At 47.0% G+C, this 72,089-nt stretch overlaps 1 protein-coding gene across 1 annotated transcript; it reads left to right on the top strand.

Annotated features, from left to right (window-relative positions):
• Positions 1-25,467: 25,467 nt before the first annotated feature.
• Positions 25,468-40,239, top strand: LOC139240355 (probable G-protein coupled receptor 139). The gene is made up of 5 exons (XM_070868826.1): positions 25,468-25,537; positions 25,992-26,880; positions 28,271-28,353; positions 36,215-36,301; positions 40,169-40,239. Exons 1-5 carry the CDS (start codon positions 25,468-25,470, stop codon positions 40,237-40,239), a joined length of 1,200 nt encoding a protein of 399 aa, XP_070724927.1.
• The last annotated feature ends 31,850 nt before the right edge of the window (positions 40,240-72,089 follow it).

The following is a 72,089-nucleotide window of genomic DNA, read 5'->3' as shown; positions in this document are numbered from 1 at the left end:
AATTCATCATCTCCCTAAATATTCACTTTAGTTAGTCTTGCGACAAATGCACATTTTCCATGCAAACTGGCATTTCAACATTCAAGCTTCTTTCAGTCAATTATATCCGATGTTATTTTATTTTTCTCTGGACACAAACACTGACAACGTTAAGTGTCAGTTTCAACTTCCCCTTTAATCCCCGTTCCTTTAAAACCTTTTGAATTTGCAAATACTTTTGCGTCACTAATAATTTGGTCAACCCATGTTTTCAGCCATCTTGGAGCAATGTTCATGCAGTTATTAGCAGAAAATGAGCCCCCATAAATGCTGTAGTCTTACATACGCTGCAGTTTAGCAGCACTGAAGCTTTGGTTGATATATCCTAGTACTTTTTAAAAACTATGAGGGTTACTGCCTCTGCCACCCTTTCTGGCAGTGAGTTTCAAACCTCAAACACCCTCTGCGTGACAAGTGTCCCCTCAAATCCCAATTAAACCTCCTGCAACTGAGTTTGTATTGTTTCCCCCTGATTGTCAACCCGTTGAAACGACTTCTTGAGCAAGTCCCTGAAGTCCTGACACATAAAGATGTAGAGGAAGGCGTTGATGCAGCTGTTGATGCAGGCCAGGCTGCGGCTTAATGGGACGCCCACCATCAGCGCCATGAGCCAGTCTTCGTCGTGTGGGTGGAGCAGAAGGGCGAGGATAGAGCAGATATTGTAGGGCGCCCAGCACAGGAGGAAGGCCATGATGACGGCGGCCTTGAACCTGAAGGGCTTGCTGCTGCTGGCCGCCCAAGCGGTCCTGCCTCAGCCGCAGCCCGATGATGGTGCAGCTGGCGGTGATCACCAGGAATGGAAGGAGGAACCCGATGAGGAAGTTGGTGAGAGTCAGTGCTCGGTAACGGGCATCATGCAGCCTCTTCGCCTGCTCCGGCACCGCCCGGTCATCACCCTCTCCATGGTCCGTCGTGTTCAGTTCCACCCCATCGCACTCTAGTTGGTGCTCGGTCACCCCGGGACACCAATTGTCGGAAGACGAATGATAGCGCACTCCCGAAGCAGCTGCCACCCACATCCCCAGGCTGAGCAGGGTGGCCAGACACAGGCCGCAGTGGTTCTGGGACCAGATGGGCAGGACCACCGAAAAGCAGCGGTCCACGCTGATGGCGGCCAGCGTAAAGACGTTGGCGTGCAGACAGAGCACCACCGCCCCATAGCTGAGCTTGCAGATCAGTCAAACGAAGAGCCAGTGGTTGTCCAAGGCGATGTCGGTGATGTAAAGAGGGAGCAGCAGAGAGACGGTGAAGTCTGCGACGGCAAGGCTCTGTAACCAGACGGTGTGGGCCGTTCTCTTCAGCTTGAAGCCGGTGGCCCAGATGACCAGCTCATTGCCCGACATGCCCAGGACGCAGGTGATGACGTAGTTCACAACAGCGCAGGCTTGCCTCGCTCGCTCCATGCTGGAGTTGGCTTCTGTCGCCGGGACATTGTGCGGAACCTCGCTGCAGTTGGTCGGCTGAAAGTCATCGGGCTCCATTTCAGATGTCGCACCTGAAGACACGGAGCGAGAGAGAGAGAGACAGATAGCGGAAGAGAGAGAGGGAGCAAGAAAGAGAAAGCGAGACAGACTGAGAGTGAAAGAAAGACAGAGAGGGTGAAGAGAAAGAGAGAGAGAGTAAGAGAGGGAGCGAGAGACAGTGAATGACAGAGAAAGAGAAGGAGAGAGAGACAAGGGGAGAGTTTTAGAAGAAGCAAGAGAAAGAAAGTGAGCGTGAGAGAGGGAGAGAGTTGCAACGAGAGAGATAGAGGTAGGGAGAGAGAGACTGAAAGTGAGGAAGCGAGAGAGAGAGACAGAGAGAGAGAGAGAGAGGCAAAGAAAGAGAGAGAGAGAAAGCGAGAGAGGGAGCGAAAGAGAGGCACAGAGAGAGAAAAAAAACATCGAGAGAGAGAGGGAGCAAGAGAGAGGGAGTGAGATAGAGACACCAAGAGATAGATAGAGAGCGAGAGAGATAGCGAGAGAGAGAGATAGAGAGACAGAGAGAGAGAGAGAGGGAAGAGTTCATTAGTGTTGACCCCAGTACAGAAATCACAGAGATTGACACTCAATTTCCACCTCCGTAACTTTTCCCGTCACCGCCTCTACCTCAGCCCGTCCGTTTCTGAAACCCTAGTCTGTACGCTTGTTCCATCCAGACAAGTCTATTCTATGCCGCTCATGGCTGGCCTCCCGAATTGTCAGCTCATTCAAAACTCCCATCTTTTAACTCACACCGAATCCCATTCAGCCATCAAGCCCCGCCCCACACCCCGCCTATTACTCGCTGACCTACCTTGGCTCTTGTTCAGATAATGCCTCGAATTTAAAAGTCTCATCTTTATTTTCAAATTTCTCCATGGTCTCCTCGCTCCCTCCCTCGCTATATCTGTAAACTCCTCCAGACCACAAGTACGGCGCTCCCTCAGCAATGTCCCTCCGACAGTGCGGATCTCCCTCATCACTGACCCTCCAACAGTACGGAGGTCCCTCAGTACTGCCCCTCCGACAGTGCGGCGCTCCCTCAGTACTGCCCCTCCGATAGTGCGGCGCTCCCGCAGTACTGCCACCTGACAATGCTGATCTCGCTCAGTACTGACACTCCGACAGTCCACCTCTCCATCAGTACTGCCCCTCCGACAGTGTAAGCACTCCCTCAGTACTGCCTCTCCGACAGTGCACTGCACCCTCAGTAATGCTCCTCCGACAGTCCAGCTCTCCCTCAGTACTGCCCACCCGATAGAGCAGCAATCCTTCAGTACTGCCCCTCCGACAGTGTAGGACTTTTCCTATGGTTTTCAAACACCAAGACACTGGAATATTCCAATACAATGGACTTTTTTTAAACGATTAAAACAACTACAAAATCCTATTTCATCACTACTGAGTACACGTTCAGAAGTATCAAATTCTCTAGCTTACCGAATCGAAATTCAACTTTGCAATATATATGCACCAAGTTATATGCTTACTTACCATTAAAACAATTCACTCCTTCACATTATCTATGCCTCTAAGTTAACTGCTAACGTACATTCGTTATGGCAATAACTGTGCCCAAACTGGCTTATGTATAATCCGGTGGGTGATCCGTCCGACTGGTTTAAAACTTCCGAGTTTCTGGCTGGCTGGCCTCTATCTACTACCGACGGTTTACATTTCGATGCTGCAGAAAGTGAGCAAACCTTTGTCCTGCTTCATTTACACTCCACATCCTACTGGCACCTCACGGTATCCTGCTGTCCAGTTATGTTTGGCTAGAGATAACATATCCCTTTTGTTGATTGGCCAGTTCTGATGCACGTCAACGTCCCTTCTTGCTGGTTGAATGCAAACTAATGGACCCATCCCCAGAGGTTTGATTCATCCTGTTTACAGACGGCATTTTTTTTCATCACCCATTGGACTTCAGTCCAATTCTTTAGTGTCTCTCATGTACCTACATTTTACACATTACTCCGAGAAGATGTACAAATTCCAGCTAACAAGTTAGACACCACGTACATAAATATGGCACTTCGAGAAATCGTACAAAATTCACACAACTCTTTCTGCACCATAGTCAGAAAGTATATAAAACACATATTAAAATACATACAAATACATATTATGACTCCTTACCATTACGTAACCTACTCCCATCACCTGATCAAAGTCCTTCTGCTGTGGCTGACATTTGCATGCCTGACCTGGCAATATCCATTCCGTCATTAGCAAACTGATATATGCTACCTGCACGGGTTAGAGGCAGAGTAAAGCTACCGCTGCACTGTCCCCATCAAACACTCCCAGGGCAGGTAGAGCACGGGGTTAGATACAGAGTGAAGCTCTCTCTACACTGTCCCTATCAAACACTCCCAGGGCAGGAACAGCGCGGGGCTAGACACAGGGTAAAGCCACTTCTACACTGTGCCACCAGAAATAAATCCAGGGCAGGTGTTGTGTATCTGCAAAGCATGCACTCCAATGTTCCACCACCAGGGAGCTCATCCCCTGAAGCCCCAAGGGAACCCAGCATTCCTTGGGAGCGTTGTACATAAGCCGGCCCCTGAGGCCTGTTCCTCAATCTGGAGTGTCTTATTAAAGAATGAGGTCACTGTTACTTTAATCTCCCTGTGTGCAGCCTCATCTGTGTTCGGAACACAAAAACTGGCGACGAAAATATGAATCCAACGCAAAGATGCAGCAAACTGTGGGCATCCTGGAGAAGTTCTCGGAGGGTGAGGACTGAGAAGTCTATGTCGATCCCTAGACCAATACTTTGTAGCCAACGTGCTGGACGGAGAAGGGAGCACTGCAAAAATGAGAGCGGTCCTCCTCACAGTCTGCAGGGCACCGACCGACAGCCTCATGTTGAATCTTCTGGCTCCGGCAAAACCCACAGATAAGTCATATGAGGAGCTGTGTACACTGGTTCGTGAGCATTTAACCGAAGGGAGAGTGTGCTGATGGCGTGGTATCGGATCTGCAATTGCCAGCGATCTGAAGGTCAGGATGTGGTGAGCTACATCTCTGAGGTAAGGCGACTTGCAAGATAATGTGAGTTTCATGGCTACCTAGAGCAATTGGTCAGAAACATTTTTGTACTGGGTATTGGCCATGAGACCATACCACGAAAACTTTTGACTGTAGAGACATCGAACCTAAGTAAGGCCATTGTGATAGCACAGGCGTTTATGTCCACCAGTGAAAACACCAAACAAATCTCTCAGCACCCAAGTGCGAGCAATGTTCATAAATTAACTGGAACAGTGTGTGCGAGCAGAAATGTACAGGGCAGAAACTACGAGTCTGCAACTGCCAGCAGGCCTCAAGTGACCCAGATGACTCAGAGTCCCCAAAAAGGATGAATGCAAGGCAAGTCACACCATGTTGGCGTTGTGGAGGCTTCCATTCAACCTATTCATGCCGCTTGAAAGGGTATGTTTGAAAGAGCTGTGGAACAATGGGGCACCTCCAACGAGCTTGCAAACGAGCTGCAAGCTCTGCAAAACCTGCTAGCCACCACGTGGCAGAGGAAGATCTGTCCATTGTGGATCAAAGCAATTTCGAGCCTCAGAGAGAGGAGGCGGATATTGAAGTACATGGGGTGCACACATTTTCGATGAAATGTCCACCTTTCGTGCTAAATGTAAATGGAATGGCTTACCCATCGCCATGGAACTGGACACTGGTGCTAGCCAATCCATCATGAGTAAAAAGATGTTTGAGAGACTGTGGTGCAACAAGGCATTTAGACCAGCCCTGAGCCCCATCCACACAAAACTGATAACGTATACCAAAGAGCTTAACGCTGTGCTGGGCAGCGCCATGGTCAAGGCATAAACTGTCACTCTGGATTGTCCCGGACAATGGCCCCATACTTCTTGGAAGGAGCTGGCTGGCAAAATCCGCTTTAACTGGGATGACATCCGAGTGCTAGCACATGTCGATGAGGCCTCATTTACCCAGGTTCTCAACAAATCTCATTCCCTTTTTGAGCCAGGCATTGGAAACTTTTGCGGGGCGAAGGTGCGGATCCACTTGGTCCTAGAGGCATGACCCATTCACCACAAGGCGCGAGCGGTACCTCACATGATGAGGGAGACTGTGGAAATCGAGCTGGATAGGCTGCAACTCGAGGGCATCATCTCCCCAGTGGAATTCAGTGAGTGGGCCAGCCCGATTGATCCAGTACTCAAAAGTGACGGCATGGTCAGGATTTGCAGCGATTATGAAGTAACTATTATTAATTTCTCGCTACAGGACCAATGCCCACTACCTAAAGCAGACGACCTATTTGCGAAGCTGGCAGGAGGCAAGACGTTCACCAAGCTCAACCTGACTTCGGCCTACATGACGTAGGAGCTGGGGGAGTCGTCGAAGTTCCTCACCTGCATCAACACGCACAAGGGACTGTTCATCTACAACAGATGCCAGTTTGGAATTCGGTCGGCTGCAGCGATCTTCCAGAGAAACATGGAGAGCCGACTCAAGGCGGTACCACACACGGTGGTTTTTCAGGATGACATATTGGTCACGGGTCGGGACACTGCCGAGCACCTACAAGACCTGGAGTAGGTCCCCCAGCGACTGGATCGCGTAGGGCTGTGGCTGAACAGGTTGAAATGCATCATTATAGCAACAGAAGTGGAGCTTTTGGGGAGAAAGTTCACGGCGGATGGCATTCGGCCCACAGACGCCAAGACAGAGGCTATCAGAAACGTACCCAGGCCACAGAACGTCACGGAGCTGCAGTCGTTCTTGGGACTTCACAACTATTTTGGTAACTTTCTACCGGGGTTAAGCAACTTGTTCGAGCCCCAACATGTGTTATCGCGCAAAGCTAAGAACTGGTTAATCGGGAAAAAAACAAGTAATTGCTTTTGAGAAAACCAGAAACATCTTGTGCTCCAGCAAGCTGCTTGTAATGGATAACCCGTGTAAAAGACTTGTGCTAGCATGTGACGCATCGTTGTACGGAGTCGGGTGTGTATTACAACAAGCTAACGTTGCGGGAAAGTTGCAACCTGTCGCCTATGCTTCCAGGAGCTTGTCAAAGGCCGAGAGGGCCTGCAGCCTGATTGAGAAAGAGGCATTAGCATGTGTGTTCGGGGTAAGGAAAATGCATCAGTACCTGTTTGGCCTCAAATTCGAGCTGGAAACCGATCACAAGCTCCTCACATCCCTGTTCGTCAAAAACAAGGGGGTAACTACTGTTGCCTCAGCCCGCATACAAAGGCGGGCACTCGTGCTATCAGCACATAACAATGCCATCGTCCACAAGCCAGGCATCAACAACAGTGCGGATGCTCTCAGTTGCCTACCATTGCCAACCACATGAGTCGAAATGGCGCAGCCAGCAAACTTGTTGATGGTGGCACAGCCCGCAGACTTGTTGATGGTCATGGAAGCGTTTGAAAATGATAAATCACCTGTCACGGTCCGCCAGCTTAGGACTTGGACCAGCCAAGATCCTCTGCTGTCCCTAGTAAAAAAAAACTGTGCACTGCATGGGAGCTGGGTCAGCAACCCCGTTGAAATGCAAGAGCCAATCAAGCCGTTCCAGCGGCGAAAGGATGAGATGTTCATTCAGGCAGACTGCCTGCTGTGGGCTAGTGCTCCCAAAAAAGGGCAGTGAGACGTTCATCTCGGATCTCCACAGCACACACCCGGGTACAGCAATGATGAAAGCGAAAGCCAAATCCCACGTGTGGTGGCCTGGTATCGACTCTGACTTAGAGAGTACTGTGTACGGCAACGCAGTGTGTGTGCTCATTTGAGCAACGCACCCAGAGAGGCACCACTAAGTTTGTGGTCCTGGCCCTCCAGACCATGGTCGAGGATCCATGTCAATTATGCGGGCCCATTCCTCGGTAAAATGTTCCTGGTGGTGGTGGATACTTTTTCAAAATGGATTGAATGCGAAATAATGTCGGGAAGCACTGCCACCGCCACCATTAAAAGCATGAGGGCCATGTTTGCCACTCACGGTCTGCCTGACCTACTGTTCAGTGACAACGGGCCATGTATCACCAGTGCCGCATTTAAAGAATTCCTGACCTGCAATGGGTTCAAACATGTCACCTTGGCCGCGTTTAAACCAGCCTCCAATGGGCAGACAGAGCAGGCAGTACAAACCATCAAACAGAGTCTTAAACGCGTCACAGTAGGCTCACTCCATACCCGCCTGTACCGAGAACTGTCCCAAGACCCCACTCGCTCACACGCGTGCCCCCGGCTGAGCAACTCATGAAAACGAGACTTAAAACCTGACTCTCGCTGTCGCTGAATGATCAGGTAGAGAGCAGGCGGCAGCAACAAAATGTAAAGGATGATCGCGCCACTGTGTCACGGGAACTTGATGTGAATGAACCTGTGTATGTGCTAAACTATGGACATGGTCCCAATTGGATCGCAGGCATGGTGATAGCCAAAGGAGGGAATAGGGTGTTTTTATTCAAACTAGACAATGGACAAATTTGCAGAAAGCACAGGACCGAATAAGGCTGCTGTTCACAGACTGCCCTGAACAACACACAGCAGACACCACCTTTTTAGACACCACCTTTTTAGAGCCCACGACACACACCAAAAGGATCAACGACAACACGCCGGACCAGGAAATCGAACCCATCACGCCCAACAGCCCAGCAAGGCCAGACTCACCAAGAAGCTCACCTAAACGGTGGCACAATTGAGGAAGAATGGAGGACTTTTAAGGAGCTCTTTCACAGTGCTCAACAAAAATATAGTCCAATGAAAAAGAAGGGCGGTAAGAGAAGGGACAACCAGCCGTGGATAACCAAGGAAATAAAGGAGAGTAACAACTTAAAAACCTAGGTGGCCAAGGTTAGTGGGAAACTAGAAGATTGGGAAAATTTTAAACGACATCAAAGAATGACTAAGAAAGCAATCAAGAAAGGAATGATGGATTACGGAAGTAAACTTGTGCAAAACATAAAAATGGATAGTAAAAGCTTTTACCGCTATATAAAACGGAAAACAGTGAATAAGTAAATGTTGGTCCCTTAGAAGATGAGAAGGGGGATTTAATAATGGGAAATGTCGAAATGGCTGAGACCTTAAACAATTATTTTGCTTCGGTCTTCACAGTGGAAGACACAAAAACCATGCCAAAAATTGCTGGTCACGGGAATGTGGGAAGGGAGGACCTTGAGATAATCACTATCACTAGTGGTAGTGCTGGACAGGCTAATGGGACTCAAGGTAGACAAGTCCCCTGGTCCTGATGAAATGCATCCCAGGGTATTAAAAGAGATGGTGGAAGTTATAGCAGATGCATTCGTTATAATCTACCAAAATTATCTGGACTCTGGGGAGGAACCATCGGATTGGAAAGCAGCTAATGTAACACCTCTGTTTAAAAAAGGGGACAGACAAAAGGCAGGTAACTATAGGCTGGTTAGTTTAACATCTGTCGTGGGGAAAATGCTTGAAGCTATCATTAAGGAAGAAACAGCGAGACACCGAGATAGGAATAGTGCAATCAAGCAGACGCAACATGGATTCATGAAGGGGAAATCATGTTTAACTAATTTACTGGAATTCTTTGAGGATATAACGAGCATGGTAGATAGAGGTGTACCGATGGATGTGGTGTATTTAGATTTCCAAAAGGCATTCGATAAGGTGCCACACAAAAGGTTACTGCAGAAGATAACGGTATGCGGAGTCAGAGGAAATGCATTAGCATGGATCGAGAATTGGCTGGCTAACAGAAAGCAGAGAGTCGGGATAAATGGGTCCTTTTCGGGTTGGAAATCGGTGGTTAGTGGTGTGCCACAGGGATCGGTGCTGGGACCACAACTGTTTACAATATACATAAATGACCTGGAAGAGGGGACAAAATGTAGTGTAACAAAATTTGCAGATGACACAAAGGTTAGTGGGAAAGCGGGTTGTGTAGAGGACACAGAGAGGCTGCAAAGAGATTTAGATAGGTTAAGCGAATGGGCTAAGGTTTGGCAGATGGAATAAAATGGCGGAAAATGTGAGGTCATCCACCTTGGAAAAAAGGGAATATTATTTGAATGGGGAGAATTTACAACATGCTGCGGTGCAGAGGGTCCTGGAGGTGCTAATCCCAAAAAGATAGTTTGCAGGTGCAGCAAGTAATCAGAATGGCGAATGGAATGTTGGCCTTCATTGCGAGAGGGATGGAGTACAAAACAGGGAGGTTCTGCTGCAACTGTACAGGGTATTGGTGAGGCCGCACCTGGAGTACTGCGTGCAGTTTTGGTCACCTTACTTAAGGAAGGATATACTAGCTTTGAAGGGGGTACAGAGACGATTCACGAAGCTAATTCCGGAGATGAGGGGGTTACCTTATAATGATGATAGATTGAGTAGACTGGTTCTTTACTCGTTGGAGTTCAGAAGGATGAGGGGTGATCTTTTCGAAACATTTAAAATAATGAAAGGGATAGACAAGATAGAGGCAGAGAGGTTGTTTCCACTGGTCGGGGAGACGAGAACTCGGGGGCACAGACTCAAAATACGGGGGAGCCAATTTAAAACCGAGTTGAGAAGGAATTTCTTCTCCCAGAGGGTTGTGAATCTGTGGAATTCTCTGCCCAAAGAAGCAGTTGAGGCTAGCTCATTGAATGTATTCAAATCACAGATAGATAGATTTTTAACCAATAAGGGAATTAAGGGTTATGGGGAGCGGGCAGGTAAGTGGAGCTGAGTCCACGGTCAGATCAGCCATGATCTTGTTGAATGGCGGAGCAGGCTCGAGGGGCTAGATGACCTAATTCTGTTCTTAATTCTTATGTTCTTATGTTTATTCAGGAATTGTGCAAACTTTGCAGCAATAGATTATGCTTACTCAGTGAAACAAGCGTGAAAAACTAAAGCAATGCATAAATCAAACAAGTGGTACAAAATGGATGAAATGTTCACACTAATTCTCACCAATTTTTCAAATCTCGAGAAAAAAGATCGTTCTCCGCTGGAAAGGGAAGCGAAATTGAGTTTTAGTGACGAGGAAGCTTTCTTTTTAGTTGAATCGTTTGTTTTCTTTTTTAAACTAATTTCAGAATGATTGTCCAGGAAGATTTCACCGCAGTCTTCAGCTCTTCTCTGAATTTCCTGCATAAATACACGGGTTTTGAAAGCAACTCAAAAATGTTAACGTTGTGCCTGTCTCAGTGGCGATATATCCACGGTCTGTGCGGTCACCTCTGTAATAATTGATGCTTGCTAGTCTGGTAGTTACGAAACACACGGCATTTGTCAGCCACAAAAATATAAAACTGCCCGATATAGCAAAGAGTAAAATGATGGATTTATTTCGGCTTTCCATCTCTCGTTCTCACTCTTGTTGCCTCGGAGTCCTCTGCTCGATCTACTGGCGTCTAAAATACGTCTGATTGTCAAATAATTTAACAAGGAAATTGAAGAAAAGGGAAGCCATTCGCCCAGGCATTCTGAAACCAGATGTACACTAAATCTGCAGGTGATGAAATAAAAGCCACACTTGTCCGGCAGCTCCACTGCACCTCGTTAATTATGTACTGAGGATCAAATGTAAAGAAAACAGGGATGTTCTTAAAAAAGATTACAATTGTGAAAGTTGTTATAACCGCGGCCGCATTTCTCACGGTGCAATACTTTATTTTAAACTTCTGGCAGCAGATAAACACAAATCGGTCAAATGTGAAGGAGACGGTGAACCAAACAGACAATTCGAGGGTTACAGCAGTCACATATAGAATGAACTTACACGAGGGAGTGTGGGGCAGGAGGGAAACTGGGAAGCGATAATTGAAATAATCATACACTATTACGATAATGATCATGATCAGTAGATCTGCAGTTGCCATGGTCGCCATGTCGACAGAGATACTCTTGGAAAGGCCGCAGTTTCCTCGGGAGGGAATCAGAATTGTCATCAAGTTCGCTGTCAGAAAAAGGGAGCAGGGAAATAATGTTAGGCTGTCTGATTGAAATATATACACAGTTACCTGTTAAGAACATTTTACTCCAGTCACGGCGATTATCAACACGGAGCAGTGTGAGAACAGGATTTGGACTGGAGCCATTATCTGGGCAAACGACCCACACATTTTAATGAGCTGCTGCAGTGCTCACTCTGCCTGGGGTGGCAAGACGGTCTGGAAATCCTGCTGTTCGAGCTTCAGGGAACACAGTCACTGAAATAAAGTTATTGGTTTAAAGGACACGCAGAAAGTGCAGACACACAGTTCTGACATGTTTCCTGACACTTCCAATAGTGTAAGTCAGCCAACTAGAAAATTGGTCACATTATCCTGTAGGGTTATGGTTAACAACCGATTAACAACACACATGTTACAATGACACACCGGGGATATTGACGGCTGCGAGAATCGGGTAGAAAATATCTTTGATCAGTCGAATTGCTGGTCGCCGCATCTACTGTGAGAATGGATCGTTTCTTTCGGAGCTGAAAGACACTGACTGAAGCACGGCTGAGGCAATGGAATAGAACCGATATTTATCCACGCGTCAATTACCCAGGGAGTAAATTGGATGAAATCGTCATTATCATTAGTGCAGACATTGAACAAATAAACTCGATAGGTTGGATTTTTATCTGTTACGTCAGAGTAAGACACAAGGACATTGAATATGTAAGATCTGTGTACACGATCAGTTTCTTGGTAAATTAAATCTGTTTGATACAAAATAAACTTTTAAAGCATGCCCACTTGCGTTAGTGTGCTGTCAGAAATTATCTCACTTTGAAGAATCTTCACAGACCAGTGCAACTGGTGGAATCTTACAATTTCCAACGGAACATGAGCAGTATTGTGTTTGTGTTTCCCACATACACTCCCACTCACGCACACACTCCCTCCCCCAAACACACACTCACCCCCATACACAAACACACCCCCCACACACACACACTCCCCCCCTACACACACACACACTCCCCCCACACACACACACTGCCCCTCCCACACACAGACACACTCCCCCCCACACACACACACTCCCCCCCACACACACAAACACTCCCCCCCACACACACAGAAACACTCCCCCCCACACAGACAGACACTCCCCCCCACACACACACACACTCCACCCACACGCACACTCCCCACCCACACACACACTCACACCCCCACACATATCACTCCCCCAACACACACAAACTCCCCCCCTACACACACACTCACACTCCCTCCCACACACACACACCCTCACAAACACACAATCCCCCCCCACACACTCACACTCCCGCCCACACAAACACACTCATACTACCCCCCCACACACACAAAAACTCCCCTCCCCACTCACACACACACTCCCCACACCCCCACACACACACACTTCCCCCCACACACACACACTCCCCCCCACACGCACACACACACACCCGCCACATACACACACTTCCCCCCCCACATACTCGCATTCCCTCCCACACACACACACAACCCCCACACAAACACACTCACACTACCCCCACATACACACACAAACTCCCCTCCCCACTCGCAAACACACTCCCCACACCCCCACACACACACACTCACCCCCCCCACACACACACACTCCCCCCCCTCACACACACACTCCCCCCCCACACACACACACACACACACCACACACACATACATTCCCCACCCGCCCCCACACACACACTCCACCCCCACACACACACACTCTCCCCACAAACACACACACACTCCCCCACCACTCACACACACTCCACCCCACACATTCACACTCACTCCACACACACACACACCACACACACATACACACCCCACCCCCCCCCACAAACACACACTCCACCCCCACACACACACACTCTCCCCACAAACACAAACACACTCCCCCACCACACACACACACTCGCCCCCACACACACACACACTCCCCCCCCACACACACACACCAAACACACATACACTCCCCACCACCCCCCCACACACACACACTCCACCCCAACACACACACACTCACCCCACACACAGACATACAATCCCCCAACACACACACACTCCCCACCACACATTCACACGCACCCCCACACACACACACACTCTCCCCCCGCCACACAACAACACTCGCACTTCCCCCCACACACACACACACTCCCCCCCCACACGCACACACACACCCGCCACATACACACACTTCCCCCCCCACACTCACACTCCCTCCCACACACACACACACACCAACACAAACACACTCACACTAAACCCACATACACACACAAACTCCCCTCCCCACTCGCACAAACACTCCCCACACCCCCACACACACATAATCCCCCCCCCCACACACACACACTACCCCCCCACACACACACACACACACACCACACACACACACACACTCCCCACCCCCCACACACACACACTCCACCCCCACACACACACACTCTCCCCACAAACACACACACACTCCCCCACCACACACAGACACTCACCCCACACACAGACATACAATCCCCCCCCACACACACACACTCCCCCCAACACACACACACTCCCCCCACACAAACACATTCCCCCCCCACACACACACGCACACTCTCCTGCCCACATACACACACACGCACTCCCAGCACACACACACTCCCCGCCCCACACTCACACACTCCCATCCCAAAAACACACTCCCGCCCCACACACACACTCCCCCCCCACACACACACTCCCCGCACACACACGCTCTCCCCCCACACACACACTCCCCCCCACACACACACTGCCCCCACACACACACAATCACCCCCCACACATACACTCCCCCTACACACACACACTCCCCCCCAAACACAAACTCCCCCCCACACACACAAACCGCCCCCCCACACACACACACTCACCACACACACACTCCCCCCTACACACACACACACACGCACACACAAACACACACACTCCCCCCCACCACTCACACACACTGCCCCCCACACACACTCACACTCACCTCCCACACACACACACACTTCCCCCCCCACAAACACACACACGCACTCCCACCGCACACACACACTCCCTCTCCCTACACATACCCTCCCCCCCTACACACTCACACTCCGCCCCACACACACACTCCCTCCCACACACACACACACACTACCCCCCACACACACACACTCCCCCCAACACACACACACTCCCACCCACACACACACAGACTACCCACACATAAACACACACACACACTCCCCCCACACACACGCACTCCCCCCCACACACACACTGCGCCCTCACACACACACACACACACACATCCCCCCCCACACACACACACACTCTCCCCACACACACACACACACACACCCACACAGATAAACTCCCCCCCACACACACACACTCCCCCCCACACACACACACTCCCCCCCACACAGGCACACACACACTTTCCCCACACACACAAACACGCACTCCCCCCACACACACACTCGCCCCACACACACACACACACACACACTCCCCCCCCCACACATACACACTCCCCCAAACACAGATACAAACTCCTGCTACACAGACACAATCCCCCCCCCCACGCACACACTCCCCCCACACACACCCCCCCCAAACGCACACACACTCCCCCCACATACGCACACACTCGCACCCGAACACACACACACTCGCCCCCCACACACACACTCCCCCCCACACACACACTCCCCCACCCCCACACACACACTCCCCCCCACACACACACACATCCCCCACACACACACACTTCCCCCCACACACACACTCACTCCCCCCCACACAAACACACACACTCCCCCCGACACACACACACTCCCGCCGTCACACACACACACACACACACACCACACAAACACACACTCCCCCCCCCACACACTCACACTGCCCCCCCACACACACACACACACTTCCCCCCCACACACACATACTCCCCCCCCCACACACACACATTCTCCCCTCCCACACACACACACACACTCCTCCCCCCCACATACACACTCCCCCCCCACACACACACATTCTCTCCCACACACACACGCCCCCCCCCACACACACACACTCCCTCCCTACACACACACACTCCCCCCCACACACACACTCACTCCCCCCACACACACCCTGCCCCGCGACACACATATTCCCCAACCCCCCCCCCCCCCACAAACACACTCTCTCCCCACACACACACACACACACATACACGCACACTCATGGCACCCCCCCCACACAACCACACACTTCACCTGCCACCCCTCCATTGATGGTATTGGTAGAGTGAGGGCTTTGTCGGGCCATGAGGTTACAGATTTTGAAGGAATGCAATTCTGTTGCTGCTGATGGCCCACAGCGCCTTTTGAGTTGCTAGATCTGTTCTGAATCTATCCCATTTAGTTCCACACAGCACGATGGAGGCTGTCCTCAGCGTTAAATTGGGACTTTGTCTCCACAATGACTGTGAGGTGATCAGTGCTACCAATCCTGTTATGGGCAGATGCATTGGTGAGGACGACGTAAAGTAGGTTTCTCCCTCGTGTTGGTTCTCTCACCACTTGCTACAGGCCCAGTTTGACAGCTATGTCCTTCAGGACTCGGCCAGCACGGTCAGTAGCGATGATACCGAGCCTGTCTTCGTGATGGACATTGAAGTCCCCCACCCAGAGTACGTTCTGTGTCCTTGCTACCCTCAGTGCTTCTTCCAAGTGGTGTTCAACATGGAGGAGTGCTGATTCATAGAACCATAGAAACATAGAAAATAGGTGCAGGAGTAAGCCATTCAGTTGATCATTCCCTTAGTACCCCTTTCCTGCTTTCTCTCCAAAGCCCTTGATCCCTTTAGCCATAAGGATCATCTCTAACACCCTCTTGAATATATCCAATGAACTGGCATCAACAACTCTCTGCAGCAGGGAATTCCACAGGTTAACAACTCTCTGAGTGAAGAAGTTTCTCCTCATCTCAGTTCTAAATGGCTTACCCGTTATCCTAAGATTATGTCCCCTGGTTCTGGTCTTCCCAACATCGGGAACATTCTTCCCACGTCTAACTTGTCCAGTTCCGTCAGAATCTTATATATTTCAATGAGATCCCCTCTCATCCTTCTAAACTCCAATGTATAAAGGCCCAGTTGATCCAATCTCTCCTCATATGTCGGTCCCACCATCCTGGGACTCAGTCTGGTGAACCTTCGCTGCACTCCCTCAATAGCAAGAATGTCCTTCCTCAGATTAGGAGACCAAACTGAACACAATATTCCAGATGAGGCCTCATCAAGTCCCTGTACAATTGCAGTAAGACCTCCCTGCTCCTATATTCAAATCCCCTAGCTATGAAAGCCAACATACCATTTGCCTTCTTCACCGCCTGCTGTACCTGCATGCCAAATTTCAATGACTGATGAACCATGACACCCAGGTCTCGTTGCACCTCCCCTTTTCATAATCTGACGCCATTCAGATAATATTTTGCCTTCGTATTTTTGCCACCAAAGTGGATAACCTCACATGTATCCACATTATACTTCATCTGCCATGCATTTGCCCACTCACCTAACCTGTCCAAGTCATCCTGCAGCCGCTTCGCATCCTCCTCACAGCTCACACCGCCACCCACTTAAGTGTCATCTGCAAACTTGGAGATATTACACTCAATTCCTTCATCTAAATCATTGATGTATATTGTAAATAGCTGGGGTCCCAGCACTGAGCCCTGCGGCACTCCACTTGTCACTGCCTGCCAGTCTGAAATGGACCCGTTTATCCCAACTCTGTGCTTCCTGTCTGCCAACCAGTCTCTATCCACGTCAGTACATTACCCCTAATACCATGTGCTTTGATTTTGCACACCAATCTCTTGTGTGGGACCTTGTCAAAAGACTTTTGAAAGTCCAAATACACCACATCCACTGGTTCTCCCTTGTCCACTCTGCTAGTTACATACTAAAACATTCCAGAAGATTTGTCAAGCATGATTTCCCTTTCAAAAATCCATGCTGACTTGGACCGATCCTGTCACTGCTTTCCAGAGGTGCTGCTATTTCATCCTTAATAATTGATTCCAGCATTTTCCCCACTACTGATGTCAGGCTAACCGGTCTATAATTACCCGTTTTCTCTCTCCCTCCTTTTTAAAAAGTGGTGTTACATTAGTTACCCTACAAACCACAGGAACTGATCCAGATTCGATAGACTGTTGGAAAATGATCACCAATGCATCCACTATTTCTAGGGTCACTTCCTTAAGTACTCTGTGATGCAGACTATCAGGCCCCGGGGATTTATCGGCCTTCAAGCCCATCAATTTCCCTAAGACAAGTTCCCGCATAATAAGGATCTCCTTCAGTTCCTCCTTCTCACTAGACCCTCGGTCCCCTCGTACATTCGGAAGGTTATTTGTGTCTTCCTTCGTGAAGACAGAACCAAAGTATTTGCTGAGGGAGGACAGCCGGTGGTAATCAGCAGGTGGTTTCCTTGCCCATGCTTGACCTGAAGCTATGAGACTTCCTGGGGACGGATTCAATGTTGAGGACTCCCAGGGCCACTCCCTCCCTTCCGACTGTATACCACTGTGCCATCACCCCTAACCTGCCGGTGGGACAGGACATACCCAGGGATGGTGATTGAGGAGACAACTTACAGTCCCACCTAGCTTTGTATCATCAGGACCCCTCATCCAAATCATTGATATAGATTGTCCGCATGCGCCAGACACGAGACTCCCAAAGCGAGCGCTCGACTCGGAACTCCTTCACGGCAAACGGGCCAAAGGTGGGCAGTGGAAACGTTACAGGGACCACCCTCAAAGCCCCCCTGATAAAGTACAACATCCCCACCGACACCTGGGAGTCCCTGGCCAAAGACCAATCCGCCCTAAATGGCTTACCCCTTATCCTTAGACTGTGACCCCTGATTCTGGACTTCCACAACATCAGGAACATTCTTCCTGCATCTAACCTGTCCAATCCCGTCAGAATTTTATGTGTTTCTATCAGATCCCCATTTGCTCTCCTAAATTCCAGTGAATATAAGCCTAGTCGATCCAGTCTTTCTTTATATGTCAGTTCTGCCATCCCGGGAATCAGTCTGGTGAACATTCCATGCACTCCTTTAATAGCAAGAACGTCCTTTCTCAGATTAGGAGACCCAAACTGTATGCAATATTGAAGGTGTGGCCTCACCAATGACCTGTACAACTGCAATATGACTTCCCTGCTCCTATACTCAAATCCTCTCGCTATGAAGGCCATCATGCCATTTGCCTTCTTCACTGCCTGCTGTACCTACATGCCAACTTTCAATGACTGATGTACCATGACACCCAGGTCTCGTTGTACCTCCCCTTTTCCAAATCGGTCACAATTCAGATAATATTCTGCCTTCCTGTTTTTGTCACTGAAGTGGTTAACCTCACATGTATCTACATTATACCGGATCTGCCATGCATTTGCCCACTTACCTAACCTGTCCAAGTCAGCCTGCAGCCTCTTAGCCTTCTCCTCACAGCTCATACTGCCACGCAGCTTAGTGTCATCTGCACATTTGAAGATATTACGTTCAATTCCTTCATCTACATCATTAATGTATATTGTAAATAGCTGGGGTCGCAGCACTGAAACTTGTAGTAACCCACTAGTCACTGCCTGCCATTCTGAAAAGGATCCGTTTATTCCTACTCTTTGCTTCCTGTCTGCCAACCAGTTCTCTATCCACGTCAATACATTACCCCCAATACCATGTGCTTTAATTTTGCACACCAATCTCTTATGTGGGACCTTGTCAAAAGCCTTTTGAAAGTACGAATATACCACACCCACTGGTACTCCCTTGTCCACTCTTCTAGTTACATCCTCAAAAAATTCGAGAAGATATGTCAAGCATGATTTCCCTTTCATAAATCCATGCTGACTTCGACCAATCCTGTCACTGCTTTCCAAATGCACTGCGATTATATCTTTAATAATTGATTCCAACACTTTCCCCACTACCGATGTGAGGCTAACTGGTCTATAATTCGCTGTTTTCTCTCTCCCTCCTTTTTTAAAAAGTGGGGTTACATTAGCTACCGTCCATTCCACAGGAACTGATCCAGTGTCTATCGAATTTTGGAAAATGATCACCAATGCATCCATAATTTCTAGGGCCAGTTCCTTAAGTACTCTGGGATGCACACTATCAGGCTGAGGGGATTTATTGGCCCTCAATCCCCTCAATTTCCCTAACACAATTTCCTGACTAATAAGATTTCCTTCAGTTCCTCCTTCTCGCTAGATCCTCAGTCCCCTATTATTTTCGGGAGTTTATTCGTGTCTTCCTTCATGAAGACAGAACCAAAGTATTTGTTCAATTGGTCTGCCATTTCCATGTTCTCCATTATGAATTCACCTCATTCTGACTGCAATGGACCTGCATTAGTCTTCACTAATCTTTTTCTCTTCACGCATCTATAGAAGCTTTTGCAGTCGGTTTTTATGTTCCCTGCAAACTTACTCTCGTACTCTATTTTGCACCTCCTAATTAACCCCTTAGTCCTCATCTGCCGGGTTCTAAATTTCTCCCAGTCCTCAGGTTTGCTGCTTTTTCTGGCCAATTTATATGCCTCTTCCTTGGATTTAACACAATTTCTCTTGTTAGCCATGGTTCAGCCACCTTTAACTTTTTAGTTTTACGCCAGACAGGGATGTACAACTGTTGTAGTTCATCCATGTGATCCTTAAATATCTGCCATTGCCTATCTACCGTCAGCCCTTTAACATAGAAACATAGAAAATAGGTGCAGGAGTAGGCCATTCGTCCCTTCGAGCCTGCACCGCCATTCAATGAGTTCATGGCTGAACATGCAACTCCAGTACTCCATTCTTGCTTTCTCGCCATACCCCTTGATCCCCCTAGTAGTAAGGATTTATTCTAACTCCAGTCGCCAGTCTATCTTAGTCAATTCACGTCTCATATCATCAAAGTTACCTTTCTTTAAGTTCAAGACCCTAGTCTCTGAATTAAGAGTGTAACACTCCATCTGAATGAAGATTTCTACCATATTATGGTCACTTTTCCCCAAGGGGCCTCGCAGAACCAGATTGCTAATTCATCCTCTATCATTACACAAGACGCAGTCTAGGATGGCCTGCTCTCTAGTTGGTTCCGAGACATATTGGTCAGGAAACCATCCCATATACACTCGAGGAAATCCTCCTCCACAGTACTGCTACCAGTTTAGTTTGGCCACTCCATATGTAGATTAAGGTCACCCATGATAACTGCTATACACTTATTGCACGCGTCCCTAATTTCCTATTAGATTGTATTCCCCAACCTCCTTACTGCTGTTTGATGGTCTGTACACAACTCCCACTAATATTTTCTGCTTCTTGAAGTTTCGCAGTTCTACCCATATAGATTCCACATCATCCAAGCTAATGTCATTCCTTACTATTGCGTTAATCTCCTCTTTAACCAGTAACGCTACCCCACCTCCTTTTCCGTCCTGTCTATCCTTCCTGAATATTAAATACACCTGGATGTTGAGTTCCCAGCCTTTGTTACCCTGGAGCTATGATTCCATAATCCCAATTACATCATATCCGTTAACAGCTATCTGCGAAGTTAATTCATCCACCATTTTACGAATGCTCCTCACATTGAGACTCAGAGCCTTCAGACTTGTTTTTAACTCTTTTTGTCCTTTTAGAGTTATGTTGTAATGTGGCCATTTTTGATTTCTGCCCTTGATTTCTCTGCCCTCAACTCTTGCTTTTCTCCTTTATATCTTTTGCTTCGGCCCAATTTTTACTTCCCTCTGCCTCACTGTATAGATTCCCATCCCCCTGCCATATTAGTTTAAACCATCCCAAACAGCACTAGGAAACACTCCACCTCGGACATAGATTCTGGTCCTGCCGTTGCAGACCGTCCAGTTTGTATTGATTCCACCTCCCCCAGGATTGGTTCCAATGTCCCAAGAATTTGAATCCCTTGCACCATGCCTCAAGCCATGTATTCTTCTGAACTATCCTGCTATTCTTACTCTGACTAGCATGTGACACTGGTAGCAATCCTGAGATTACTACTTTTTAGGTTCTACTTTTTAATTTTACTCCTCGCTTCCTTAATTCAGCTTGTAGGACCCTATCCCGTTTTTTCCTGATATCGTTTACACCTATATACACCACGACAGCTGCCTATTCACCCTCCCCCACCAGAACGCCCTGCAGCAGCTCCGAGACAATCTTGCCCCTTGCACTAGAGAGGCAACATACCATCCTGGAGTCTCGTTTGTGGCTGCAGAAAGGTTTATCTATTCCCCTTACAATAGAATACCCTATCGCTATAGATATCCCACTCTTTTTCCTGCCCTCCTGTGCAGTAGCGCCACCCATGTTGCCATGAGCTTGGTTGCTGCTGCATTCCTCTGATGAGCCAGCTTTCCCAACAATATTCAAAACGGTATATCTGTTTTGGAGGGAGATGGCTGCAGGAGCCCCCTGCATTATCTTCCTTCCCCTGTTCTTCCTGCTGGTCACCCATTCCCTATCTGCCTGCGTAACCTTTACCTGTCTTAGTGGGAGTGCAGTGAAGTTTCACTGGACAGATTGCTTGGATGAGGGGATTTTCCTCTGAGGCGAAGTTGAGTAGTCTAGGCCTATACTCTCTAGAGTTTCAAAGAATTTGAAGTGATCTCATTGAAACGAAAACATTTCTTAAGGGACGGAGATGGTAGATGCTGGGAGGATATGTCTCCTGGCTGGGGAGTCGAGAATTTCAGAATAAGGGGTCAGCCACTTAGGACTGAGGTGAGGAGGAATTTCTTCAAATCAAAGGATTGTGAATCTTTTGAATTTTCTGACCCAAATCACTGTCAATGCTCAGTAGTTGACTATTCCCAAGACAGAAACCGATAGATGTTTGGATATTATGTGAACCATTCGACTCATCCTGTCAGTGCCAGCCACAATGGAGCCATCCTTCCTATTCCGACTTTCTAGCTCTTGGTCCATAGCGTTGTTGGTTACTCCACTTCAAGTGCTAATCCAGTTACTTTTTAAAATGCGATTCGGGTTTTTGCCTCCTACACCCTTTCACGCATTGAGTTCGAGGCCCATTCCACACTATAGGTGGAAAAGGTTCTCCTCATCTATCCATCTAATCCATCTACCATTTATTAAAATCTATGTCACATGGTTGTTTGATAAATGAAATAGGCCTTCATATCTACTCTATCCAGAACCCTCATGATTTATTATGTTCTTGTATACTTACTTGTATTCCCCCAGCACGGACACCACTGGAGCTGAAAAACGTTGCAGTATTTCTGTCCCAGCAAATGTGTAACACTAGTGCGGCAAAATAAGAGTCTTCGCCTACAGTGCAGTAGATGGGTCTCCATCAGTCCAACAAAAGAGGGGCCTCGAATATGAATAGAATCAGCTTTAGCAGCAGAAGGGCATTTCCACGTCTTATATTACTGTAGGCATCCTAGTACTGGAGGACCATGTTCATATCTCGTGCAAATGTAGAGTACAACTAGTACCTTAGAAGCAGTAGCACCACCAGTGTAAGTGTCGGGATACACTTGTGCCTGACGATAACCTTCACCACTAGTATAAGTGTAGGAGTACTGGTACAACTGGAGGAGGATGGTCAGTTTTCGTGCAAATGTACGCTGCCACTAATATCAGAAGAGCACTTTCACTTCCAGTGTAACTGTACGTGTGCCACTAGTACCACAAGAACATGGTCATCTCTGGTGTAAGTGCAGGGCTACCACTCATACCGAAGGAGTACTTTCACACCTAATATAAATGTAATGTGTCATGAGACCCGGAGCAGCATGTTCACCTCTAATATAAGTACAGAATTAGCAGTAGTACAGGAAAAGCTTGTTCATCTCTAGCATAGTGTAGGTGTACCACTAAACCCAGAGTAGCGTGTTCAGCTCTAATATAAGTATATGTTTATCACTATTACAGGAGAAGCATTGCCACCTCTATTGTAATTGTAGGGGTAACACGAATGCCGCTAAAGTGAGGAAGTAGTTAGGGGTTTAGCAGCTTTGAAAGTCGATAAAACCCCAGGCCCGGATGAGCCGTATCTATGCTGTTAAGAGATGCAAAAGAGGAAATAACAGTGGCTCTGTTCTTTATTTTCCAATCTTCTCTGGCTACAGGTGTGGGGCCGGAGGACTGGATGATAGCTAACGTGGAACATTTGTTTAAAGAGGGAGAAAGCGATAGACCAAATAATTACAGGCAGTCAGCCTAACATTTGTGGCGGGTAAATTATTGGAAAAAATCTAATTGACAGATAAATGTCATTTAAAAGATATGGATTAATCAAGGACAGTCAGCATTGATTTGTTAAGGGAAGGTCGTGTCTGACTAACTTGGAGGTAACCAGGAAGGTCAATACCATTAATACATTTGATGCAGTTAATATGTATTTTAGCAAGGCCTTTGAAAAGGTCACACATGACACACTGGTCAGGAAAGTAAAAACCCATGGGATCCAGGAAAAGTGGGAAGTTGGATCCAAAATTGGTTGAGAATCAAAGCGTAATGGTTGTTTGGTGTTTGGCCAATTTGTGACTGAAATGTTTTTACCAGTGGTGATCCGCAGGGCTCAGTATTAGATCCATTGCTCTATGTGGTATATCAACGGTTTAGACTTGAATATACGTGGTATGATTAAGAAATTTTCAGATGTTACTAAAAGTCAGCTGTGTCGATGATAATGAAGAAGAACGCTGTAGACTGCAGTAAGATATCAATGAACTGGTTAGGTGGGCAGAGCAGAGGCAAATGGAATTAATCCGTAGAATTATGAGGTAATGCATTTGGGGTGGTAAACAGGAAATGGAATACACATTAAAGGGTAGGACACTGCAAAGTGTAGAGGAAAAAAGGGACCATGAAGTACATGTAAACAGAGCCCTGAAATTAGCAGTTCAGGTGGATAAGGTAGATATGAAGGCGTATGGACCTAGAACTGTAAAATTGTGTAGGCTGGATAGCTGTTTGATGGCCAGCGCGGACATGTTCGGCTGAAATGGTCTCCTTTCATGCTGTAAACTTCCAAGATTCTATGATTCTATACCAGCAGAGCACTGTCAGCTCGAAATAATTTTCGTTTACCACTAATATCAGAAGCGCACTGTCAGTGCCAGTGTAATTGTGTTGGTATCGCTGCTATCGGTGGAACACGGTCACATCGAGAGCAACTGTTGGTGTGCCAATGGTGCAGAACAAGCTGGAGCACCGCTGCTGTAAGTGCAGGAAACCACTCGATCAGGACATTCACGACCAGCACCTGACTGAGTTCAGCGTTATCGCTGGTGCCAGAGGAGCAAGATTACCTCGAGTATAAGTTCAGTGTACAACTGGAACTGCAGTGGCACTTTCTCCTCTGTTGGAAATGTAGTGCTATGAATAGTACCAGAGATGTAAGATCACCACGATTTTAAGTGTGGGTCATCCACAGTTACAAGAGAAGCACTCTCACCTCAAATGTAAGTGTAGGTTTACAACAACTACCAGAGGAATGCGGTTACCTTCAATGCCCTACGACTGTGCTCACAACCAATTGTGCATGACATGGCTCACCAGCTGTTCTGGACGGGTTTGACCAATCAGACTGAGTCAAGGATAGGGGCAGGACATGCAGGGCTACAGGAGCTGCCATCACTGCTCCTGTAGTAATAGGCTCAGCAGCTGTACTGTGAGATTGACCATTCAAATTGTAATGAAGATTTTATTTGAGCACGCTTTTTAGAAAATTCCCGCTAACACATTCAATTATTTCATTAATCTGATGAATCAGACGAAAACAATTTACCTCAGTCTATTTGTTAAATGACTGTAAATAATGCTAATTATGAGTTAACCTGATTGACTCTCTGGTGGATTGACGTGTGGATAAATATATGTTCCCTTCCATTGCCTCAGACGTGTGCCTATCAGAATATTTCAGTTCCAAACGAACACATCCACTGTCACGAAAATGGGCCAACTAATGATGCTACAGATAAAAGCGATTTATTTCCCGATTCTCGCAGTCATCGGTGTACCAGGTGAGTCATCTTAACCTGTTTGTTATTGATCTGTGTGAACTGACTCCTGTTCTGACCACATGTCGGATAAGATAACGTGTTTTCTAGATGGCAGTATTACAGGGTCAGTAGAGACTGGAACAATCTCACTGAAGCGCCCATCCACACTTTCTGCTTTCCCCTTAAGCTGATATCATTAATGAAGTTACAATATTCTCTGAAACTACAGTACAAGGATTTTGGCTGATTTCTGGATTGTCTTGATGCCCCGTGCACAGTGAGCACTGCAGCAGCTCAGTAAAGTATGTGGGTTGCTTTTGAAGGTTAGAGGTCCATTATTAATCATATTCCACACTGGTCCGTGCTGACAGTAACACCGAATGGAGCAAAATGCTCTCACCAGATATTACCATCTATATTTTTACATTTCAATCAGACACTCCAACATTATTTCTCTGCTCTCTTTTCCTTACAGCGAACTTGGTGACAATTGTTATTTTATCCCGAAGGAACTGTGGCCTTTCCAAGTGTATCTCTGTCTACATGATCGCCATGGCATCCGTGGATCTACTGGTCATGATCGTCAATGTAATGCTGCACCATATTTTCAGTAATCGCTTTCCATTTTCATTCCTGTCCCACACTCCCGTGTGTAAGCTCATTTTATACATGACTGCTGTCAACCTTGATTTGTCTGTTTGGTTCACTGTTTCCTTCACATTTGACCGATTTGTGGTTATCTGCTGCCAGAAGTTTAAAACAAAGTATTGCACCAAGAGAACTGCGGCCATGGTTATAACAGCTTTCACAGTCCTCATCTTTTTAAAGAACATCCCTGTTTTGCTTGCATTTGAACCTCATCAAACAATTAACAAGGTACATTGGGGCTGCGTGACAAGTGTAGCATTTGTTTCCTCTCCTCCAGGAGCGGCATACATCTGGTTTCACAGCGCCTGGGGCATTTGGTATCCCTTTACTTTAATTGCCTTGTTAAATTGTTTGACAGGCAGACGTATTTTAGTGGCCAGTAGATCCCGCAGGGGACTCAGGGGCCACAGGAGTGAAAAACAGAGGGATTCAGAGATGGAGAACCGAAAGAAATCCATAATTTTACTCTTCGCTATATCGGGCAGTTTTACATTGTTGTGGCTGACTGCTGCTGTGAGTTTGGTAACTACCAGGTTGGCAGGCATTAATTATTACCGAGGTGACCGCACAGACCCTGGATATATCGCCACTGAAACAGGAATAATGTTAAAGTTTTTGAGTTGCATTCAAAACCCGTGTATTTATGCAGCGACCCAGAGGAAATTCAGAGAAGAGCTGAAGACAGTGGTGAAATCTCCCTGGACATTCATTCTGAGGTTGGTTAGAAAAAGACAATAAAACGATTCAATTCTAAAGAAAGCGTCCTCGTCTCTAAAGATCAATTTTACCTCTATTTCCACCGTAGAACATCCGTTTTCTCTGGTGATTGAAAAATTGGTGAGATCTTGTGTGAACATTTTAGCCATGTTGTAGCATGTGTTTGATTTATGCATTGCTTTAGTTTTTCGCACTTGTTTCGCTGAGTAAACATAATCTATTCCTGCAAATGAAGCACAGTCACGTTCAGGGATCAAGGATAACAATGATGAGTTCAGCAGTGGAGCCGGACATCTGGACAAGACAGGAATCCACCATGCACTGCAGATGAAGGGATCAGGCGTCGCACTTAAAAATGATCAACAAAGTTTAATTCTCTGCTAAAATCATCAAAGATCTTGTGCTCGCCGATATTGGTAATTTTCCTGTAAGTTTGGTGTGAATAATACAGGCGCGAGTTTCTCTATTGGACACCATTCCTCAGTGACAAATAGAGCAGGCTTTTGTCACGTGATCAGTGGAGAAAACAGTTGGAACTCGGTTCATCGATGTGACCTTTGACCTCTTGTGTCCCAGATACTGACTGAAATTGTCGATTGTGCACCGACTGCTGTCTCTGACTCAGCAGAAAGATGGAGCTGGCTCTTGTATTGTGCTGTTGATAAAGTCCTGATGAGTAATATTATTGATATTCTGTGTCAAGGTCACTCCTCAGATACAGGAAATGAATGTTAAAATAATGACTTTCATAATTTGCTAAACCATCAATTGATGCAAGCAATCGGATATAAACGGATACGATATCGTTGCAATTATGGAAACATGGTTGCAAGGTGACCAGGGTTGGGAACTGAATATCCAAGGATGTTCCATATTTAGGAAGGAGAGGCAAAAGAACAATGGTGTGGCATTGTTAGCTGCGAGGGATAAATTGTAAGGTTGCAAATAGGGGGTCAGAATTATCCTGAAGGTAGTGAACATATAATTGCCTATGTTGTTAAAACTTCCTTATACAGGCATAGCACACATACGAATTAAACTGTAGCTTAACGTTAGTAACACTTAAACAGCCGAAGTCAGTTGTTTTGTTTAAAAGTCCATGAGGAAGTGATTAAGAAGCCAGTACAAACCACCCTCGGCCTCGGATAGACTGGGGTAGAGGGCAAAATGGAACAAAACAATGATGAGAGATGCACAGTTGCATGTACCACTCAGAGCCCGTCTGATAAGAGTCGACAAATCAATATCACTTCGCTGATAACAGTAGACCTATCGATGATTTTGAGGAGGATAGCTCCTCTCCAAAACCTGTATAAATTATGCTTGAAAATTCTTGTATTTCGGAGGTTCCACGACTGAACCTTCCCTTGCAATTGTTCGTTATAAAAGCCGATTGAACCTGGGATTTCGTGTGTTCACTTCCGTGGTCGATATACAACAGGAGAAGGGCGAGGTATCGATTAACTACATCAGTTAGTCCACCTTGAGGGAGCGAAGCCTCCTTTTTCCCCAACAGAAGGGTAGGTGTCGATTAACTATATCAGTTAGTCCACCTTGAAGGAGAGAAGCTTCCTTTTTAACCCCTACCTTTGGCGTCACGAACAGGATGCAGACCCTCTGACATGGATGATGTGACAGCTGAATGGCAGTGAGTATGTTTTGTAACACCTGCAGCTGTAGCATTGATGGGGAAGGAGGTAATCTGTATAAAGAATTAGAAGGGGAAATCTGTTGAACAAGTTACAGCGAACCACGGAGGATGAAAACCACGGGCGGGATAGCTTTATTGCCTGAAAAAGAAGGGGGAAGAGGACCCCAGCGATCGTTAGAGGAAAATTAAGGTGTATGTCCCGAAGCGTGACATGGTAATAACACGGAGACGCCGGTATTGATCGTGTGCAGTGCAAAGAAGAAGGAATACAACCTAAAGAGTGGGATGGAACCCCAGGATCCTAGGAAAACTGGCCAGTGGGATACAATGCTAGCTGAGAAAAATGGAAAATTAATAAAAGAAAATTGCTGGAAAAACACGTTGAATTTAAAAAGGACAGCGTGTTTATATTAAAAGATAAAAATGCAACCTTGAAAGCTGCAGCTGCTAGAAAGAGAAATAGAGACCTTTCGAAAAATGGACTGGAGGAAATCATCAAAATACAAAACCTAATTTGAAGAAAGGAGATTAAATTAGCTGTGAAAAAAATATTGGTTTATATATAAAAACTTACGAGATAAACCCGACACAGAAGTATTGTGCCGAGAAAGAGACACAAAGATGTTTAACTATGGAATGGAGGAAGATCATCAAAAAAGAAAAATGATTATGTTTGGATTCAAAAGTGCAAAAAAACATAAGTTATGCGAACTCCGCAAAGGAAGGAAAAACTGGGAATTAGAGAATTCTTAAAAAAGCTGGAACCGGCACAGAAGTTTAAATTTTGTGCAGAGAGAAATAAAACACAAGATTTGCTCAGTGAATGGGACCGTAAAAATGAAATGCTGGATTGCATATAGCTTGTGGTAAAATTGGATTTCAGTCAACAAAATAGCTATTAAAAATGTGTGGTCTTGTTTGAAATCAGTGAAAAAATCTTTGCCAAGTATTAAAATTGGAAGTTTAGACAAATTGGAGATTAATCTAAAATGCTGTCTTTCCCAATGAGAAGGTTTTATTATGACAACTTTACTAATGATTTATGCTGTTTTAATGGAGTTCCAATTCCTAAGCCAGTTTTGAAAGCACAAAGACTTGGGAAAAACAATGTCATGATTATGCGAAGTCACATAATGACGTCCGGCCTTCTTACAAACCTCTAAAGGAGTTAAACCTTTTCATTGACAGCTGTTTTGTACTGGACATTATTAATTTGGATTTCTTAATAAAAGAAAGACTCACTTGACAGATGGAGGAAATGGTGGGATTTTTAGAACAGAAATAAAACGAAGAACATAAGAACATAAGAATTAGGAACAGGAGTAGGCCATCTAGCCCCTCGAGCCTGCTCCACCATTCAACAAGATCATGGCTGATCCGGCCGTGGACTCAGCTCCACTTACCTGCCCGCTCCCCGTAACCCTTAATTCCCTTATTGGTTAAAAATCTATTTATCTGTGACTTGAAAACATTCAATGAGCTAGCCTCAACTGCTTCCTTGGGCAGAGAATTCCACAGATTCACAGCCCCCTGGGAGAAGAAATTCATTCTCAACTCGGTTTTAAATTGGCTTCCCCGAATTTTGAGTCTGTGCTCCCTAGTTCTAGTCTCCCTGAGCAGTGGAAACAACCTCTCCGCCTCTATCTTGTCTATCCCTTTCATTATTTTAAATGTTTCTAAAAGATCACCCCTCATCCTTCTGAACTCCAACGAGTAAAGACCCAGTCTACTCAATCTATCTTCATAAGGTAACCCCCTGTTCTCCGGAATCAGCCTAGTTAATCGTCTCTGTACCCCCTCCAAAGCCAGTATATCTTTCCTTAAGTAAGGTAACCAAACCTGCACGCAGTACTCCAGGTGCGGCCTTACCAATACCCGATATAGTTGCAGCAGGACCTCCCTGCTTTTGTGCTCCATCCCTCTCGCAATGAAGGCCAACATTCCATTCGCCTTCCTGATTACCTGCTGCACCTGCAAACTAAATTTTTGGGATTCATGCACAAGGACCACCAGGTCCCTCTGCACCTCAGCATGTTGTAATTTCTCCCCATTCAAATAATATTCCCTTTTACTGTTTTTTTTCCCAAAGTGGATGACCGCACACTTTCCGACATTGTATTCCATCTGACAAACCTTAGCCCATTCGCTTAACCTATCCAAATCTCGTTGCAGCCTCTCTGTGTCCTCTACACAACCCGCTTTCCCACGAATATTTGTGTAATCTACACATTTTGTTACACTACACTCTGTCAACTCTTCCAGGTCATCTATGTATATTGTAAACAGTTGTGGTCCCAGCACCGATCCCTGTGGCACACCACTAACCACCGATTTCCACCCAGAAAAGGACGCATTTATCCCGACTCTCTGCTTTCTGTTCGCCAGCCAATTCTCTATCCATCCTCATACATTTCCTCTGACTCCGCGTACCTCTATCTTGTGCAGTAACCTTTTGTGTGGCACCTTATCGAATGCCTTTAGGAAATCTAAATACACCACATCCGTCGGTACACCTCTATCCACCATGCTCATTATATCCCTAAAGAATTACAATAAATTAGATAAGCATGATTTCCCCTTCATGAATCTATGCTGCGTCTGCTTGATTGCGCTATTCCTATCTAGATGTTCCGCTATTTCTTCTTTAATGATAGTTTCAAGCATTTTCCCTACTACAGATGTTAAACTAACTGGCCTATAGTTACCTGCCTTTTGTCTGTCCCCTTTTTTAAACAGAAGTGTTACATTCGCTGCTTTCCAATCTGCTGGTACCACCCCAGAGTCCAGAGAATGCCTATGCAATAATACTCACCTGCTACAGAGCACAGATACTCAAACAAACCAAATTCAAGAGACAGAATTTAAGATAAATAAGCTGGAAGAGATGTTCAGCCGTGAACTCATTGAATGGCGGTGCAGGCTAGAAGGGCCGAATGGCCTACTCCTGCACCTATTTTCTATGTTTCAATGTTTCTATGAACTCATTGAATGGCGGTGCGGGCTCGAAGGGCCGATTGGCCTACTCCTGCAACTATTTTCTATGTTTCTATGTTTCTATGTAAGACAGGAGCAGACGGATAGTGCAATACACAGCTGTAACACCATCACCTGTGGTAATAGAGCCAATGTACCTCATGGTCCACAACCTCAAACTAACAGTCAACCAGACAGGGATAACGAGTGTGCAGTCGAGCGGCCCGCAGCACAGGATAATGGCTACATATCAGCGTCCCCACCATTCCCACCAATGGACGTAGAGCAGCCGACATTACCACACAGGAGGGACCTCTCAGCCCACAGCAGAGACAAATTCTATTGAATAAGTTACCAACACCGAAGTCAAAATAGTAGAAATACAGAATTCTGACAAAAGATTGGAGTAGAATATGAATGTGATTCAAAAGGCAGGCGAAAGGTTAGGGGAGTACAGGGAACGATAATGGATTGAATACAAAGACCACTCTGGGGTTGATGACCCTGACAAAAATGTGCAGCATTCTTGAAAATGTTTAAAGACGGACTGGGAGATGCACATCCAAAGATAATTACGTTAGGATTTATGATAGTAGATAATTACGATGAAACTTTGGAATGGGCAGAACATGGAGAGGAGTTAAAGTTAGAACAAAAGGAGAAAATAGCAAAAATAGCAGCAACAGCGGTTGCAGCAGAGACGAAGGAGGAGGAGATACACCCCTACGCAGCTTCCCTGATATGTTTTAACTGTAATAAGGGAGGCCACTTCAGGAGGAATTGTCCACAGAAAAGAAGAGGTTACGGAAATTCTCAAGGGAGATGTCACAATTGTGGTAAACTTGGACATTTGGCCAAAGATTGCTGGAGTAAGGGAGGAGGCGCAGGGAGGCAAGGCCCACAACAGGCAAAGAAGGGAACATCATTAACCAGGGAAGAGCTGATGGACATGCTCAGACAGGTACCAGCATCACTGCTACCACTGCCACCACCGCCCCGACCTGAGACACCCTTTAATGAGGATATCATCAAAATGGAGCGTCCGTTTCCATAACCAACTTAGATTTTCCCCAAACCCGCAGGACTGTAAACATCCAAGGTGTGGGTGCGGGTTATCAGAAAGCAACCCTAAGTGAGATGGTGTTATTAGAAGTACAGGAATTAATGTTACCTACTCGGTTTTGGTACTGTCAGAACACAGAAGGCAGCATACTGGGCATCCATATCTTAAGTGAGATAGGGGTACTGATAGATCCCCAGCGTAACCGGATAATTTGGGGGGATAATCACGAAAACCAAATGAAGTTCGAGCACCCGGGACACCAGCAGCAACAATTGGCCAGAATAACCCGAATCCAGCCTGCGTGGGAAACAAAAGTTTTCTCCCATCGAACTTCAGTCCACTCTTTTATATGTCTCTCATGTAATTACATGTTCTACAGTACTCTGAGAAGATATACAAATTCCATTAGCACTTTAGACACCTCGTACATCAATATAGCACATCGAGAAGATGCAAATAATCCACCCAACTCTTTACGCACCACAGCTAGGAAGTATACAAAAGTATATATTAAAATAGAAACAAATACATATTATGGCTCCTTAGATTTATGTAACCTATTCCCATCGCCTGATTAAAATCCTTCTGCTATGGCTTATATTTGCATGCCTGACCTGGCAATATCCATTGCGTCATGAGCAAACTGATACATGATACATGCATGAGTTTGAGACAGAGTAAAGCTCCCTCTACACTGTCCCATCAAACAATCCCAGGGCAGGTACAGCACGGGGTTTGATACAGAGTTAAGCTCCCTCTATATTGTCCCAACAAACACTCCCAGGGCAGGTACAGCACGGGGTTAGACACTGAGTAAACCTCCCTCTACTCTGTCCGTATCAAACACTCCCACAGCAGGTTCAGCACGGGGTCAGATGCAGAGTAAAGCTCCCTCTACACTGTGCCACCAAACAACCCCAGGGCAGGAATCAATAACCCACTCCCCATAACCCTTTATTTCCTTATCGTTTTAGAAATGGTCTACCTCTGTCTTAAACTTACTCAATATCCCGCCTTCCACAGCTCTCTGAGGCAGCGAATGCCACAGATTTACACCCCTCTGAGAGAAGAAATTTGTCCTCATCTCAGTTTTAAATAGTCGGCCCCTTATTCTAAGACCATGCCCTCTCGGTTTCGTCTCCCCCATCAGAGGAAACATCCTCTCTGCCTCCACTATTACAAGCCCCCTCATAATCTTAGACATTTTGATAAGGTCACCTCTCATTTTTTCTGAATTCCAATGAGTAAATGCCCAATCTACTCAACTATTCCTCATGAGTTAACCCACTCATCTCCGGAATCAACCTAGTGAACGTTCGCTGAACTGCCTCCATAGCAAGTATATCCTTTCGTAAACATGGAAAACAAAACTACATGCAGTATTCCAGGTGTGGCCGCAGCAATACCTTGTATAAGTATAGCAAGACATACCTGCTTTTATATTCCATCCCCTTTGCAATAAAAGCCAATATTCCATTGGCCTTCCTGATCACTTGCTGTACCTGCATACTAAACACCAGCATGGACTGGTTGAACCGAATGGCATGTTTCTGTGACGTATATCCTGTTTCGAAGTAGATGTGTTTAGTTGAAGTGTGATCTCAGGCCCGACATTAATCTCATTGTCGACAGGGCTGCAGTGATACTGTTGTATATATTGACTTGTATTTACTTTTACAGCCACCAGAGGGCTCATTCCCTGGAGTTCCGAGGGGTCCCATAATCCCTTGGGAGTACAGGTATTTCAGAAGGCTTCACAGGTTTGAGAGGCACTCTGCAGACCTGCAATCAAAGACTAAGATCACACTTTAATTTGAGCTCACAGTGTTCAGTCTGACTCTTCCTCCATACACTACAACTGGCGATGAGATACAGATAGCGAACCCAAAGTTGCAAAGAATAGTGGGCATCCTGGAGAAATTTTTGGAGGGAGATGATTGCGAAACTTTTGTGGAGCGACTCGACCAATACTTCATGGCCAACGAGCTAGATGGGGAAGAGAGCACTGACAAACGTAGAGTGATCCTCCTCACTGTCTGTGGGGCACCAACGTATGGCCTCATGAAGAATCTGCTCACTCCAGCAAAACCCATGGAGAAATTGGACGATGATTTGCACACACTGGGCCAAGAGCATTTGAACCGGAAGGAAAGCTTTCTGTTGGCGAGGCACCGGCTCTACACCTCAAAAGGTCTGAAGACCAGGAAATGGCGAGCTATATCGCCGAGCTGACAGGCCTTGCAAGACTTTGCGAATTTGAAGGACATTTGCAGCACAATCTCAAAGACTTTTTAGGACTTGGCATTGGCCACGAAAGCTTACTTCGCAAGCTTTTGACTGTAGAGACCCCAACCTTGAGTAAGGCCATAGTGATAGCCCAGCCGTTCATTGCCACTAGTGGCAGAACTAAGCAAATCAGTCAGCACACAAGTGCTGCTACAAGTACTGTGAACAAAGTGATGTTGTTTTCGAATCGTAACGTACAGGGTAGGTCACACATACCTGCAGCTACACGTCCGCAAATGTCTCAGAGTCCACCATCAAGAGTGATGAATCAAGGCCATTAACACCTTGTTGGCGCTGTGGGGATGATCATCGTTTCCATTCATGTCGATTCAAAGGATACGTTTACAAGTGCTGTGGAACAATGGGACACTTCCAACCAGTGTGTAGGCGAGCTGCTAAGCCTGTGAAACCTGTAAACGACCATGTTGCAGAGGAGGACAGATCCACGGAGGATCACGATGAACCAGATCCTCAGAGGCAGAGTTGCATGGGGTGAACACATTCACCACGAATTGGCCCCCGATAATGCTGAATGTTGAACTAAATAAACTCCCACTGTCAATGCAGCTGGACATGGGTGCGAGCCAGTCCATCATGGGCAAAAATACTTTTGAAAGGTTGTCGTGCAACAAGGCCTCAAGGCCAGTCTTAACTCCAGTTTGCACGAGACTAAGAACTTACACTAACGAACTGATTCCTGTAATCGACAGTGCTACCATAAACGTCTCTTATGATGGAGCGGTGCACAAGCTCCCACTCTGGGTGGTAGCGGGCAATGGTCCCATGCTGCTCGGCAGGAGCTGACTGGGAAAAATACGCTGGAAGTGGAACGACGTCCGACCGCTATCGCCTGCTACCGACACTTCCTGTGCCCAGGTCTGAAACATATTTCCTTCACTGTTCGAACCAGCCATCGGGAATTTCAAAGGAACAAAAGTGCAGATGCACCTTATCCCGGGGGTGCGCCCAATCCATCACAAGGCGAAAGCAGTACTGTACATGATGAGAGAAAGGATAGAGATCGAACTAGACCAGCTGCAACGAGAGGGCATCATTTCATCGATCGAGTTCAGCGAGTGGGCCAGTCCTATTCTCCCAGTTCTCAAGGGAGATGGCACAGTCAGAATCTGTGGCGATTACAATGTAACTATCAATCGGTTCTCCCTGCGGGACCAACATCCAGTACCAAAAGCCGATGAACTCTTTGCAACGCTGGTGGGAGGAAAGACGTTCACGAAGCTGGATCTGACCTCAGCCTACATGACGCAGGAACTGGAGGAATCATCGAAGGTCCTCACCTGCATCAACACGCACAAAGGTCTTTTTGTTTATAACAGATACCCGTTTTGAATCCGATCAGTGGCGGCGATATTCAAGAGAAGCATGGAAGGTTTAGTGAAGTCGGTCCCGGACACCGTGGTCTTCCAGGATGACATCTTGTTCACCGGTCAGAACACAGTCGAGCATCTGCAGAACCTGGAGGAGGTTCTTATTCGACTCAACTGCGTGGGGCTCAGGTTAAAACGCTCGAACTGCATTTTCCTGGCGCTTGAAGTGGAGTTCCTGGGAAGGAGGATTGCGGTGGATGGCCTCAGGCCCACCAACGCGAAGAGGTACGCAATCGAGAATGCACTGAGGCCACAGAACATGACGGAGCTGCGGTCGTTTCTGGGACTCTTGAACTACTTTGTTAACTTCTTACCGGGTCTCAGCACCCTGCTAGCATGACTACATGTCTTACTAGGAAAAGGGGGCGAATGGGCTTGGGGCAAAAGCCAAGAAAATGCCTTTGTAAAAGCGAGAAAATTGTTATGCTCAAACAAATTGCTTGTGTTGTATGATCCATGTAAGCGTTTGGTATTAGCATGTGATATGTCGTCATATGGCGTCCGGTGTGTATTGCAACAAGCTAATGATTTTGGGAAACTGCAACCGGTTGCTTATGCATCCAGGTGTCTCTCTAAGGCCGAGAGAACCAAAAGCATGATTGAAAAAGAAGTGTTAGCGTGTGTTTATAGGGTAAATAAAATGCATCAATATTTGTTTGGGCTAAAATTCATATTGGAAACTGACCATAAGCCACTCATATCCTTGTTTTCCGAGAGTAAAGGGATAAATACCAACGCATCGGCCCGCATCCAAAAATGGGCGCTCACGTTGTCCGCATACAGCTAAGCCTTCCGCCACAGGCCAAGCACAGAAAACTACGCCTATGCTCTCAGTAGGCTGCCATTGCCCACGACGGAGGTGGAAATGGCACAGTCCGCAGATCTAGCCATGGTTATGGAAGCATTTGAGAGTGAGAAATCACCCATCACTGCCCGGCAGATCAAAACCTGGACAAACCAGGTCCCCTTATTATCTCCAGTCAAAAGCTGTGTGCTTCACGCGAGCTGGTCCAGGGTCCCAGTGGAAATGCAGGAAGAGTTAATTCCGTTCCAGCAGCGCAAAGATGAAATGTCTGTACAGGCAATCGAGTAGTGGTCCCCAAGAAGGGCAGAGAAACTTTCATCAATAGCCTTCACAATACCCACCCAGGCATTGTAATGATGAATGCGAAAGCCAGATCCCACGTGTGGAGGCGCGGCATCGATGCGGACTTGGAGTCCTGCGTTCACAGATGTAATACATGCTTGCAGTTGAGCAATGTACCCATGAGGCAACGCTAATTTAATGGTCTAGGCCCTCCAAACCGTGGCTTCGGGTCCAAGTCAACTATGCAGGCCTATTCTTGTGTAAAATGTTCCTTGTGGTTGTAGATGCGTACTCCAAGTGGAATGAATGTGAGATAATTGTATTAAATTATGGACAAGGTCCCAAGTGACTTCCCGGCACTGATGTGGCCAAAGAGGAGAGCAGGGAGTTTCGGGTCAAACTTACAAATGGATTAATTCACCGGAAACACTTGGACCAAATCAAAATCAGATTCATGGACTACCCTGAGCAAGCCACATTGGAACCTACCTTTTTGGATCCCCCAACACACACACCAGTGGCAATCGACACTATGGTTGACCACAAAGCAGAACCAATCATTCACAGCAGCCCTGCAGGGACCAACACACCAGGCAGCCCAGCAAGGCCAGCTGCACAGCAGCCCAGCGAGGGCCCAACAAATGTCTCAACAACACCAGCTTTCACACCGAGACGATCGACCAGGACAAGAAGGGCCCCAGATCGACTCAGATTGTAAATAGTTACACTATTGACTTTGGGGAGGAATGTTATTATATATGTGGACTTGTATTTACTCTGTACAGCCACCAGAGGGCTCATTCCCTGGAGTCCCAAGGGATCCCATCATCCCTTGGGAGAACAGGTATTTAAGAAGGCTTCACAGGTTGGAGAGGCACTCTGGAGACTTGCAATAAAATACTACGGTCACACTTTACATTGAGCTCACCGCGTTCAATCTGACTCTTTCTCCATACACAATAGATACCCACCCTCCTATATGCCTGAGACACATGGACAATATACAGTCGGCACCTCAAAGCACTGGAGAAGTACCACCAACGCTGCCTCCACAAAATCCTGCAAAGTCCCTGGGAGGATAGGTGCACCAACGTCAGCGTTCTCTCTCAGGCCAACATCCCCAGTATCAAGGTGCTGACCACACTCGATCAGCTCCACTGGGCGGGCCACATCATCTGCATTCTCGATGCTAGACTCCGAAACAGGCACTATACTCCGAGCTACGTCACGGCAAGCGAGCCCCCGGAGGGCAGAGGAAACTCTTCAAGGACACCCTCAAAACCTCCTTGAATATATGTAACATCACCAACGGCTCTTGGGTATCCCTGACCCAAATCCACTCAAAGTGTAGGAGGAGCATCCGAGAACGTGCTGAATGCCTCGAGTCTCTTTCACGGGAGCACCGGATGCCAAGCGCAAACAGCGGAATGAGCGCATGACAAGCCAAGGACTCCACCCACCGATCCCTCCAACCACTGTCTGCCCCAGACACCGCCTTTGACAGAGACTGTGGGTCCCGCATTGGGCTCATCAGTCACCTGAGAACTCGTGTTTGTGGAAGCAATTCATCCTCTACCCCGAGGGACTGCCTGAGAAGATAACCTGTATGTAGTCCGTCTAGTCCTCGTAGTGTTCACCTTTATTGCAAAGCGGATAGAGTATCAAGGCAGACAAGTCCCGCGACAACTCTGCAGGATATTGGTGAGGCCGCACCTGGAGTACAGCGTCCAGATTTGATATTTTTATTTAAGGAGGGACATACTTGCATTGGAGGCAGTTCAGTGAAGGTTCATGAGGTTGATTCCTGAAATGATGGGGTTGTCTTTTGAAGAAACTTTCAGCAGGTTGGGCATATATTGGAGCTTAGAAAAATGAGAGGTGATTTTATTGAAATGTATAAGATTCCGAGGAGACTTGACAGTGTACATGCAGAGAGGATTCTTCCCCTTGTGGTGGAATCTAGAAGTAGGGGGCATATTTTCAGAATAAAGGGGCGCCCATTTAAAACGGAGATGGGTAAGAATTTCTTCTCTGAGAGACTTGTGAATCTGTAGAATTCTCTTCCCCAGAGAGCTGTGGAGGGTGGGTCAGTGAATATATTTATGGTGTTGATAGACAGATTCTTGAATGATAGGGGAGTCACAGAGTATGGGGAGCAGGCAGGTTCGTGGAGTTGAGGCCAAGATCAGATCAGCTATGATCTTATTGATGGCGGAGCCGGTTCGAGTGGTCAAATGGTGGACACCTGATCCGAAGATGTTCTTATGTGTGTTGTGTTTCTGTGCCTGTGTGTGTGTTAGTGTGTGTGTTTCTGTGTAAGACTTACGTTAATTAAGACAGGTTTAACCTGTAAAGTTTATGTCTTTTCCCTACACTTTACAGAGCTGGACTTGTGAGACAAAAACAACACAGACTCCGGGTGTATGTCACCCACCCCTCTACTGGGGTTATCTTAATAGGTAAACCAAAAGAGATACAAGCAATCACGATTGCATCAAATACACAATCATTTCTCATTATTATGTTGCAGCGATCTATCCCGTTAAAATTCCTAACAGTTAAATTTGCCGATTACATAAGTGCTCGCAAAGCAGACACACTCACACCTGAGAGTTAACTCCAACCGTGCTTAGCGATTGGAAATTAACCTCCTGATTCTCTTGGTAACTGACCAGGTTACCAATCGCTGGATTGCAGTGCTGCCCTCATGTGTCACAGCCATTTTATACTGTTTTTTTCAGAATGACTGCCCACCGTGTACATAATTGTCCAGATTTAATTCACAGCGAATGTTTTTCACAATGTATGTGAGTTTCATTCTCGTATCTCCTTGTTGCAGCTCTATTACTGTTCCCAGGCAATGTCTTTTTGCAGCTGCGAGCTGTTAAAACCCTGGAGAAAGCTTTTTGAATTCGCAATGCTTTCTGTGTCTTTACAAATGGTCATCATAGGTTTTTTGCCATCTTTGAGCAGTTTGCGAGCACAGTTATTTGCAGAAAATGAGACAAAAGAATGCTGTGGTCTTACAGATCGAACCAGAGGTAAAGGGACTCGAACTTTTCGAGTCGCAGTAACTTTTAGTTCAGTTCAGTATCCTCTCCTTTCGTCTGTGTTTCCTGAATCAGTGTGACACACTCCTGCTGCTGGCGTCTCCTGTTAACAAGGTAGGTTATTATCAGACAATGCAACACAATCCCTGGCTGTACAGCGACCAACACATGTGAGACAATCCGTATCCATGGAAGATTTTCACTGTTCGATATAATGTCCAGCCAGGATGTATCATCGGCAATCTTAAACATTTCTTTACATACTTCACGGTTTTTTTAGGCCATAATAGTGGCTTTGGAACTGTTAAACACATTTCATTAACTTTGCCAAGTGTTCCGGTGGAGCTGGGATGCCAAAGTCAAATCGCACCATGTACTGGTGAAATTGCTTCTTTAATGCATCTTCCACAGCAATATCTACTTGCCTCTGCTGATAAATGCAGAACGAAACCCGTGCCCCAAGTCTTACAGTTTGGGCTGCGGTATAGCACATGTTCCCATCCCGCTGGGACAATTCAGGTTGGCACTATACTGGTATTGCCATTGTATGGTGGTGACACAATACTCACCCTTCCCTCTATATGCAGATCGTACGGGGAAAATGCTGTCCCGCAATTACCTTCACGGTATAGCTACATGCTATCACATCCCACTTAAACCCGCACGCTTGGGCTGCATGTTCTGCCACATCGAAGGGACAAGTGAACGTGTCCCCGAACTTCAGCACATCTAGTTAGGCCTGGGGCTACCCATGTTGTCCCATCTACCCACGTCACATACTACGGGGCTTCATAGTAGCTGACGAAATGGTCTCCCTGACGTAATCCTACGTTCTGTACTCGGAACAAAGGATTTGAGGTTATTTTCTCAGGCATGATTGGGTAATAACATAAAGTCACGCTGTTCTGGTAGACGGCATTCGTGCCTCACCGGGTATACCGGTAGCAACCGCCTGACTTGGCACAGAGTCTGAGCTCGTTGGTAAATGCGCAGCGCCCTCAGAATGTCGATCAATTGCCCACGATGGGGGCTTTCCCTCAGCAATATTCTGCAGGTTCTTGTCAGGCTCGTTCCATTAACCAAGATGCGCACCTTACACGTATATTTAACGTCAGCAGGCTGCAGCTCGTGGGGGTGCCGCAGGGATCAGTGCTGGGGCCTTGGCTATTTACAATCTATATGAATGACCTAGGTGAAGAGACCGAGTGTAATGTTTCAAAACGTGGTAGGACAGTAAGCTGTGAGGAGAAGACAAAATGTCTGCAAAGGGATATAGATAGACTAAGTGAGTGGGTAGTAAGGTGGCAGATGGAGTATAATGTGGGGAAATCTGAGATTATTAACTTTGGTAGAAAGAATAGGAAAACAAAATATTTTTTAAATGGTGAGAATCATTTAAATACTGGTGTTCAGACAGATTTGAGTGTTCTTGTGCAAAAATACACAGACAGCTAGCATGCGGGTGCAGCAAGCAAGTAGGAAGGCAAATGGCATATTGTCCTTTATTACAAGTGGGTTGGAGTATATGAGTAAAGACGTCTTGGTAGAATTGTACAGGACCTTGGTGAGACCACACCTGGAGTATTGTGCAAAGTTTTGGTCTCCTTATTGAAGGAAGGATATACTTGACTTGGAGGCGGTACAATGTACGTTCTCTCGACTGATTCCTGGGATGAGAATGCTGTCTTACGTTAAGAGATTGTGTCGAATCCTCTAGGGTATTCTGTATGTTCTAGAGTTTAGAAAACTGAAAGGTGATATTGTTGAAACATACAGAATGCTTACAGGACATGACAGGTTGGCTGCAGGAAGGATATTTCCCCTGGCTGGAGAGTTTTCTTAGCAGACACCATAGCAACTAACTTAAAGGCTGAAGCTTATATTTTGCAGAACAAATGGTCTTCTGTGCATTGCATTACAACAACAACTTGTATTTATTTGCATGAATTATATTCAAAATAGCTCTGCACTTGCATTTTTAACCTAAGATCTAATTCATTTGTGGATACACGATTTCGTTGCCATTATTGATCAAAGGCATATGTAAAACCTGGACAATATTGAACCCTGTAATAGATTATGAACTGGAGGTGCCAAATCAGTTCATAACCAAAAACATGGCTCAAGTACCTCTCTAAAATAATGCATGTATATACATACATAATTCAATTAACCAACTTATCAGCATAAGCAATTGTCTAAAATACACAACAAGATTACAAAGGGTTAAACGGATTTCAGCTCTAAATCCAGAAAGGTGGGTGGAGCTGAGACAAACATACAGACACACTCTTTTCTAAAGACAGGCTTTCGAGCAAACAACAAATTCATCATCTCCCTAAATATTCACTTTAGTTAGTCTTGCGACAAATGCACATTTTCCATGCAAATTGGAATTTCAACATTCAAGCTTCTTTTAGTCAATTATATCCGATGTTTTTTTATTTTTTTCTGGACACAAACACTGACAACGTCAAGTGTCAGTTTCAACTTCCCCTTTAATCCCCGTTCCTTTAAAACCTTTTGAATTTGCAAAGACTTTTGCGTCACTAATAATTTTGTCAACCCATTTTTTCAGCCATCTTGGAGCAATGTTCATGCAGTTATTAGCAGAAAATGAGCCCCAATAAATGCTGTAGTCTTACAGACGCTGCAGTTTAGCAGCACTGAATCTTTGGCTGATATATGCCAGTACTTTTAAAAAACTATTAGGGTTTCTGCCTCTGCCACCCTTTCAGGCAGTGAGTTTCAAACCTCAAACACCCTCTGCGTGACAAGCGTCCCCTCAAATCCCAACTAAACCTCCTGCAACTGAGTTTGCATTGTTTCCCCCTGATTGTCAACCCGTTGAAACGACTTCTTGAGCAAGTCCCTGAAGTCCTGCCACATAAAGATGTGGAGGAAGGGGTTGATGCAGCTGTTGATGCAGGCCAGGCCGCGGCTGAATGGGACACCCACCATCAGCGCCATGAGCCAGTCTTCGTCGTGTGGGTGGAGCAGCAGGGCGAGGATAGAGCAGATGTTGTAGGGCGCCCAGCACAGGAGGAAGGCCAGGATGATGGCGGCCTTGAACCTGAAGGGCTTGCTGCTGCTGGGCGCCCAAGCGGTCCCGCCTCAGCCGCAGACCGATGATGGTGCAGCTGGCGGTGATCACCAGGAATGGGAGGAGGAACCCGATGAGGAAGTTGGTGAGAGTCAGTGCTCGGTACCGGGCATCATGCAGGCTCTTTGCCTGCTCCGGCACCGCCCGGTCATCATCCTCTCCATGGTCCGTCATGTTCAGTGCCAGCCCCTCGCCCTCTAGCGGGTACCCCGGGACACCAATTGTCGTAAGACGAACGATGGCGCACTCCCGATGGCAGCTGCTACCCGCATCCCCAGGCTGAGCAGGGTGACCAGCCACAGGCCGCAGTGGTTCTGGGACCAGATGGGCAGGACCACCGAAAAGCAGCGGTCCACGCTGATGGAGGCCAGCGTAAAGACGTTGGTGTGCAGACAGAGCACCACCGCCCCATTGCTGAGCTTGCAGAGCAGCCAACCGAAGGGCCAGTGGTTGTCCAGGGCGATGTCAGTGATGTAAAGAGGGAGCAGCAGAGAGACGGTGAAGTCTGCCATGGCAAGGCTCTGCAAACAGACGGTCTCTCATGTACCTACATTTTGCACATTACTGTGAGAAGATGTACAAATTCCAGCTAACAAGTTAGACACCACGTACATAAATATAGCACTTCGAGAAATCGTACAAAATCCACACAATTCTTTCTGCACCACAGTCAGAAAGTATATAAAACACATATTAAAATATATACAAATACATATTGTGGCTCCTTACCATTACGTAACCTCCTCCCATCATCTGATCAAAGTCCTTCTGCTGTGGCTGACATTTGCATGCCTGACCTGGCAATATCCATTCCGTCATTAGCAAACTGATATATGCTACCTGCACGGGTTAGAGGCAGAGTAAAGCTCCCGCTACACTGTCCCCATCAAACACTCCCAGGGCAGGTACAGCACGAGGTTAGATACAGAGTGAAGCTCCCTCTACACTGTCCCTATCAAACACTCCCAGGGCAGGAACAGCACGGGGCGAGACACAGGGTAAAGCCCCTTCTACACTGTGCCACCAGAAATAAACCCAGGGCAGGTGTTGTGTATCTGCAAAGCATGCACGCCCATGTTCCGCCACCAGGGAGCTCATCCCCTGAAGTCCCAAGAGATCCCAGCATCCCTTGGGAGCGTTGTACATAAGCCGGCACCTGAGGCCTGTTCCTCAATCTGGAGTGTCTTATTAAAGAATGAGGTCACTGTTACTTTAATCTCCCTGTGTGCAGCCTCATCTGTGTTCGGAACACAAAAACTGGCGACGAAAATACGAATCCAACGCAAAGATGCAGCAAACTGTGGGCATCCTGGAGAAGTTCTCGGAGGGTGAGGACTGAGAAGTCTATGTCGAACCCTAGACCAGTACTTTGTAGCCAACGTGCTGGACGGAGAAGGGAGCGCTGCAAAAATGAGAGCGGTCCTCCTCACAGTCTGCGGGGCACCGACCGACAGCCTCATGTTGAATCTTGTGGCTCCGGCAAAACCCACAGATAAGGCATATGAGGAGCTGTGTACACTGGTTCGTGAGCATTTAACCCAAGGGAGAGTGTGCTGATGGCGTGGTATCGGTTCTACAAGTGCCAGCGATCTGAAGGTCAGGAAGTGGCGAGCTACATCTCTGAGGTAAGGCAATATGCAAGATAATGTGAGTTTCAGGGCTACCTGGAGCAAATGCTCAGAAACATTTTTGTACTGGGCATTGTCCATGAGACCATCCCACGAAAATGTTTGACTGTAGAGACACCGACCCTAAGTAAGGCCATTTTGATAGCACAGGCGTTTATGTCCACCAGTGAAAACACCAAACAAATCTCTCAGCACCCAAGTGCTAGCAATGTTCATAAATTAATTGGAACTGTGTTTGCGAGCATAAATGTGCAGGGCAGAAACTACGAGTCTGCAACTGCTAGCAGGCCTCAGGTGACCCAGATGAATCAGAGTCCCCCAAAAAAGGATGAATGCAAGGCAATTCAGACCTTGTTGGCGTTGTGGAGGCTTCCATTCAGCCTATTCATGCCGTTTCAAAAGGTATGATTGAAAGAGCTGTGGAACAATGGGGCATCTCCAACGAGCTTGCAAACGAGCTGCAAGCTCTGCAAAACCTGCCAGCCACCACGTGGCAGCGGAAGATCTGTCCATTGTGGATCAAATCAATTTCGAGCCTCAGAGAGAGGAGGCGGATTTTGAAGTACACGGGGTGCACACATTTTCGACGAAATGTCCACCTGTAGTGCTAAATGTAAAATTGAATGGCTTGCCCGTCGCCATGGAACTGGACACTGGTGCTCGCCAATCCATCATGAGTAAAAAGATGTTTGAGAGATTGTGGTGCAACAAGGCATTCAGACCAGCCCTGAGCCCCATCCACACAAAACTGATAACGTATACCAAAGATCTTATCACTTGCTGGGCAGTGCCATGGTCAAGGCATAAACTGTCACTCTGGATTGTCCCGGACAATGGCCCCATACTGCTTGGAAGGAGCTGGCTGGCAAAATCCGCTGGAACTGGGATGACATCCGAGTGCTAGCACATGTCGATGAGGCCTCATTTACCCAGGTTCTGAACAAATTTCCTTGCCTTTTTGAGCCAGGCATTGGAAACTTTTGCGGGGCGAAGGTACAGATCCACTTGGTCCCAGAGGCACGACCCATTCACCACAAGGCGCGAGCGGTACCTCACATGATGAGGGAGACAGTGGAAATCGAGCTGCATAGGCTGCAATTCGAGGGCATCATCTCCCCAGTGAAATTCAGTGAGTGGGCCAGCCCGATTGTTCCAGTACTCAAAAGTGATGACATGGTCAGGATTTGCGGCAATTATAAAGTAACTATTAATAGTTTCTCGCTACAGGACCAATGCCCACTACCTAAGGCAGACGACCTATTTGTGACGCTGGCAGGAGGCAAGACATTCACCAAGCTCAACCTGACTTCGGCCTACATGACGTAGGAGCTGGGGTATTCTTCGAAGGGCCCTCACCTGCATCAACACGCACAAGGGACTGTTCATCCACAACAGATGCCAGTTTGGAATTCGGTCGGCTGCAGCGATCTTCCAGAGAAACATGGAGAGCCTACTCAAGGTGGTACCATACACGGTGATTTTTCAGGATGATATATTGGCCACAGGTCGGGACACTGCCGAGCACCTACAAAACCTGGAGGAGGTCCTCCAGCGACTGGATCGCGTAGGGCTGCGGCTGAAGAGGTTGAAATGCATCTTTATGGCAACAGAAGTGGAGTTTTGGGGGAGAAAGTTCGCGGCGGACGGCATTCGGCCCACAGACGCCAAGACAGAGGCTATCAGGAATGCGCCCAGGCCACAGAACGTCATGGAGTCGTTCCTGCGACTTCTCAACTATTTTGGTATCTTCCTACCGGCTTTAAGCACCTTTTTAGAGCCACAACATGTGTTATTGGGCAAAGCTGAGAACTGGTTATGGGGAAAAAAACAAGTAATTGCTTTTGAGAAAACCAGAAACATTTTATGCTCCAACAAGCTGCTTGTATTGTATAACCCATGTAAAAGACTTGTGCTAGCATGTGACGCATCGTTATACGGAGTCGGGTGTGTATTACAACAAGCTAATGTTGCGGGGAAGTTGAAACCTGTCGCCTGTGCTTCCGGGACCTTGTCTAAGGCCGAGAGGGCCTACAGCCTGATTGAGAAAGAGGCATTAGCATGTGTGTTCGGGGTAAAGAAAATGCATCAGTACCTGTTTGACCTCAAATTTGAACTGGAAACCGATCACAAGCCCCTCACATCCCTGTTCGTCAAAAACAAGGGGATAAATACTATTGCCTCAGCCCGCATACAAAGGAGGGCACTCGCGCTATCAGCATATAACTATGCCATCCTCCACAAGCCAGGCATCAACAACAGTGCGGATGCTCTCAGTTGGCTACCATTGCCAACCACAGGAGTCGAAATGGCGCAGCCTGCAAACTTGTTGATGGTGGCACAGCCCGCAGACTTGTTGATGGTCATGGAAGCGTTTGAAAATGATAAATCACCTGTCACGGTCTGCCAGGTTAGGACTTGGACCAGTCAAGATCCTCTGCTGTCCCTAGTAAAAAAAACTGTGCACTGCATGGGAGCTGGGTCAGCATCCCTGTTGAAATGCAAGAGGCAATCAAGCCGTTCCAGCGGCGAAAGGATGAGCTGTCCATTCAGGCAGCCTGCCTGCTGTGGGCGAGTGCTCCCAAAAAAGGGCAGGGAGACGTTCATCTCGGATCTACAGAGCACACACCCGGGTACAGCAATGATGAAAGCAAAAGCCAAATCCCACGTGTGGTGGCCTGGTATCGAATCTGACTTAGAGATTCCTGTGTACGGCAACGCAGTGTGTGTGCTCAGTTGAGCAAGGCGCCCAGAGAGGCACCACGAAGTTTGTGGTCCTGGCCCTCCAGACCATGGTCGAGGATCCATGTCAATTATGCGGGCCCATTCCTCGGTAAAATGTTCCTGGTGGTGGTGGATGCTTTTTCAAATTGGATTGAATGTTAAATAATGTCGTGAAGCACTGCCACAGCCACCATTAAAAGCTTGAGGGCCATGTTTGCCACCCACGGTCTGCCTGACCTACTGGTCAGTGACAACGGGCAAAGTATCACCAGCGCCGAATTTAAAGAATTCCTGACCTGCAATGGGATCAAACATGTCACCTTGGCCCCGTTTAAACCAGCCTCCAATGGGCAGACAGAGCAGGCAGTACAAACCATCAAACAGAGTCTTAAACGAGTCACAGTCGGCTAACTCCATGCCCGCCTGTCCCGAGTACTGCTCAGCCACCACACAAGACCCCACTCGCTCACAGGGGTGCCCCCGGCTGAGCAACTCATAAAAAGGAGACTTAAAACCTGACTCTCGCTGTCGCTGCATGATCAGGTAGAGAGCAGGCGGCAGCAACAAAATGTAAAGTATGGTCGCGCCACTGAGTCACGGGAACTTGATATGAATGACCCTGTGCATGTGCTAAACTATGGACAAGGTCCCAAGTGGATCGCAGGCATGGTGATAGCCAAAGGAGGGAATAGTGTGTTTTTATTCAAACTAGACAATGGACAAATTTGCAGAAAGCACCAGGACCAAATGAGGCTGAGGTTCACAGACTGCCCTGAACAACACACAGCAGACAACACCTTTTTAGAGCCCACAACACACACCAAAAGGATCAACGACAACATGCCGGACCGGAAATCGAACCCATCACGCCCAACAGCCCAGCAAGGCCAGGCTCACCTAGCAGCTCACCTAAACGGTGGCACAATTGAGGCAGAGTGGAGGACTTTTAAGGAGCTCTTTCATAGTGCTCAACAAAAATATAGTCCAATGAAAAAGAAGGGCGGTAAGAGAAGGGATAACCAGCCGTGGATAACCAAGGAAATAAAGGAGAGTATCAAATTAAAAACTAAGGTGGCCAAGGAAACTCGAAGATTGGGAAAATTTTAAACGCAATCAAAGAATGACTAAGAAAGCAATAAAGAAAGGAAAGATAGATTACGAAAGTAAACTTGCGCAAAACATAAAAACGGATAGTAAAAGCTTTTACCGCTATATAAAACGGAAAACAGTGACTAAAGTAAATGTTGGTCCATTAGAAGATGAGAAGGGGGATTTAATAATGGGAAATGTGGAAATGGCTGAGACCTTAAACAATTATTTTGCTTCGGTCTTCACAGTGGAAAACACAAAAACCATGCCAAAAATTGCTGGTCACGGGAATGTGGGAAGGGAGGACCTTGAGATAATCACTAGGGAGGTAGTGTTGGACAGGCTAATGGGACTCAAGATAGATAAGACCCCTGGTCCTGATGAAATGCATCCCAGGGTATTAAACGAGATGGCGGAAGTTATAGCAGATGCATTCGTTATAATCTACTAAAATTCTCTGAAAGGCGAATGGAAAGTTGGCCTTCATTGCGAGAGGGATGGAGTAAAAAAGCAGGGAGGTCCTGCTGCAACTGTACAGGGTATTGGTGAGGCCGCACCTGGAGTACTGCGTGCAGTTTTGGTCACCTTACTTAAGGAATGATATACTAGCTTTGGAGGGGGTACAGAGACGATTCACTGGGCTGATTCCGGAGATGAGGGGGTTACGTTATGATGATAGATTGAGTAGACTAGGTCTTTACTCGTTGGAGTTCAGAAGGATGAGGGGTGATCTTATAGAAACATTTAAAATAATGAAAGGGTTAGACAAGATAGAGGCAGAGAAATTGTTTCCACTGGTCGGGGAGACTAGAACGAGGGGTCACAGACTCAAAATACGGGGGAGCCAATTTAAAACCGAGTTGAAAAGGAATTTCCTCTCCCAGAGGGTTGAGAATCTGTGGAATTATCTGCCCAAGGAAGCAGTTGAGGCTAGCTCATTGAATGTATTCAAATCACAGATAGATAGATTTTTAACCAATAAGGGAATTAAGGGTTATGGGGAGCGGGCGGGGAAGTGGATCTGAGTCCACGGCCAGATCAGCCATGATCTTGTTGAATGGCGGAGCAGGCTCGAGGTTCTAGATGACCTAATCCTGTTCTGAATTCTTATGTTCTTATGTTTATTCAGGAATTGTGCAAACTTGCAAAAATAGATTATGGTTACTCAGTGAAACAAACGTGAAAAACTAAAGCAATGGATAAATCAAACAAGTGGTACAAAATGGATGAAATGTTCACACAAGGTCTCACCAATTTTTCTAATCTCGAGAAAAAAGATCGTTCTCCGAAGTGAAATTGAGTTTTAGTGACGAGGAAGCTTCCTTTTTAGTTGAATCATTTGTTGTCTTTTTTAAACAAATTTCAGAATGATTGTCCAGGAAGATTTCACCGCAATCTTCAGTTCTTCTGTGAATTTCCTGCATAAATACACGGGTTTCGAAAGCAACTCAAAAATGTTTACTTTGTGCCTGTCTCAGTGGCGATATATCCACGGTCTGTGTGGTCACCTCGGTAATAATTGATGCTTGCTAGTCTGGTAGTTACGAAACACACGGCATTTGTCAGCCACAAAAATATAAAACTGCCCGATATAGCAAAGAGTAAAATGATGGATTTCCTTCGGCTTTCCATCTCTGAAACGCTCTCGTTCTCACTCTTGTTGCCTCGGAGTCCTCTGCTCGATCTACTGATGTCTAAAATACGTCTGATTGTCAAATAATTTAACAAGGCAATTAAAGAAAAGTGAAGCCATACGCCCAGGCATTGTGAAACCAGATGTACACTAAATCTGCAGGTGATGAAATAAAAGCCACACTTGTCCGGCCGCCCCACTGCACCTCGTTAATTACGTACTGAGGATCAAATGCAAAGAAAATAGGGATGTTCTTTAAAAAGATTACAATTGTTAAAGTTGGTACAACCACGGCCGCATTTCTCACGGTGCAATACTTTATTTTAAACGTCTGGCAGCAGATAAACAAAAATCGGTCAAATGTGAAGGAGACGGTGAACCAAACAGACAATTCGAGGGTTACAGCAGTCACATATCGAATGAAATTACACGCGGGAGTGTGGGGCAGGAGGGAAACTGGGAAGCGATAATTGAAATAATCATACACTATTACGACAATGATCATGATCAGTAGATCTGCAGTTGCTATGGTCGCCATGTAGACAAAGATACACTTGGAAAGGCCGCAGTTTCCTCGGGAGGGAATCAGAATTGTCACCAAGTTCGCTGTCAGTAAAATGGAGCAGGGAAATAATGTTAGGCTGTCTGATTGAAATAGAAACACAGTTACCTGTTAAGACCATTTTACTCCAGTCAGGGCGATTATCAACACGGAGCAGTGTGAGAACAGGATTTGGACTGGAGCCATTATCTGGGCAAACGACCCACACATTTTAATGAGCTGCTGCAGTGCTCACTCTGCCTGGGGTGGCAAGACGGTCTGGAAATCCTGCTGTTCGAGCTTCAGGGAACACAGTCACTGAAATAAAGTTATTGGTTTAAAGGACACGCAGAAAGTGCAGACACACAGTTCTGACATGTTTCCTGTCACTTCCAATAGTGTAAGTCAGCCAACTAGAAAATTGGTCACATTATCCTGTAGGGTTATGGTTAACAACCGATTAACAACACACATGTTACAATGACACACCGGGGATATTGACGGCTGCGAGAATCGGGTAGAAAATATCTTTGATCAGTAGAATTGCTGGTCGCCCCATCTCCTGTGAGAATGGAGCGTTTCTTTCGGAGCTGAAAGACACTGACTGAAGCACGGCTCAGGCAATGGAATAGAACCGATATTTATCCACGCGTCAATTACCCAGGGAGTAAATTGGATGAAATCGTCATTATCATTAGTGCAGACATTGAACAAATAAACTCGATAGGTTGGATTTTTATCTGGTACGTCAGATTAATACACAAGAACATTGAATAGTAAGATCTGTGTACACGATCAGTTTCTTGGTAAATTAAATCTGTTTGATACAAAAGAAACTTTTAAAGCATGCCCACTTGCGCTAGTGTGCTGTCAGAAATTATCTCACTTTGAAGAATCTTCACAGACCAGTGCAAGTGGTGGAATCTTACAATTTCCAACGGACCATGAGCAGTATTGTGTTTGTGTTTCCCACATATACTCCCACCCCACACACACACTCCCTCCCGCAAATACACACCCCCCATACACAAACACACCCCCCCACACATACACACTCCCCCCCATACACATACACACTCCCCCCACACACACACACACCCCCCCCACACACACACATTACCCCCACACACATATACACACTCCCCCCACACACACACACTGCCCCCCCACACACAAACACTCCCCCGCACATACACACACTCCCCCCCACACACACACATACACTCCCCCCCACACAGAAACACACTCCCCCCACACACACACACACACTCACCACCAGCACATACACACTCCCCCCAACACACACACACTCCCCCCCTACACACACACTCACACACCCTCCCACACAGACACACACACACCCACACACACACACTCCCCCCCCACACACTCACACTCCCGCCCACACACACACACTCACACTACCCCCCACACACACACAAACTCCCCTCCCCACTCACACACACACTCCCCACACCCCCACACACAAACACTTCCCCCCCCCCCCCACACACACACACACTCCCCCCACACGCACACACACACACCCCCACCATACACAGACACTCACCCCACACACAGACATACAATCCCCCCACACACACACTCGCCCCCACACATTCACACTCCCACCCCCACACACACACACACATTCTCCCCCCACAAACACACACACGCACTTCCCCCCACACACACACACACTCCCCCCCACACGCACACATACACCCGCCACATACACACACTTCCCCCCCACACATTCACATTCCCTCCCACACACACACACCCCCACACAAACACACTCAGACTACCCCCACATACACACACAAACTCCACTCCCCACTTGCGCACACACTCCCCACACACCCACACCCACACACTCCGCCCCACACACACACACTCCCCACCCCTCCACACACACACACTCCACCCCCACACAAACACACTCTCCGCACAAACACACACACACTCCCCCACCACACACAGACACTCACCCCACAAAGAGACATACAATTACCCCACACACACACACTCTCCCCAACACACACACACTCCCCCCCACACACACACACTCCCCCTCCACACACACACACGCACTCTCCCCCCACACACACACTCCCCCCCCCACACAAACGCACTCCCAGCACACACACACTCCCCCCCCACACACACACACACTCCCATCCAAAAACACACTCCCGTCCCACACACACACTCCCCCCCCCACACACACACTCCCCCCACACACAAACTCCCCCCCCACACACACACAACCCCCCCCACACACACACTCTTCCCCCACACACACACTCCCCCCCACACACACACTCCCCCCGCACACACACACACACACACTCCCCCCCTACACACACACACATACACTCCCCTCCCCACACACACACTCTCCCCCCACACACACACAATCCCCCCCACACACACAAATCGCCCCCCCACACACACACACTCACCACACACACACTCCCACCTACACAAACACACACACACACCCACACACAAACACGCACACTCCCCCCCACCATTCACACACACTCCCCCTCACACACACTCACACTCCCCCCCCACACACACACACTCCCCCCCCACACACACACACATGCACTCGTACCGCAAACACACACTCCCTCTCCCTAGACATACCCTCCCCCCCACACAGTCACAGTACCCCTCCCACACACACACACTCCCCCCCACACACATACTCCCACCCATACACTCACACACAGACTACCCACACATAAACAACACACACACACTCCCCCCCGACACACACGAACTCTCCCCCACACACACACACTCCGCCCTCACACACACGCACACACACACTCCCCCCCCACACACACACACTCTCCCCACACACACACACACAGACTACCCACACATAAACAACACACAGACACTCCCCCCCCGACACACACGAACTCTCCCCCACACACACACACTCCGCCCTCACACACACGCACACACACACTCCCCCCCCACACACACACACTCTCCCCACACACACACACACTCCCCCCACACAGACAAACTCCCCCCCACACATACACACGCCCCCCACACACATACACTCCCCCACACACGCACACACTCTCCCACACACAGATACAAACTCCTCCCAAACACACACACACACAAACTCCCCCCACACAGACACACTCCCCCACCCACGCACACACTCCCCCCACAGACACACACTCCCGCCCACACGCACACACACTCCCCCCCCCCACACACACGCACTCCCATCCCCACACACACACCCTCGCCCCCCACACACACACTCCCCCCCCACACACACACTCCCCCACCCCCACACACACACACTCCCCCCCACACAAACACACATCCCCCACATACACACACTCCCCCCCACACACACACACACATTCCCCCCACACACACACACAGACACACTTCCCCCTCACACACACCCCACACACACATACACTACTCCCCACACACACACACTCCCCCCCACACACACACTCACTCCCCCCGTCACACACACACACACACCCCCCACACACAGACATACACCCCCCCACACACTCTCACTGCCCCCCACACACACACACACTCCCCCCACACACACATACTCCCCCCCCACACACACACACTCTCCCCTCTCACACACACACTCCCCCCCCACATACGCACTCCCCCCCACACACACACACTCTCTCCCACACACACACTCCCCCCCCCACACACACACACACTCCCTCCCCACTCACACACACTTCCCCCCACACACACACTCACTCCCCCCCCACACACACCCTCCCCCCCCACACACACACTCCCACACCCCCCCCCACAAACACACTCTCTCCCCACACACAGACACACACACACATACACGCACACACATCGCACCCCCCCACCCAACCACACACTCCACCTGCCACCCCTCCATTGATGGTATTGGTAGAGTGAGGGCTTTGTCGGGCCATGAGTTTACAGCCTGTGAAGGAATACAATTCTGTTGCTGCTGATGGTCCACAGCGCCTTTTGAGTTGCTAGATCTGTTCTGAATCTATCCCATTTAGTGCCACACAGCACGATGGAGGCTGTCCTCAGTGTGAAGATGGGACTTTGTCTCCACAATGACTGTAAGGTGATCAGTGCTACCAATCCTGTTATGGGCAGATGCATTGGTTAGGATGACGTCAAGTAGGTTTCTCCCTCGTGTTGGTTCTCTCACCACTTGCTACAGGCCCAGTCTGACGGCTATGTCCTTCAGGACTCGGCCAGCTCGGTCAGTAGCGGTGATACCGAGCCTGTCTTCGTGATGGACATTGAAGTCCCCCACCCAGAGTACGTTCTGTGTCCTTGCTACCCTCAGTGCTTCTTCCAAGTGGTGTTCAACATGGAGGAGTACTGATTCATAGAACCATAGAAACATAGAAAATAGGTGCAGGAGTAAGCCATTCAGTTGATCATTCCCTTAGTACCCCTTTCCTGCTTTCTCTCCAAAGCCCTTGATCCCTTTAGCCATAAGGATCATATCTAACTCCCTCTTGAATATATCCAATGAACTGGCATCAACAACTCTCTGCAGCAGGGAATTCCACAGGTTAACAACTCTCTGAGTGAAGAAGTTTCTCCTCATCTCAGTTCTAAATGGCTTACCCCTTATCCTTAGACTGTGTCCCCTGGCTCTGGACTTCCCAACATCGGGAACATTCTTCCCACATCTAACTTGTCCAGTTCCGTCAGAATCTTATATGTTTCAATGAGATCCCCTCTCATCCTTCTAAACTCCAATGTATAAAGGCCCAGTTGATCCAATCTCTCCTCATATGTCGGTCCCACCATCCTGGAAATCAGCCTGGTGAACCTTCGCTGCACTCCCTCAATAGCAAGTACGTCCTTCCTCAGATTATGAGACCAAAACTAAACACAATATTCCAGATGAGGCCTCATCAAGTCCCTGTACAATTGCAGTAAGACTTCCCTGCTCCTATATTCAAATCCTCTAGCTATGAAAGCCAACATACCATTTGCCTTCTTCACCGCCTGCTGTACCTGCATGCCAAATTACAATGACTGATGAACCATGACACCCAGGTCTCGTTGCACCTCCCATTTTCATAATCTGCCGCCATTCAGGTAATATTTTGCCTTCTTTTTTGCCAGCAAAGTGGATAACCTCACATGTATCCACATTATACTTCATTAGCCATGCATTTGCCCACTCACCGAACCTGTCCAAGTCACCCTGCAGCCTCTTCGCATCCTCCTTACAGCTCACACCGCCACCCAGTTAAGTGTCATCTGCAAACTTGGAGATATTACACTCAATTCCTTCATCTAAATGATTGATGTATATTGTAAATAGCTGGGATCCCAGCACTGAGCCCTGCGGCACCCCACTAGTCACTGCCTGCCATTCTGAAATGGACCCGTTTATCCCAACTCTGTGCTTCCTGTCTGCCAACCAGTCTCTATCCACGTCAGTACATTACCCCGAATACCATGTGCTTTGATTTTGCAAACCAATCTCTTCTGTGGGACCTTGTCAAAAGACTTTTGAAAGTCCAAATACACCACATCAACTGGTTCTCCCTTGTCCACTCTGCTAGTTACCTCCTCAAAAAATTCCAGAAGATTTGTCAAGCAAGATTTCGCTTTCAAAAATCCATGCTGACTTGGACCGATCCTGTCACTGCTTTCCAAATGCGCTGCTATTTCATCCTTAATAATTGATTCCAACATTTTCCCCACTACTGATGTCAGGCTAACCGATCTATAATTACCCGTTTTCTCTCTCCCTCCTTTTTAAAAAGAGGTATTACATTAGCTACCCTCCAGTCCACAGGAGCTGATCCAGAATCGATAGACTGTTGGAAAATGATCACCAATGCTTCCACTATTTCTCGGGCCACTTCCGTAATTACTCTGGGATGCAGACTATCAGGCCCCGGGGATTTATCGGCCTTCAATCCCATCAATTTCCCGAAGACAATTTCCCGCATAATAAGGATATCCTTCAGTTCCTCCTTCTCACTAGACCCTCGGTCCCCTGGTACATTCGGCAGGTTATTTGTGTCTTCCTTCTTGAAGACAGAACCAAAGTATTTGCTGAGGGAGGACAGCCAGTGGTAATCAGCAGGTGGATTCCTTGCCCATGCTTGACCTGAAGCTATGAGACTTCCTGGGGTCCGGAGTCAATGTTGAGGACTCCCAGGGCCACTCCCTCCCTTCCGACTGTATACCACTGTGCTGTCACCACTATCCTGCCGGTGGGACAGGACATACCCAGGGATGGTGATGAAGGAGACAACTTTCAGGCCCACCTAGCTTTGTATCATCAGATCCCCTCATTCAAATCATTGATATAGATTGTCCGAATGCCAGACACGAGACTCCCAAAGCAAGCGCTCTACTCGGAGCTCCTTCACGGCAAACGATCCAAAGGTGGGCAGAGGAAACGTTACAGGGACCACCCTCAAAGCCTCCATGATAAAGTGCAACATCCCCACCGACACCTGGGAGTCCCTGGCCAAAGACCAGTCCGCAGAAGTGGAGGAACTGCATTCGGGAGGGTGCTGAGCACCTCGAGTCTCGTTGCTGCGAGCGTGCAGAAACCAAGCGCAGGCAGCGGAAGGATTCGTGCGGCAAACGAGTCCAACCCTCCCCTTCCCTCAGCGACTGTCTGCCCCACCTGTGACAGGGACTGTGGCTCTCATATTGCACTGTTCAGCCACTTAAGGACTCATTTTATGAGTGGAATCAAGTCTTCCTTGATTCCGAGTGACTGCCTATGATGATAGATTGTAAATAGCTGGGGCTCTAGCACTGAACCTTGCGATACCCCACTAGTTACAGTCTTGGAAATATATCGGCCGTTCCTTCATCGTCGCTGGGTCATAATCCTGGAACTCACTCCTTAAAAGCACTGTGGGAGCACCTTCACCACACGGACTGCAGCGGTTCAAGAAGGTGGCTCATCGTCACCTTCTCAACGGGTGATTAGGGATGGGCAATAAATGCCGGCCTTGACGTTCACAGCCCATAACAAAAGGTCTTTCTGTTCCTGCAATCCCTTTAAAATTGCAGCATTTCGTTTATCTATCTCCTCGTTCTTCCGACCAAAGCCCCTCCCCTCACACTTGCACCATTTACGTCAATAAGTGTCTCTGAAAATCGTCATCCTCGCCCCGTTTCTCCATCATCCTTAACTTTCCCTTTGCTTCAAATCCGTCGCAATCCAGAACAACCAAACACTGGTCCTCGTGATACGGGTGAGGGACACACCATATCCACATATTCTAGCCAGGGGGCCAGGCTCCGGACCCGAGGGTGAATCCTGTGCCTGGTGAGACAAGAAACTCGCATGAGGTTAAATAACGGGAAGAGGTTGCACAAGACTGGCGCTTGTGTCCCTGCTGGATTACAAGGTTGAGTGGCGATATGATCAAGGTGTTTCAGACAATTGACGATTTTGACAGGGGATAGAGAGAGAAACTATTTCGACTGGTATGGGGGAGGGAGTCCAGAACAAGGGGGCGTAACCTTAAAATTAGATTTCAGGCGGTCATAGAACCAGAGAAAGTTACGGCACGGAAGGAGACCATTCGGGCCCATCGTGTCTGCGCCGGACGACCAAGAGCTACCCAGCCTAATCCCACTGTCCCGCTCTCGGTCCGTAGCCCTGCAGGTTATGGCACTTCAAGTGCACATCCAGGTACTGTTTAAATGTGGTGATGGTTTCTGCCTCGACCACCCTTTCAGGCAGTGAGTTCCACCCTAGAGCCCCACTGCCCTTTGGGTGACGACATTTCCCATCAAATCCCCTCGAAAACTCCCCCACCAATTATTTTCAATCTCTGCCCCCTGGTTGTTGACCCCTCTGCCAATGGGAAACAGGTCCGTCCTATCTTGCTACAGTTATACAGGGTATTGATGAGGCCACAGCTGGAATACTGCGTGCAGTTTTGGTTTCCAGATTTACGAAAGGATATACTTGCTTTGGAGGCAGTTCAGCGGAGGTTCACTCGGTTGATCCCAGGAATGAGGGGGTTAACTTATGAGGAAAGGTTGAATAGGTTGAGCCTCTACTCATTGGAATTCAGAATAATGAGAGGTGATCTTATCGAAACGTGTACGATTATGAAGGGGCTTGACAAGGTGGATGCAGAGAGGATGTTTCCACTGATGGGGGAGACTAGAACTAGTGGGCATGATAGAATAAGGGGCCGCCCATTTAAAACTGAGATGAGAAGGAATTTCTTCTCTCAGAGGGTTGTAAATCTATGGAATTCGCTGCCTCAGAGAGCTGTGGAAGCTGGGTCATTGAATAAATTTAAGGCAGAGAGAGACAGTTTCTTAACCGATAAGCGTATAAGGGGTTAGGGGGAGCGGGCTGGGAAGTGCACCTGAGTCCATGATCAGATCAGCCATGATCGTATTAAATGGTGGAGCAGGCTCGAGGGGCCGAATGGCCGACTCCTGCTCCTATTTCTTATGTTCTTATGTTATCCCCTCGATAAACACGGCGTCTGAGTAGTACATAGCAACATCCCATAAACAGCAACTGAAATAGGTAAGTGGTGAACCTGGCCATTTTGCTGTTGGTTGAGGGAGAAATGTTGCCGTGGACACCAGGAAAGAGAGATTCCCATTATCAGAGATGCTCTCACAGCCTGGGGGTCATGCCAAAGCCCTTGACAGCCAATCAGCTACTTTGGAAGAGTAGTCACTGCTGTATTGTGGGAAACGCAGGACTCAAATTCGGCTCTGCCTGTTGGCATTGAGATAATGGCCAGATAATCTGTGATTTAGTGATGCTGGTTGGGGAAAACAGATTGGACCCAGGGAGAAATTCCTGGTCTTCATCCAAAAGTGCTGCAGTTACTTCTACATCAATCTGAGCGGGCAGATGAGACATTGATTTTAGCGTCTCTTCTGAAAGACGGCCCCTCCGACAGTGCGGGGCTCTCTCAGTACTGCCCCTCCGACAGTGCAGCACTCCCTCAATACTGCTCCTCCGACAGTGCGGCACTCCCTCAGTACTGCCCCTCCGACAGTGTAGCACTCCCTCAGTACAGCCCCTCCGACATTGCAGCACTCCCTCAGTACTGCCCCTCCGACAGTGTGGCATTCCCTCAGCACTGCACGTCCAACAGTACGGCACTCCCTCAGCACTGCCCCTCCCTCAGTACTGCCCCTCCGACACTGCAACGCGACCGCAGTACTGCCCCTCCGACAGTGTGGTGCTCCCTCAGTACTGCCCCTCCGACAGTGTGGCGCTCCCTCAGTACTGCCCCTCCAACAGTGCAGCACTCCCTCAGTACTGCCCCTCCGGCAGTGCTTCACTCCCTCATTACTGCCCCTCCGACAATGCAGCAATCCCTCAGTACTGCCCCTCCGACAGTGTGCCATTTCCTCAGCACTGTCCCTTCGACAGAACGGCACTCCCTCAGCACTGCCCCTCCCTCAGTACTTCCCCTACGACAGAGCAACACTACCTCAGTGCTGCCCCTCCGACAGTGCGGCGCTCCCTCAGTACTGCCCCTCCGACAGTGCGGCGTTCCCTCATTACTGCCCCTCCGACAGTGCGGCGCTCCATCAGTAGTGCCTCTCTGACAGTCCAGCGTTCCCTCAGTACAGCCCCTCTGACAGTGCGGCGCTCCCTCAGTACCTCCCCTCCAACAGTGCAGCATCCCCTCAGTACTGCCCCTCCTACAGTGCGGCACTCCCTCAGTATTGCCCCTCCGACATTGCAGCACTCCCTCAGTACTGCCCCTCCGACAGTGCGGCACTCCCTCAGTACTACCCCTCCGAAAGTGCGGCACACCCTCTGTACTGCCGCCTCCGACAGTGCGGCACTCCCTCAGTACTGCGCCTCTGACAGTGCTGCGTTCCCGAAGTACAGCCCCTCCGACAGTGCGGTGCTCCCTCCGTACCGCCTCGCCTCTCCAACAGTGCGGCGCTCCCTCGGTACTGCCTGTCTGACAGTACGGCACTCCCTCAATAAAGCCCCTCCGATAGTGCGGCGCTCCCTCAGTACTGCCCCTCCGACAGTGCGGCACTCCCTTGTACCGCCCCTCCGACAGTGCGGCACTCCGTCAGTACTGCCCCTCTGACAGTGCGGCGCTCCCTCAGTACTGCCCCTCCAACAGTGCGGCACTCCCTCAGTACTGCCCCTCCGACAGCGCGGCGCTCCCTCAGTACTGCCCCTCCGACAGTGCGGCACTCCCTCATTACGCAGGTACAGCTAGTAATCTGGATGGCAAATGGAATGTTGGCCTTTATTGCAAGGGGGATAGAGTATAAAAGCAGGGAAATCAAGCTGCTACTGTACAGGGTATGGTTGAGGCCACACCTGGAGTACTGCATACCGTATTGGTCAGCGTATTTAAGGAAGGATATACTTGCATTGGAGGCAGTTCAGAGAAGTTTCTCTAGATTTTTTCTGGAGAAGAAGTGGTTGACTGATGCAGATGGGTTGACCAGGATGGGCTTTTACTCATTGGAATTCAGAAGAATGCGAGGTGATCTTATTGAAACATATGATATAATAAGTGGGCTCAATAAGTTGGATGCAGAGCGGATATTTCCACAGAATAGGATAAACTAAAACTAGGGGACATAGTCTCAGAATAAGGGGCCGCCCATTTAAAACTGAGATGAGGAGGAATTTCTTCTATCAGAGGGTTTTAAATCTATCCACCGAAGGAGATAATTCAGCAGGGGACCAAAAATATCTTCAAAGAGGTAGGTTTTAGGGACCGTCTTAAATAAGGAATGAGAAAGGCAAAGAGGTTTATGAAGGGAGTTCCAGAGCTTGGGGCCCAGGCAGCTGAAGGCACGGCCACAGATGGTTGAGTGATTATAATCAGCGGGTGCGCACAAAGACAAAAGGAGGAGAGCAAAGATCTCAGAGGCGTGTTGGGGTTGGAGGGATTACAAAGATAGGGATAGGTGTAGGGGCTGGAGGAGGTTATCAAGATAGCGAGGGGTGTAGGACTGGAGGAAATTAGAGAGATAGGGAGGGGTGTCGGTGCTGGAGGAGGTTACAGAGATAGGGATGGTTTTCTAGACTAATATGTCAAGGAGCCAACGAGAGGGCAGGCTATCCTAGACTGGGTGATGTGTAATGAGAAAGGACTAATTAGCAATCTTATTGTGCGAGGCACCTTGGTGAAGAGTGAACATAATCTGGTAGTCTTCTTTATTAAGATGGAGAGTGGCACAGTTAATTCAGAGACTAGTGTCCTGAACTTAAGGAAAGGTAACTTTGACGGTATGAGACGTGAATTGGCTAGAATAGACTGGCGAGTGATACTTAAAGGGTTGACGGTGGATAGGCAATGCCAAACATTTAAAGATCACATGGATGAACTTCAACAATTGTACATCACTGTCTGGAGTAAAAATAAAACAGGGAAGGTGGCTGAACCGTGGCTAACAAGGGAAATTAATGGTAGTGTTAAATCCAAGGAAGAGGCATATAAATTGGCATAAAAAGCAGCAAACCTTGGAGAATTTTATAATACAGCAGAGTAAGACAAAGGGTTTAATTAGGAGGGTGAAAATGGAGTATGATAGGAAGCTTGCCGGGAACATAAAAACGGACTGCAAAAGCTTGTACAGATATGAAGACAAACGTAGGTCCCTTGCAGTCAGATTCAGGTGAATTCATAATGGGAAACAATGAAATGATGGACCAGTAAAACACATACTTTGGTTCTGTCTTCACGAAGGAAGACACAAATAACCTTTCGGAAATATTAATGGACCGAGGGTCTCGTGAGAAGGAGGAACTGAAGTAAATCATTATTAGGTGGGAAATTGTGTTTGGGAAATTGATGGGATTGAAAGCCGATAAATCCCCAGGGCCTGATAGTCTGCATCCCAGAGTACTTAAGGAAGTAGCCCCATAAATAGTGGATGCATTGGTGATCATTTTCCAACAGTCTATCGACGATGGATTGGTTCCTATTGACTGGAGGGTAGCTAATGTAACAACACATTTTAAGAAGGGAGGGAGAGAGAAGACGGGTAATTATAGACCGGTTAGCCTGACATCAATAGTGTGGAAATTGTTGGAATCAATTATAAAAATGAAATAGCAGGACATTTGGAAAGCAGTGATGGGATTGGACAAAGTCAGCATGGATTTAAGAAAGGGAAATTCTGCTTCACAAAACTTCTAGAATTGTTTGAGGATGTAACTAGCAGAGTGGACAAGGGAGAACCAGTGGATGTGATGTACTTGGACTTTCACAAGGCTTTTGACAAGGTCCCACACAAGAGATTGGCATGCAAAATTAAAGCATATGGTATTGGGGGTGATGTACTGACGTGGATAGAGAACTGCTTGGCAGACAGGAAGCAGAGAGTCGGGATAAACGGGTCCATTTCAGAATGGCAGGCAGTGACTCGTGGAGTGCCTCAGGGCTCAGTGCTGGGACCCCAGCTACTTACTATGTACATTAATTATTTGGATGAGGGAATTGAGTGTAATATCACCATGTTTGCAGATGACACTAAGCTGGGGGCAGTGTCAGCTGTGAGGAGAACCCTAAAAGGCTGCAGGGTGACTTGGACAGGTTTGGTGAGTGGGCAAACGAGTGGCAGATGCAGTATAATGTGATAAATGTGAGGTTATCCACTTTGGTGGCAAAAACACGAGGGCAAAATATTATCTGAATGGCGGCAGATTAGGAAAAGGGGAGGTGCAATGCGCCTTTGGTGTCACGGTACATCAGTCTTTAAAAGTTGATATGCAGGTACAACAGGCAGTGAAGAAGGCAAATGGTATCTTGGCCTTTATAGCTAAGGGATTTGAGTATAGGAGCAGGGAAGTCTTAGTGCAGTTGTACTGGGCCTCAGTGAGGCCTCACCTGGAATATTGTGTTAAATTTTGTTCTGCTAATCTGAGGAAGGACTTTTTGCTCTTGAGGCAGTGCACCAGACTGATTCCTGGGATGGCAGGACTGACATATGAGGAGAGGCTGGATCGACTGGGCCTGTATTCACTGGATTTTAGAAGAATGAGAGGGCATCTCATAGAAACATGTGAAATTCTGATGGGACTGGGCAGGTTAGATGCAGGAAGAATGTTCCCGATGTTGGGGAAGTCCAGAACCAGGGGACATCGTGCAAGGATAAAGGGTCAGCTATATAGGACTGCGATGAGGAGAAACTTCTTCACTCAGAGAGTTGTCCAACTGTGGAATTCCTTACAGCAGAGAGTTGTTGATGCCAGTTCATTGGATATATTCAAGAGGGAGTTAGATATGGCCCTTATGGATAAAGGGATCAAGGGGTATGGAGAGCAAGCAGGAAAGGGGTACTGAGGTGAATGATCAACCATGATCTTATTGAAGGTGGTGCAGGCATGAAGGACCGAATGGCCTACTCCTGCTCCTATTTTCTATGTTTCTATGTTTCTATAAGTTTGACTGTTGTGGCGAGTTGAGGCTGACACAGACTCGAAAGAGGTTACAGCTATATTTTGCAGAGACTGGAAGATGCCTCGACATTTTCAACTTGTATCTTTATTCATTTCTAAGCAATATCCAATATATGCTGTGTACGTAAAATTGCATCTGAATACTATCTAAATTTAGGTATTTAATTGGCTGTTCCAGTTAGATCTCCGGTCTATCATAATGCTCCAGGATGTTGTCGGTTGGGGAATCGGTGATGGGAATGACATTGTATGTCAAAGGGTTGGCGGGGCAGGTGGGAGGGGGGGCGAGGTGGGGGTGGTGGAGCTGTTCAAATCTCTTTTTTTGGAAATTGTCATTGCCAGATACTGCTATGGTGCAAATTTAACTTGCCACTTATCACATCAATCCTGAATGTCGTCGAGGGCTTGCTGCATGCAGGCATGGATGGCTTCATTTTCTGAGGATTTGCAAATGGATCTCAACACTTTAATCATCAGGAAACATCCCCACTTCTGACCATATTTTGAAGAGAAGGTCTTTGATGAAGCAGCTTTAGATGGATGGGCCCAGGACACTGCCCTGAGGAACTCCTGAAACGATGTACTGAGGCTGAGATGTTTTACCTCCTGCAATCACAATCATCTTCCTTTCTGTTGGTATGACTCCAGCCGGTGCAGATGTTTTCCCCTGATTCACATTGATTTTAGTCCTACTAATGTTACGTGATGCACTTGATGACAAGGGAAGTCAATCTGACCTCATCTCTGGACTCAGCTATTTTTGTCCATGTTTGAAACAAGGCTGTAATAGTGTGTGGAGACAAATTACCTTTGCAGAGTTCAAAGTGAGCATCGGTGAGCAAAGGCCCCTCGATGGCACTGTCGAATACACCTTCCATCAATTTGTTGAAGATTGAGATGTTTGGATTGGTTGTTTGGATTGTTTTTTCCTGCTTTTTGTGGACAGGACATACCTGGGCAGATTTCTACATTGTCGGCTGATGTCAGCATTGTAGCTGTACTGGAACAGCTTGGTTAGAGGCGGGCTAGTTTTGCAGAACGGGTCTTCAGCACTAGAACTGGATTTTGTCGAGCCCAATAGCATTTGCTCTATCCAGTGTGCTCTGTCATTTCTTGATATCACATGGAATGAATCGAATTGGCTAAAGACTGGCTTCTCTTATTATGGTGACCTCCAGATGTGACTGATATGGTTCATCCACAAGGCACTTTTGACTGAAGATGTTTGCTTCCGTCTTGTCCCTTGCGCTCATGTGCTGGGCTCTGCCATCATTGAGGATAAAATGTCGATTGAACTTTTGTGCTTCAAATTGCAGTAAGTATAGATTCAAATATTACAGCACCCTCTATAAGGCATCGCAGAACTCTGTGAACAGAACAACCAACTGTGTATCTCATTAACATATCCCATTGAGGGATTGAAGATTGAACAGCACAGATTCTAAAACAGGAAGTGTAAGTTAGAAAAGTGTCAAATCAGTGATTGAAAGCGAAATAAAGAAATGGAAAAAATATTGAGAGGGAGAACATCGAGCCTCAAAGAACGATACATTAATATTTTTTAATGTTTGTTTTAAAAATAATCTCCATCAACAACTAAAATCTGAAAGTTTGTGACTCCACTTTCAACAATGTTAATTATCAGTGTCAGAGAGGTTGTTAATGTTAATTATCAGTGTCAGAGAGGTTGTTAATGTTAATTATCAGTGTCAGAGAGGTTGTTAATGTTAATTACCAGTGCCAGAGAGGTTGTTAATGGTAATTATCAGTGCCAGAGAGGTTGTTAATGTTAATTATCAGTGTCAGAGAGGTTGTTAATGTTAATTATCAGTGCCAGAGAGGTTGTTAATGTTAATTATCAGTGCCAGAGAGGTTGTTAATGTTAATTATCAGTGCCAGAGAGGTTGTTAATGTTAATTATCAGTGCCAGAGAGGTTGTTAATGTTAATTATCAGTGCCAGAGAGGTTGTTAATGTTAATTATCAGTACCAGAGAGGTAGTTAATGTCAATTATCAGTGCCAGAGAGGTTGTTAATGTTAATTATCAGTGCCAGAGAGGTTGTTAATGTTAATTATCAGTGCCAGAGAGGTTGTTAATGTTAATTATCAGTGTCAGAGAGGTTGTTAATGTTAATTATCAGTGCCAGAGAGGTAGTTAATGTCAATTATCATTGCCAGAGAGGTTGTTAATGTTAATTATCAGTGCCAGAGAGGTTGTTAATGTTAATTATCAGTGCCAGAGAGGTAGTTAATGTTAATTATCAGTGCCAGAGAGGTTGTTTTGCTGTAATTACATTTAACACGCTTTTAAAATTGTCACTTAGACTGATGTGGACAATCCCTAAATCTGATATGGATAATCACTCGATTTATGCTGCGAGATATGTCAATGAGAAACATTACAGAAGAACTTTATGTTGAGAACTGTGAATTGATGCATTGTGAAGAAAGAGCGAGGAGAATCGATATAAACTAAAAAATCCAATTTTAAAATGGGTGCCAGAACCGAGTAACCTGTGGCTTAAGAGACTCAAATCATTGATGGTGGCAGGACGAGCTGATATAGCTGGTCAAAAACATATGGAAAATGTGATTTGTAAATAGAGAGACAGCATACAAAAGCACTTAGGTTATGCTAAATCTTTGTAAATCATTGATTCGGGCTCAACTGAAGGTTTTTGTCCAAATCAGGATGCCACAAATGAGGAAGGATATCAACCCAGAGAAGCGTTTCGAGTATGTTAGCAGTGAGGAGGGATTTTATTTACGTGGATAGTCTATAGAAGCTGGGATTATTCTCCTCAGAGCAGGGAAGCATAAAGGGAGATTAATTAGAGGTGTTAAAAGTTATGAGTGATTTTATTAAAATAAATTCGGAGGAGGTATCTCCATGACAGACAGATCGGTGACCAGAGGACAAAGATTGATGTAATTTGCAGAAGTGCAGGAGGGTAGATCAGGGGAATGTGTTTACATCGCGAGTTGTTATGAGCTGGTATACACTGCCGCAAAGGGTGCTGGAAGTATATGTAATAGCACCCTTCAAGAGGGAAGTGAATATAAAATTCATACAGAAATCTTTGAAGGTCTATGAGGAAAGAGCAGGGATGTGAGTGTAACTGGATAGCTCTGTCAGAAAGTCAGCACAGACACGGTGGCCGAATGGCCTCTTTCTGTGCCGTATCATTGTGTGACTCTGCAATTCAGTAAGAAGACTATTTTGGTGCCGTGGCATCTAAATCTAGTTCCTCAATGACGTCACTTTTTCTATCGAACAACACGTGAAGATAAAAGCATTACCTGAAAAAACAGCTGATAAATAAAGAGAATATAGCTAAATATGCGACCCGTCACAGGTGAGAAAAATCAGCCTGCAATACAACAGATACCAGGTCTGATTCATTTGTTTTTCTGCAGTGATATACCTTGTTGACCTGTGACGCAGTAATGCACGTGTTGTGTAAACCATTGAAATAAACTATCAACAGCGCGATTACTTTTGAGGTTTAAGACGAACTTATTTTCTCCTTACACCTACTGCCTATTCGCCCGCCTTACCTTTCGCCCATAAGGAGCTCCATTACTTGTTGGTGCTTGGCAATCATTCGAGCAATTGGGTGGGTGTCAACACTACATTTCTCAGCATGTCCAAAGAAACATAGAAACATAGAAAATATGTGCAGGAGTAGGCCATTCGGCCCTTCTAGCCTGCACCGCCATTCAATGAGTTCATGGCTGAACATTCAACTTCAGTACCCCATTCCTGCTTTCTCGCCATACCCCTTGATCCCCCTAGTAGTAAGGACCTCATCTAACTCCTTTTTGAATATATTTAATGAATTGGCCTCAACAACTTTCTGTGGTAGAGAATTCCACAGTTTCACCACTCTCTGTGTGAAGAAGTTCCTCCGCATCTCAGTCCTAAATGGCTTACCCCTTATCCTTAGACTGTGACCTCTGGTTCTGGACTTCCCCAACATTGGGAACATTCTTCCTGCATCTAACCTGTCTAACCCCGTCAGAATTTTAAATGTTTCTATGAGGTCCTCTCTCATTCTTCTGAACTCCAGTGAATATAAGCCCAGTTGATCCAGTCTTTCTTGATTGGTCAGTCCCGCCATCCCGGGAATCAGTCTGGTGAACCTTCGCTGCACTCCCTCAAAAGCAAGAATGTCCTTCCTCAGGTTAGGAGACCAAAACTGTACACAATACTCCAGGTATGGCCTCACCAATGCCCTGTACAACTGTAGCAACAGCTCCCTGCCCCTGTACTCAAATCCCCTTGCTATGAAGGCCAACATGCCATTTGCTTTCTTAACCGCCTGCTGCACCTGCATGCCAACCTTCAATGACTGATGTACCATGACACCCAGGTCTCTTTGCACCTCCCCTTTTCCTAACCTGTCACCATTCAGATAATAGTCTGTCTCTCTGTTTTTACCACCAAAGTGGATAACCTCACATTTATCCACATTATACTTCATCTGCCATGCATTTGCCCACTCACCTAACCTATCCAAGTCGCTCTGCAGCCTCACAGCATCCTCCTCGCAGCTCACACTGCCACCCAACTTAGTGTCATCCGCAAATTTGGAGATACTACATTTAATCCCCTCATCTAAATCATTAATGTACAGTGTAAACAGCTGGGGCCCCAGCAGAGAACCTTGCGGTACCCCACTAGTCACTGCCTGCCATTCTGAAAAGTCCCCATTTACTCCTACTCTTTGCTTCCTGTCTGACAACCAGTTCTCAATCCACGTCCGCACACTACCCCCAATCCCATCTGCTTTAACTTTGCACATCAATCTCTTGTGTGGGACCTTGTCGAACGCCTTCTGAAAGTCCAAATATACCACATCAACTGGTTCTCCCTTGTCCACTCTACTGGAAACATCCTCAAAAAATTCCAGAAGCTTTGTCAAGCATGATTTCCCTTTCACAAATCCATGTTGACATCCTTAATAATTGATTCCATCATTTTACCCACTACCGATGTCAGGCTGACCGGTCTATAATTCCCTGTTTTCTCTCTCCCTCCTTTATTAAAAAGTGGGGTTACATTGGCTACCGTCCACACTATAGGAACTGATCCAGAGTCAATGGAATGCTGGAAAATGACTGTCAATGCATCCACTATTTCCAAGGCCACCTCCTTAAGTACTCTGGGATGCAGTCGATCAGGCCCTGGGGATTTATCGGCCTTCAATCCCATCAATTTCCCCAACACAATTTCCCGGCTAATAAGGATTTCCCTCAGTTCCTCCTCCTTACTAGACCACCGACCCCTTTTATAACCGGAAGGTTGTTTGTGTCCTCCTTCGTGAATACCGAACCAAAGTACTTGTTCAATTGGTCCGCCATTTTTTTGTTCCCCGTTATGACTTCTCCTGATTCTGACTGCAGGGGACCTACGTTTGTCTTTACCAACCTTTTTCTCTTTACATATCTATCGAAAGTTTTGCAATCCGGTGAGTGAGTGTTCAGTCATATGTGCACCAGGCATTTCCTGGCACAAACATCTCGCGCTGGTTGAATTTTAACAGAAAAGGCGGGGTGGGAATCTGAAAGGATCGTGTTAGAAATCAGGGGCTCAAAATATATAAAACCAACATGTAGGATACTGCATGTAAATCATTGTTTTGGATTGGAGCCGAAATATCACCTCAGAGATGTACTTAGAAGCATTAATGTTTTGGAACAACCCTGCAGAGATGTTATAGCATTCTGCACTATGACAATCATTATCTGTTATTTTCAACTTAAGATTTCAACTTTGGTGAGTGATCTTTAAGACAATCTGTTATAGAAAGAATCAGAATGGGTGGAAGCGGTAGGAATCATCGTAAACATGTGATACATCATAAAGGAGATAACACTCTCAAGCGAGCAGTTTACAGGTTTGGCTTCATGGGACCAAAGGCAGAATACGGACAAAAGAGATAAGATCTGAATTTCAAATAACAACCCTGGGAAAGTGTTACAAATAAAGACATGTGGCCAAAATCTTTAGGGCGGGTTTTTGACAAAAATCGAGACAAACAACCAGAAGTCTTATTGGATATTACGTTTTTATGGAAACATCTATCGGTCAAAAGGTAAATACCCCATGTCATGTCCATCCCAAACAAGAGAATATCAGTAGCCTGTTCAAGGTTGTACTCACAAGCGGCGTGAGGGGAGAGTGAACCAAAAGTTGTACTGGTCGTATACTCTTCGAATGTTCCCATGCTTTACCGATGAAACCACTAGACAAATAGAAAGAGACTACAAGCTAGAGAACTGCTCAAGTGCACCAGCCGTTTGTCCGATCGGATCGGCATCAACTATCTGTTTTTCCTGTTTAGCTAATGTGTTATATTCTGTCTTAAACTCTGATTAAAGACATATCCACCAGATCGGTTTACAGTCGATCCTGATTTAAAGTGACCAAAGGCAGCTTTAACTTTGGCTAGTTATAACAATCCAGCTGTGCATCCTTTCCACCCTGTCCCCTCTATATCAGCCTCGGTTGGCATCAGTGGGAGTAAGGTTACAGGCGGCGTGCAAACCCCGCCTTCATCCGGTTCCGTCAATTTCCCGACTGCCAGTTTAGTTTAAAATTGCCTCCTCCATGAGAGGAAATCAATTTCCTCTCCCTCCATCCAACGAATTCCAAGCAAGTCTAGAATCTGGAAGATTCCTATACTATGTGCCTGAGCAATTAGCTGTCGAAACGGGCAGATTTATGGAATAGCAAAAGCAGACTTTAGCTAGTGCATGTGTTGTCCTCCAATCCCTATATCCAATATGACGGGTCTGTGCCGAACTATGATGTACAGGAGCGGATTTTCATTCAATACTGAAAGCCTGGGGAGAGGCCTTGTACTAAGCAGGCACCTGATTATAAATGTTATTTTGAGTTTATTTTGTTTAAAAACTCCGGTAAAAAGTGGAATGTTACACGTTCCATTCTTCCTCTCAGATTGTTGTTGATGAGGATGCGGACTTTCATTAGTGACGCCCAATCTTCGTTCCCTATGTCTACTCTGAGCAGAAAATGACCGGGTGTCATAAGGGATCGTCAAGTATATTCCACAATAGAACATGCAATCAAAGAGGTGAGGCTGAATCTCACTGAAAATTGGGCTTCAGCTTTCTAAGCTTATATCTGCAAGCTTCAGATGGCAAACATCCGATGCAGCTCCTTGGTCGAGACACAGGATAATTCGGTTGGCAGCGACAGCGAGCCAGCCATTGGAACAGGGAGGTAGGCAAAAGGTTAGAGCGTGAGCCCATTCCTGCACCATCTGACTCCACATTAAGGCAAGTTAAAAACTGTTTTACTTATCTTCTGTTGGTGGCCCCCCTAGGTGCCTGTAAGGACCATTACAGACAGAGGCATTAGAAATTATAAGTGGAATTAATGAAATGACAGCGACATGAAACAAATATTTCCAACTGTCTTGAAAGAGAAGGCATACATACATTCTAGAAATAGTGGAGAACCAAGGGTCGAGTGCAGATTTCTCTATAACAGAATGGAAAGTGACAAATATAACGCGCCAGTCA

The sequence above is a fragment of the Pristiophorus japonicus genome, chromosome 31, assembly GCF_044704955.1.
Source record: "Pristiophorus japonicus isolate sPriJap1 chromosome 31, sPriJap1.hap1, whole genome shotgun sequence".
In the NCBI taxonomy this organism is placed as follows: domain Eukaryota; kingdom Metazoa; phylum Chordata; class Chondrichthyes; family Pristiophoridae; genus Pristiophorus; species Pristiophorus japonicus.
This window is presented reverse-complemented; position numbering and strand designations above follow the sequence as displayed.

Bases quoted from the DNA above. Each gene is read 5' to 3' on its own strand.
- LOC139240355 (XM_070868826.1), top strand. From the start codon at position 25,468: ATGGGCCAACTAATGATGCTACAGATAAAAGCGATTTATTTCCCGATT. The intron at 26,881-28,270 runs GTTGGTTAGAAA...TCGTTATAAAAG, and splicing joins CCCTGGACATTCATTCTGAG to CCGATTGAACCTGGGATTTC. The intron at 36,302-40,168 runs GTCAGAACACAG...TCCTTGTTGCAG, and splicing joins GGATGACATCTTGTTCACCG to CTCTATTACTGTTCCCAGGC.